The 60,948-nt window shown below is 38.9% G+C and overlaps 2 protein-coding genes across 2 annotated transcripts in view; one reads left to right on the top strand and one right to left on the bottom strand.

Annotated features, from left to right (window-relative positions):
* Positions 1-19,001: 19,001 nt before the first annotated feature.
* LOC311079370 (cadherin-1-like) lies at positions 19,002-28,651 on the bottom strand. Its single transcript, XM_084108687.1, has 10 exons — positions 28,504-28,651; positions 25,252-25,366; positions 24,163-24,413; positions 23,255-23,395; positions 23,011-23,166; positions 22,511-22,655; positions 22,228-22,403; positions 22,036-22,145; positions 20,571-20,689; positions 19,002-20,497 (listed from the first exon to the last, which is right to left on the bottom strand). The coding sequence occupies exons 1-10, from the start codon at positions 28,543-28,545 to the stop codon at positions 20,379-20,381; spliced, it is 1,374 nt and encodes a 457-aa protein (XP_083964813.1). The 5' UTR covers positions 28,546-28,651; the 3' UTR covers positions 19,002-20,378.
* A 30,142-nt stretch (positions 28,652-58,793) lies between these two features.
* The window catches only part of cdh31 (cadherin 31), a 15,847-nt gene continuing 13,692 nt past the window's right edge, over positions 58,794-60,948 (top strand). Inside the window, exons 1-2 of the mRNA XM_084108678.1 lie at positions 58,794-59,251; positions 59,377-59,491. Coding sequence (XP_083964804.1) covers positions 59,201-59,251; positions 59,377-59,491 — 166 coding nt within the window. The 5' untranslated portion in view covers positions 58,794-59,200. The remainder of the gene's footprint in view (positions 59,252-59,376; positions 59,492-60,948) is intronic.

Genomic DNA, 60,948 nt, shown 5'->3' with positions numbered 1-60,948 from the left:
TCTGCACCGTGACTATCACTGAGAGTTGCAGCTCGCGACTATTAAAAAAAGTACACCTTTTGTTATGAGTAAGAAGAGAGCGGCCACTTAAGGGTAAAATAGTTCAACCCGCTCACATTAAATGCGTCTCTATAGCATGCATTGTGTTTATCGTGCAATTTATAAGCGAAAATTAATTTTACGTGCATATGATACGCATGGGTAGGTTTAGTAGTGGTGTGGGTATATACGTTTGGGTAGGATTAGTGGTGTAGGCACTATATGTAGTATTACACGCAATAAAGTGATAACATGCACGCGATAACTGCGTATCATATACATGTAAAAACTAATTTTCGCGTATAAATTGCACAATAAACACAATGCGTGCTATAGACACGCATTTTCATGAGCATCGCATCCTCTAGTTTGTGTCCGTGAGCGCACATTCGTGACGTGCAGTCTCAAAGATACCGGGTCCCTTAATGAACAAATAATTGAAAGTATGGGATACCCAAAATATACAAACATCTATTTTACTATTTTAAACTATTTTAAACATTGTCTTTACTAACTTTCTGGGCCAGCAAGTTTCAATTACATAGAAGCCTATAGAAGCCTATGGAGGAGTGAGACAGCTCTCAGATTTCATAAAAAATATCTTAAATTGTTTTCCGAAGATGAACGAAAGTCTTACGGGGTTGGAAGAACATGAGGGTAAGAAATTACTGACAGAACTTTAATTTTTGGGTGAACTAACCCTTTAAAGTGGATAAATGATGTAATATTTCCTTCAGCTGAGACACTTCAGATGCACACTGTTCAACATGTTGGTTTTGAATTGCTTGAAATATGACTGGAATCACTTCAAAAAAGGAAAATACAGTCCAATGTCTGCAAGTCTGTCATATTGGCTACATAAAATTATAATGAGAACATCATAACTGTGTGTTTGGGACATGGATTTAAAGGTGAGATTTTTTTTGGAAATCAGGCTCTTTTCATAATTATATAAAATTTTGGGTAACACTTTATTTTACAGTGTCCTTGGTACATGTTACATGTACATGCATCCCAATCCTTATCCTACCCTAACCCTATAGTAAGTACATGTAGTTTCTCAATATTACTCAGTACTTAAATATATAATTACTTTGTCACAATGATACCTTAAAATAAAGTGTAACCAAATTTTATTTAGATTTATAGGCCAATATATAGCAGTTATTGGCTTTCAAATATAAAGAATTATCAGAATCGGACAAAATATTTATATCAGTGCATCCCTAGTTTTTTTTTTTTCTCTGCGTTTGAGGCTTTGGACCACATCTATAAGTGAATAAGTAAGTGAATAAAGTAGATGAATTAGGATTGAATTATTATAACTAGCAATTTAATTACAGCCTTAGTTTTGTTTTTGTTTTGTTTTTTGCAAAGAAGGAATATATTAAAATAGATTGAGGAACTGCTGTTGAAACCAGATCATTGAAAAGAGGAATTTAAACACTAAACAGATTGTTCAGATGCAATTGTGGTCAGAATCTTTAAACATTTGATTTATGTGGTTTTCTCCAAGACCAGATGGTTCTGAGGAAGTCAACACTTCTCCAGTGTCAGCATGGAGAAACATGCGAAAACAGGGAACAAACTGTTTTAACCCTGTAAGACTTCAAATAAGGGTTACTTTAACACAATGGCAATTTCTTAAACTGGATTTTGAAATTAAATTTGGACCAGATTTTGACTTGCTCTGTAATGTTACCAAACCATCATCACTGGTGTTACTCAGTTTCTCAGTCTCAGTTATTGAGTATAGGCTCATAAGCAGTTGTTCTGTTGTTTAAAGAGAGAGATGCTTCACCACTGAGTTCCTGTGGCCTCTGGTGGTAGAACTAAGAATTACACACACAGAAATAAGATTTTTAGGTTAACAAATACAACTTTTGATTTTAATGATGATGTTAGCAAATGTTAGCATATGTTAGCATAATGATGATGTTAGCAAATGTTGAAATAACCATGAAGTAAGATTAATCAATGCTGTAGGTAACTTATAAAACCTTATTGTAAAGTGTTACTGGATTTTATGCTTTAGATTAATGTAATGTCATCAGTAAGAAGGCTGGATCAAATGTAAACTATGTTCAAAGGTTTAGGACCTTTTAAATGTTTTTGAAAGCAGTCTCTTCTGCTCACCAAGGCTGCATTTATTTGATCAAATACAGTAAAACTGTAATATTGTGAAATATTATTGCAATTTAAAATAACTGTTAAATTCTATTTTTTTTAAAAAAATGAATTTATAAAGTGTATCACGGTTTACATAAAACTTTTAGGCAGCACGGCTGTTTTTATAAATTTATAATAATCATAAATGTCAGAAACACAGGGTTAGGACTAGTGTGAAAACTTGAACACAGTCAAAAGGGTGAAACCAAATGCAGAAAACCAGATGACAGTTCTGGGAAATATCTTCAAATCTTTTATTTGATGAAAAGGAACGTCCAAACTTTCCTAGGATATATAAAAAAAAATAAACTCCAAAAAATGTCCACAAATAGTAAGACAACAGTTCCAAAAAGTAAATCCAAAAAAGTCCACAAAGTAAATCCAGAAGGAATTTGAAAAAAGTTCACAAATAGATCTGTGAGTACTCCAAACATTTCAAAGAGCAAAAGTCAATAAAACAAAACAAAGGAACCATACCAGGTACTAGTGATGTTACATTTGACACTGAAGCTTCAAAGCGCGTATCGAGTATGTAGCGCAATGTGACGAGGCGGAAGCCGAAGTAGAATCCATATGCAGTTGTTTATTAAAATCCACAGCAAACAAGACAAAATCGGCAGGCAGATAGCATAAACTTGAGGCAGGCAAAGGTAATACACAATGTGGCAGTCCAATCCAAACAACAGAGCAAAGGGATAATCCAAGAGGCAAAAACAGAACAAAGCAGGCAAAGGTCATAACCGATATACACAAGACAATGATAAGAGAACGCTCAGTAAGGCAGGAAAACTGGCAATACTTCGCGATGGCCTGTTAGCCAGGCCATGCTTAAATGTCTCTCAAACAGGAAGTAACCAGTGAAGCAGAGGGAGTGGCACACAGTCAGTACTCGGGAGAGGGCTCCCTCTGCTGGCGTGACGTTACAGAATCCCCCCCCCTAGGAGCGACTCCTGGCGCTCGACGAGGACGTCCCCGTGGTTGTGGTGCTGGACGATCGGGTCTGGCTCGATGAAAGTCTCTGATAAGTGATGGATCCAAGATGTCATGGGCAACTACCCAAGACCTCTCTTCAGATCCGTACCCCTCCCAGTCCACCAAATATTGGAGCTGACCCCCTCTCCTTCTTGAGTCCAACAACTCCTTTAGCAGGGGATCCATCAATGTCCAGCAGTGGAGGTGGCTCCAGGTTCTCAATGTTGGGGTCAGCACCCGGGTGAACCGGTTTAAGGAGTGAAACATGGAAGGAGGGAGAGACACGATAATTAGTGGGAAGCTCCAACTGGTATGTGACCTCATTTATCTGTCTTATTATTTTAAATGGGCCTACATACCTTGGGCTTAGTTTGTTGCTTGGTAGCCACAACTTGAGGTCCCGTGTGGAGAGCCAGACCCTTTGTCCAGGTTGGTAGGGAGGATGTTGGCGACGTCGTCTATTGGCCTGGATCTCTTGATTCCTGACAGCCCTTTGCAGACATACATGAGCAGTGTTCCACACCCTCTCGCTACGACGAATCCAGTCATCGACTGCAGGTACCATAGATGGTTCTCCTGACCACGGGAACATAGGGGGTTGGTATCCAAGCACACATTGAAATGGGGTGATACCAGTGGATGAGTGTCTTAAAGAGTTCTGCGCATACTCTGCCCATGGTAGAAATTCTGCCCAGCGATGCTGTTCATGACCACAGTATGACTGTAGATACCTGCCAATCTCTTGATTCAATCTTTCCACTTGACCGTTGGACTGAGGATGATATCCTGAGGTTAAGCTGACATTGATGTCCAGCTGTCTGCAGAAGGCTTTCCATACTTGTGATGTGAATTGTGTTCCTCTATCTGAAACAATATCTTCAGGTATGCCATAAACTCTGAAAACATGTTGGAACAGTGCTTGAGCAGTTTCCATGGCAGTGGGGAGGCCCTTCATAGGTATTAGACGGCAGGATTTTGAGAAGCGGTCAATGATAACTAGGACTGTTGTGAATTCAGTTGATGGAGGTAGATCGGTGACAAAGTCAATTGAAAGGTGTGACCAAGGTCGTTGAGGAATGGGCAAAGGCTGCAACAAACCAGAGGGTAATTGTTTGGGTGTTTTAGACTGAGCACAGATCGAGCAGGACTTGACATAGTTAGTCACATCTTTAATCATTGATGGCCACCAGAATGAATTTTGTGTGAGATAAAGAGTTCTTGAGATACCTGGATGACCTGAGCAGAGTGATGTGTGGACCCATTGCATGACTCTTGGACGAAGATTTACAGGAACATAGTGTTTGTTGGGGGGACAACCTGGTGGAGTTGGTTCATTCTGTTGTTCTCTTTGAATTTCCTCCATCAAATCCCATGTAACAGGTGCAATGATTACTGATGGTGGCAGAATGAATTCTGGCGTGGGTTCTGCTTGGGGATGATCATGTTGCCTGGATAGGGCATCAGCCTTGCTTTTTTTACTGCCAGGTCTGTAAGTTACGGTAAATTGGAATATTGTGAAGAAAAGTGACCAGCGTGCTTGTCGAGGATTTAGTCTTTTGGCACTCTTGACGTACTCAAGATTCTTATGGTCCGTGATAACCTGGAATGGGTGAGTGGAACCCTCCAGCCAGTGTCTCCATTCTTCTATTGCGGCTTTCATAGATAGAAGTTCCTTGTTGCCGACATCATAGTTGCGTTCTGCATCAGTGAGTTTTCTTAAAAAATATGCACAAGGATAGAGCTTGCCTGGCTGTCCATGGCGTTGAGAGAGCACTGCACCAATTCCATTGTCTGAAGCGTCAACTTCTACTACAAACGGCAAGTTGGGATCTGGATGTTTGAGGATGGGTGCTGTTGTGAAACTGTTCTTGAGTTTAGTGAAGGCTTGAGTGGCATTTTCAGTCCATTTTAATTTTGAAGGTTTACCTTTCAGCAGAGAAGTCAATGGAGCAGCTGTAATGCTATAGTTACGGATAAAGCGTCGATAGAAGTTGGCAAATCCTAAGAATCGCTGAAGTTCTTTTACTGTGGTTGGTTGGGGCCATTCAGTGACTGCTGTAATCTTCGAATTGTCCATCTCTACACCTTGATGGCTGATGTTATATCCCAGGAATGAGGTTCGCTTGACATGGAATTCACACTTCTCAGCTTTTACATAAAGTTGATTCTCTAGTAGCCTGAATAGCACAGTCCTGACATGGTCCTTATGTTCACTTTCAGACTTAGAGTAAATGAGAATATCGTCAATGTATGCAACAACATACTTGTTCAGGATGTCTCTGAAGATGTCATTGATGAATGACTGAAAGACTGCCGGTGCATTGGCTAGCCCATATGGCATGACCTGGTATTCATAGTGCCCCCTAGTGGTCAGAAATGCTGTTTTCCATTCATCCCCTTCTTTGATTCTGATGAGGTTGTAGGCGCTCCTGAGGTCTAACTTGGTGTAAATTGTTGCCTCTCTGAGCTGTTCTAGGGCAGAAGGTACTAATGGTAAAGGATACCTGAATTTAACGTTGACATTGTTCAAACCTCTGTAGTCAATGCAAGGCCGAAGTCCTCCATCCTTCTTTTCCACAAAAAAGAAGCCTGCAGCCGCTGGAGAAGTAGATGGACGAATGAAACCAGAACTGAGAGCTTCTTCAATGTATTCCTCCATGGCCTGAGTTTCTGGAAGTGATAGGGGATAGACCTTACTTTTGGGAGGCATCGCATTGGGCAGGAGGTCAATAGCACAATCCCAGGAACGATGAGGTGGAAGAATGGTCGCATTAGTCTTGCTGAAGACTTCTTGGAATTCTTGATAGCATGATAGGATGGTGACTGATTTAGAATCAGGACTTTCAATACTTGTGGATAAACACGGCTTGGTAACTATGGTGCTTAAACAGTGTGTATGGCAGAATTGTGACCATTGTGTAACCTCACCATGATGCCAAGATATGACTGGATCGTGAACCGATAGCCACGGGTATCCTAGGATGATTTCATGGCGTGGGGAATCAATCACGTAGAATGAGATGGTTTCCAGATGAAATAATCCTACTTGAAGTTGCATGGGTAGAGTTTGTTGTTTGATGCCATCTCCAATGGGCTTGTTGTTAACAGGATTAACTTTGAGTGGTGGATCACAGGGTTGTGTTTGGATGTTGAATTTCTTGATGATGTCTTGATGGATTAAATTCAATGCAGATCCGGAGTCAATCAACGCTGTGGAATCGATAGAGTCATTTTCAGTGGTAATCTTGACACTGATAGTGAGGAATTTAGTGTTAAAGAGAGAAAAATTGTCAACACTCACCCGGCTAGTAATGTTGGTTGTTTTCCGGGCTTTTAGTGGACACACAGCATTAACGTGGCCTGCCTCTCCACAGTAAAAACACAAGTTGTGTATCAGCCATCGTGATCTCTCCTCCATAGAGAGTTTGGTAACTCCTAACTGCATTGGTTCAGGGCTGGATGGTGCAGTAGGTAGGACTGGATTGGATATTTGGAAAGTTTGAGTAGTCGGAGTAATTTTCTGTGATGGTGACTTGGACTTAGCAGGGCTATTGCGCATGAGGTTATCAATCTTGATCGCGAGGTTCACATACTCTGAGAATGATTGGTTTTCTCCCTTGCACGCGAGTTCTGCTTGTAACTCAACATTCAAACTTCGTTGAAACACAGCTTTGAGTGCAACATCATTCCAACCACTTTGAGCAGCGATCGTTCTGAACTCTATGGCATAATCAGCGGCTGATCGGCGGCCTTGACTCAATTGCAAAAGTTGTGTTGAAACATCCATGCCTCCTGCTGGGTATTCAAACACATCTCTGATTTGTTGAATGAAGTATGCATAAGATCTTTGAATCATACTGTCAGTCTCCCAGACCGCTGCAGCCCAATCAATCGCTTTACCAGTTAACAGAGACATTAGAAAAGCACATTTCTTCTCATCAGATTCAAAATCATCCTTTTGGTGTTTGAAATAGATTTCTACTTGCCGGAGAAACCCCTTGCATTGCTCTGCTGAACCATCAAATTTATTGGGTAACGCAAAGCTTACCTTCTTAGGCATAGGAGGTGGTAACGAATGGAGATACTGCGTGAGGTATTCATTAGTAGCCTGTAGTTTGCCCAGCTGGTCTTGGTATCCCTTGAGGATGTCACTTTGATAAGAAAACGCTGTCTGTAGATTAGCAACTTCTGCTGGAGTCATCGTTGGCGAAGTATTATGTGACGAGGCGGAAGCCGAAGTAGAATCCATATGCAGTTGTTTATTAAAATCCACAGCAAACAAGACAAAATCGGCAGGCAGATAGCATAAACTTGAGGCAGGCAAAGGTAATACACAATGTGGCAGTCCAATCCAAACAACAGAGCAAAGGGATAATCCAAGAGGCAAAAACAGAACAAAGCAGGCAAAGGTCATAACCGATATACACAAGACAATGATAAGAGACCGCTCAGTAAGGCAGGAAAACTGGCAATACTTCACGATGGCCTGTTAGCCAGGCCATGCTTAAATGTCTCTCAAACAGGAAGTAACCAGTGAAGCAGAGGGAGTGGCACACAGTCAGTACTCGGGAGAGGGCTCCCTCTGCTGGCGTGACGTTACACGCAATTTCTCATGAAGCTCCGTGCCGGAGCACGTATTGTCAGAGAATGTATAATAAGGGGAGAACTTCCACTCTATGGAAGTAAAATAATGCCAAATGTTTTTGAAACAAAAAAGCCTGTTGAATTGCACTTCTTGTAACAATAGGCATTGCATTAACCATGGTTGCATTTTAATGCATCGTATTTTTAATGCTTGCATTTTTATGGGCTGAAATTCAACATGGTTAAATATTTAAGCTGTGAATATTTCAATTCAAAACATTTCAAACACATTTTCATTATTAAAAATTTAATAATCCATATTCACCTTTCATATTTCACTTTCCAAAATATTCAAACTGTTTAAAAATGCAACCTATAATATTCAACAGGCAATTTTCGACAAATCCACAAATTCATTGGTTCAAATTCGACAATAAATTCAACATCGACATCCAGGAACTGCAGGAAAAGCAGTAGATTGCCGAGCATACTCTCCATCTGCTGTTAGTCGACCTCACCAGCAGGAAGTGCAAAAGCGCGTGTTGTTGACGAAGACCAGCAACAGTTAGAGCAAGCCATTCATTCATAAAACTCATTCACCGCAATGTAAGTGTATTTGTGATTATTATGACGACTGTTTTATGTTAAATTCAGTGTCTTCATGGTTACTTTTCCTGTAGCCTACATGCATCTTTCTCTACCGTGAACGAGATTATAATGTTATTCCCCGATGCGGATGTACAGATCCAATGTTACATTTTTGAGGTTGACATATATTTCTCTTGGTTGTTTAGTTGCCTTAACTTTATATTGTGGCGATGTGCTGCATGAAGGCTATTAGGGTTTCCCTCAATACTTCAGGATTCCCCTGCTGGACATATAAAACGCTTAACATAGCTTAATGGACTAATTACAGTGATATAAACATAGACAGTATATAAACTGGACACAGCGACCCCATAGGTTTCAACGGAGAAAAGTGAAGTCAATTAGAAGCACTCACTTCCTGATGGCTGACCGTACTGCGCAGACTCAAACTGAGCTTGACGACGTAGATGTGACGTGAGCAACCCGTCTGTCTTCTAGTAGCTGTGCCGAGAGAAATCTGAATCATTCCCTTCCGAATCTTGCAGAGACGGAGAGTGTGAGTAGGAGCTGTCCATGAGCTGGAGCAGGAGCAACTTTTGCTAAGTATTCTGATTAATTATTTTGTCATTTTGCCTCCACGTCCCCCCGATTGCCCGCGAGCTTCTCCTCCTGTCCATACGGTAATCTCTCTACTGTGCGACAGAGAGTCTCATGGTTATGACGCAATCGTTAGCCTATTTTTACAAAAACTGCATCTACAGGGCCATGACGTAAGATACAAGGTAATGGAGCCTTTTATACATTTTCGGGTTTCTTTAGAAATAAATAATAGACAAATGGAGTCTTTAAACACCTCAGATGTAAAGTTATTCGCCGTCAAAGTGATGCCAAAATGAATGGGAGTCAGTGGAATGCTAACAGTAGGTGATGGTCTGCTAATCAATGGCGGCGCCCGGGGAAGCTTCAATGTTTTCCGAAACATTGGCCCCCTGGATATAAAAGATCAAACTCGCAGGCAAGCAGATGGACTCAGAATAACGCGCAAAGCTTAATGCTGAGCATTTCCCAGTGATAGACTGGCATAAACTTGGCTTGACGTTGGACATTCGCACATTTAGGGACCGTCTCTAAAGTGTATACGACTTTGGTATACACGTTTCTAACTTCAATAGCATTTGAATAGAACGACTTATAGTCATAAAACTAACTGTAAAGTGTTCATGTAGTGCATAATGCGCTCCCTTCGGATTTTTGATATTTATTCAAATAAATTGAAGTTTGATATTGAAGTTAAAAACGTGTATGCCAATGTTGTATGCAACTTTAGAGACAGTCCCTAAATGTGCGAATGTCCAATGTCAAGCCAATTTTACATTTAGGCTACATTTAGTCATTTAGCAGACGCTTTTATCCAAAGCGATTTACAGATAAACTTAACAATAGGAGGACAACAACAATATGCAAGTGCTATGACTCTTCCCAGTTTAAGCTAATGCAGTACACGTAGGCATGCTATATATATATATATAGAGAGAGAGAGAGAGAGAGAGAGAGAGAGAGAGGGGAGGGAGAGAGAGAGAGAGAGAGAGAGAGAGAGAATGAAGAGAAGAGAAGAGAAGAGAAGAGAAGAGAAGAGAAGAGAAGAGAAGAGAAGAGAAGAGAAGAGAAGAGAAGAGAAAGTGTTAGTATTAATTAGTATTAATTGATCAAGTGTTGATTTTGTGCCAGTATATCACCAACTGCTCAGCATGAAACTTTGCGTGCTATGTTCATATTCTGAGTCCATCTGCTTGCCTGTAGCCTATATAGTAGCCTACAGCCTACATCCCCAATAAGGTGCGAATTTGGTCTTTCATATCACTGCATTAGTCCATTAAGCTACGTTAAGCGTTTTGTCCCGACGGAAGGGGAATCCTTGAGTATGAGGTATTGAGGGAAACCGATTATAATCCCGTTCATGGTAGAGAAAGCTGATGACATGTAGGCTACACTGGGAAAGTAACATACAATGAAGTTATTGAATGAAACATAAACACAGCTTTTGTGTCTTTATCATCTTTTCCGCATATATACTGACACAGATAATCATTTTCATTTTATGAATGAATGGCTTGCTCTAACTGTTGCTGGTCTTCGTCAACAACACGCGCTTTTGCACTTCCTGCTGGTGAGGTCGACTAACAGCAGATGGAGAGTATGCTCGGCAATCTACTGCTTTTCCTGCAGTTCCTGGATGTCGATGTTGAATTTACTGTCGAATTTGAACCACTGAATCTGTAGAAGCGAATTTGCAAAGCGAAATAAAATGGACCGAAAATTGCCTGTTGAATATTATAGGTTGTATTTTTAAACAGTTTGAATATTTTGGAAAGTGAAATATGAAAGGTGAATATGGATTATTGAATTTTTAATATTGAAAATGTGTTTGAAATGTTTTGAATTGAAATATTCACAGCTTAAATATTCAACCATGTTGAATTTCAGCCCATAAAAATGCAAGCCCTAAAAATACAATGCATTAAAATGCAAGCATGGTTAATGCAATGCCTATTGTTACAAGAAGTGGAATTCAACAGGCTTTTTTGTTTCAAAAACATTTGGCATTATTTTACTTCCATACACTGTCAGTAAACTTCCGGCTTCTGAACTGGTTGCAGTTCCATTCTGGTTCCAAATGAGGGCGCTCACAGGGCGAGTGCAGAATGAATGGAGGTCTATGGAGCTATACCCCTCAAAATCCACTTTTCTCAGGATATAATTTTTTGTCTAGTAATTTGAATGTTGTATTCGAAAAGAGATGCAAAGAAATTACACATTGCTGGGTGTTAGATTTTTTAGAGTCACTTATTTGCTTTAAAAAGTCTTTTAAAATGTCAATGACGTCATACACATCGTACGACCAGAGATACTGCTTTACAGCAATCCTTCAGTCACTTTGGTGCTTTCGCGCTCTGCACTTTCTTTTCTCTCGAGGCATCGACAACACAGCTGACACAGGCAAACACACAACACAGCTGACACAGGTAAACACACGTGCTAGAAGAGTTTTTGTTTTGTTGTTTTAAAAGACCACGCGGAAAATACACACACACACACACAATGCCATCAAGCGGTATCTCTGGTCGTAATCAGTCCTTCACTGACCAATCAGCGTTCATTAACACGTGAATGCTTCACTTTCCGTGTCAGAGTGTTTGAACCCAGACCACTACTCTACAGGTTTTTGGAAGTTTAAGTCCATTTACTAAAAATGTTTTATATATATAAATAAGCCTATAGCCTATGTTACATGATCATATATTCTGACACATAAACAGCATAGAAACCATAAAATAATTAGACCAACATTTGCTTGCATCAATCAACTAAATGGTTGGTATTTTTATAATTAGTATTAATATAATTGTTACATTTAATTTACTGCCACACTTTAATATGTTAATTATATTATCAGAAAACTGAACATTTAGCGTTGTCAGGCTTTTATTTGAGCTTAATGGATAAAACAACAGTGCTGCGCACTCAGCTGCTCATACACATGGCTGCTGTAAATTTGCCACAAGATGGCGCTGTTTTCAACACTCTTGATGCTTCGAATCTTTTCCCGAAACATTCAGTGTTTCATGTGACTTCATTTGCCCATCCCTACCAGGTACACAAATTAGATTTATATAACTCCAAAAGAGGCACAGCAAGAGAATGACCTAAGCTGTGTCCCAATGTGAAGGCTGCATCCTCCGAAGGCCGTATTTGAAGGCCGATTGCGTCACAGCGGCGCGACGAAGGACGTCCCAATTCAAAGGCTGCATCCTTGGAAGGTCGCATTTGAAGGCCGATTGCGTCACCGCGGCGCGATGAAGGCTGTCCCAATTCAATTCTGCATCCTTGGAAGGCCGTATTCGAAGGAAGGTTGCGTCATCGCGCCGCGACGAAGGCTACCCTGATTCAAAACGACGCCAAATGCGCCCTTCGTTTCCCCGTGAAAGGAAGGATACATAAATGGACACTTAGCGGCCTATCCCACAGATATCATATAAAGGCTAGATGTCTTAAGGCGGAGTCACTTCCGGCATCACTGGCGGCCATCTTAACACAGGGAAGCTGTGAATTAAGGTGAGTGATCAGCACGCACACAAATCCTCTTATCTCGCTGAAATCTTGACGGATTTACAAACGGTTTGGTTTCTTACAAACGTTATTAACGTGGCTATAATTCCGAATGCTTGAACATGTATGTTATAATTATTCATATGTATGCAGTGTCATAGCTACATCTCTGACGTTTATAACAAACCAAACCGTTTGAAAATCGGTAGAAAATTGAGCAAGTTATGGTTATTTAAAAGTACATGCACCATGTTACGAGTGAGCGAGCACCCTGTGGTAAGATGGCCGCCGTGTGCGGACGTCGACCTCCATTGGCCAGCAGCGCGCACGAGACATCTAGCCTTTATATGACATCAATGGCCTATCCTACCCTATTCTACCCCATAAGTCATTGCGCGCCGTTGACGACAGCATTTATTTATTTATTTTTAAAGGCGGCCGAGACTAGAGATCGGTGGTGGACAGCAAATTCACATTTAAATGCAAGTATTATGTTTTCATTTACTCAAATAGATAGCGAAACCAGAGTTAAAGTTTATTATAAACTTCATCTTAACTCCTTCGTCACCATTGCGTGGCTTCATTTGTCAGGTAGTTTTAGGCAAAACTTGTGGTAATAACGTTATTAGTTTTTATATTTGTAATATTTGCACTAGTCTATCTCACTTGTGTATTATAAGAAATATCACTCACCCTATAAAGCCTAAAACAATAAGAAAAGCAGTTGATAAGGCAATGGGGTTTCACTTTTATGTGTTTTTGTAGTGCTGTCATGCAAGCTATGTGTTTTTAACCAAATTTGAGTATACAGAAATATTAAGTATATTTTGCATGTCTTGATGTGTCATATTTTGCAGTGTTAACAATGCACTTAAGATTGCACCAGTGTGTTAAGTACCCCTTTCTGCTTTTTTAGAACAATTCAGGAAAAAATGGGTCTGGGGAACGTAACTCCCATACAGGCACAAAATAATATATATATATATATATTATTACACACAAAAAATGTAAATTAATACACACATCTTTGTTGAAATGTATTGTGCTGTTGTTGTTAACAAGCCATGGTTCATTTGCTCTGCCTTAGGATTGCACGTGTCCTGGGACATGTGAGGGTGTGAGTAGGAAACCCACTGCTGAAACTTGCCCTGGTTTGTCCTCATGGATGAGGTGTTGGGACAGAGGCATTGCACCAACCCCCTGTCCTCATTGCCTCAATCCCTGAGGACAGACCAGGGCCGCGTTCAGCAGTGTGTGACCAAGAAGAGGAGGAGCCAGGGGCAGCACCCGCACCAGCACCCACACCAGCACGAGCACCAGCACCAGTATCAGCACCAGCACCAGCACCACGAAGAAGGCGAGACAGAGAGGATGAGTTTTTGGACTTGATTAGAGAAAACATGGGACTGCAGAGGCGAGGAGAGCACTGGAGAGGATGGACAGGCTATTTTCTCTTCTTGAAAGAATGATTGAGAAATATATATATATAAATATATATATAAAATATATATAAATATACATTCTTGTTTAACTTTTTTTCACTTATATTTTTTAAAAGGAAAAAAAATCTGTACATTTATTTATTTTTATGCAACTTTAAATGTGTAAATAAAAGAGAATTCATTGCTCTGGACATTGTTTATTTTTGTAATGACAGTCATAATTTCTACATGAAACAAATTCTTCTATACCTTTTTCCCCCCAACTATTTACAACATACGTTAAACATCTCAAAATCAACATAAACATTTAAATTTACAGTACATAAAATAAGAAAAAATTATGTAGACTTTTATTGAGCTGAGTGGGAGACCCTGGTGGTGCTGCTGGACCGGGATGGGCCTGGTAAGGCCTCCTGCTGGTGGAACATCATCTGGGATGGTCTCCAGAGTGTTTGACTGCATATTTTCACTATCCACTAAGTTGTCTACCAACAGGTTTGCAGGGCTGACTCATGGAATAAATATTGAGATACTTTATTACACTAAAGTACTTTTAATAACCACTAATACCGCATTGGGGAAAAACTACTAGTCATATATTTCAAACCTTAGTTAAGCAAAATTATCTTGCATACTCTAATGTACTTAAGGTATCAAGAGTAAAAGTAAAGGAATTCTGCAGGAAAAAAAACCTTGTCAGGGTTTTTATGATGTTTTGCATTTATATTACTGCATATGTTGCATTTTACTTCTGAATATTTTCAAGGTTGATACATTTAAACTATATACTTTTGTGTAGTTTAATGTAAAACAATGCATCATATTGTAAAATAACAATTTTGTAGTGTTGCTGTCCTGTGTGGGAAAATTACTTTGAGTATTAACGAAGTATGTAGTTCCTTACATACCACCACTGGTTATTTTGAAAATTAAAGTAACAAAATGTAGGCCTATTGTCACAATATTAACAAATTGTTGCTAACTACAGCTCCGCATCTGAAGCGCTCAGACCGGTCTAGCCTACGAGGATTGTTCTTGTCGCCTAGCAACAGTGACTGACAGCTGCCGATGAAGAGTCCATTCGCACTGGACTTTTTATATTCAACTGGGTTTTATATTTAAATAGGGTTGAAAACCTGTGTAAATATATTTACCATGGTCCATTTATGTGCATAATAAAAAGAATACACTAGCCTACAAAATCACATCAAGGTAAAATATAAATGAACATTTGAATCTTCGGCTAAGCCGAAAGTACATGACCTGAAACATCCTTAATACCATGTCCTCCAGTAAAAATGTAAAACATAAAAATGACAATAGGCAATTCTGGCTCCATAGCTGTTTACTCAATTATATCAAATGAATTGTCAGGATGGCAGCATACTCTCGCACCGTTGCTTGGCGCCTGGAGCAGTAATCGGGAACACCTGGCTGCGTAATTAGGAAATCCTACGGAGGCTACATGGTGCGTCCTTCGGAGAACGCATAGGCTGCATCATTTGAAGTCCGCGGCCTTCGAAAGATGCAGCCTTCACATTGGGACACAGCTAGAGTGAGGGAGAGAAACAGAGCACAACACAGGGCACACAAGCATTTTCTCACAACAGATTATATTAAAAGACCCTGGGACGTAACATTCATTATTAGTTCATGTCAACTAAGGTAGTTAACTGAAGTTTAAACTAAACCTTATTGTCACATTCACCGTCTGTCTTCCTCATCTGTGTGTGCACTACACTTCCCATCATCCTCCTTGGCACACCTGCACACCTGCACTCTATCAGCCATCATCATCATCACCTGCACTCCCTCGTTAACAAGCCCTATATATTCAGCACTCTCCCTTCACTCCTCGTCTGGTCTTGTCAATTCAAGACACACAGACTCCCTTCCTACAAGACTTACCTGAAAACCTACCTGAGATGATCCTCATCAGCATGTCTACCATCCATCTTCTGAGCCTTCATCTTCATCATCTGCAAAGAGAAAGAGAGACTTGATTATCATTCAGCTAAGCTTCATCCAATTATCTACTTCCTGTTTACTCACCTTTCACGCTGTGTCCGATCCATTCTGCTATTAAAATATCAAACTTACCATCTTGTCTGCTTCGTTTGTACGAAACCTGACACTTATTGTGAAGTGTTACCGTGTTTTGTTTGGGAAGGATTACATTAGGGGTCTGATAGCGAGAGATTTACAGTGCAAAAGCTCCAATCCCTGAGCCTCGTATAACCATTACCGGAAGCCCGTTTATAAAGTTATAAATATGGATATTTTTTCTTACACAAACGCATGGCTTCGCTTCAAAGGCCTTTATTAAAGGACAAGTTCGGTATTTTACACTTAAAGCCCTGTTTACAGATCGTTTCTGATGAAATAGAACGGTTAAGATCTAAATTTGGACACATGCTGCTGGCCCGGGAATTTCAGGTTTCTTTCGCTTCCCCCCCACCTACAGAACGGCTGCCTATGGGCACTGGAACAATCCTTCCTAAAACGCATTAAACTTTCGTTTACAAAGACGTGAAACTCACCGAGTAATCAGGGGTGTTCACTGATATGCTCACACAAAAATCGCTGCAAAAGATACTTTCCAACAGGTTTTATCATAGTTTTTGTCCAACTCCATTGACTTGTATTGGATGTGCTGTGAGGTACGGTATTACTCCGCCACCAACTGGGCTGGAGTGTCTATTATTCAAGCTCTCAATGGAAGAATGTACGGGTGTGAGGCGTTTGGAAAAATAGGTCCACAGTTTTACAACGAATGGTAAAACACCTGTTGGAAAGCATCTTTTGCAGCGATTTTTTTGTGAGCATATCAGTGAACACCCCTGACCACTCGGTGAGTTTCACGTCTTTGTAAACGAAAGTTTAATGCGTTTTAGGAAGGATTGTTCCAGTGCCCATATGCAGCCATTCTGTAGGTGGGGGGGGAAAGCGAAAGAAACCTAAAATTCAGCAGCATGTGTCCAAATTTTAATCTTAACCGTTCTATTTCATCAGAAACGATCTGTAAACAGGGCTTTAAGTGTAAAATACCGAACTTGTCCTTTAACCCCAGGAGTCAAGTCATCTTCATTTATACAGTGCTTTTAACAATATAGATTGTTTCAAAGCATCTTTACAGTGATAATAGGAGATTACAGTAACAGAGATTGTTTTGGATTTACAGCAGCTCTAGAATAAAGTTACTGTCCAGCTAAAGTTAGTTTTGATTGATTCACTTCAGTCGCAACGATCATTAGTTATTAACTTAGGGGCCGCTAACACGACACCGTTCTAACAGAAAACTCTAAAGTTCTTTCTGCACAAAATTCAAAAATGCGAACCCGTGAGGAGTCATATGGATTATTTTTATGATTGATGGATGCACTTTTATGATGGATAGATGCACTTTTATGGACTTCGAAACAGAAACAGCCATTCACTGCCATTGTAAAGCTTGGAAGAGCCAGGATATTTTTTAATATAACTATGATTGTATTCGTCTGAAAGAAGAAATGGTTTACCTAGGACACCTAGGATGGTTTGAGGGTAAATTATGGGATAATTTTCATTTTTGGGTGAACTAACCCTTTACATAGACATTTTGATTTGAACAGACATATAACAGACATTTTACAGTAATCTTGGTATATTGGTAAATGGGACTTGATTTAATAAAATAAAATCATGCTCATGTATTTTGAACTCTGTTTTCCCCATAAGTGAAGAATGAAAAAGAACAGAATACTGTGAGTATCGGGGCCATAACACCGTTTCAACACCGATTTTTACTCTCATTTGGCGCTTTGAACCCTGGCTAACGCCCATTTCACACATACTCCATTTGCAGTGCGTATGCGGTGCGTATTTTTTTCCGTACCCATGTTAACAGGTTAGAGCTTTCACACTGCACGAGGATGCAGTCCGGCGATCCGTTCCAGTTGCGGTGCGTATACAGCAGTGCAGAGATCGTTTCCACACCGAGTCTATTTCTGCTGTGCTGCAAACACTGTGACAAACACAAGTGACAGCGCATGTTTCATGGTCAAAATGAACACAGATTGACCTGAAAATGTAGTAATTTCACCATAAATGCATTTAATTAAATAAATGTATTTCATTAAATACTACTTTTTTTCACAGTCATCTTTTTACTTTAAGACCGGGGTAAAGCAAGGAAAACTACAATTAACTTCAACAAGGCGACATAATGAACAACACTCGTCTCATTCGTGGAGGTGGAAAAACAAGTTCTTTGTGACATGCAAGATTTATTGTATTAAAATATAAATGCAAAAGAAAAGGCATGGGAGTCGGCTGTTTTTGTCATTTTTAAGTTTTAATTTAAAATGTTTGCTTATTTTAATATAAGTACATGGTTAAATATTTGACCACTTGCTTGAGCAACTTAATATGAGTAGAAGTAATGCATGGAATAATAGGCCTACATTGTTTAAATTGTGTTTAAACATGCATACGTCTATTAAAGAGTGTCAAACAAAGAAACAGTAAACGTTCATGTTAATGTTGAAGTTTTATTTACTGGTGAAATATTATCTTTGTGCTTATTGAATATAGGGGATTTGATGCAGGTAAATAACAGGAGGCATTTTGTGTTTTGTAGAAGGACTTTTCTTTATCTGCTGAATGAATTTGTGCCAACTTTGTGGTCCTGGTTGGGATTATGCCACATTGAGTACTACTACGAGGTTCATGATTTGATTGCTGCTACGGACTTCCTTTGACGGGAAATATATATGTTTGATGACTGTCATCTACAATTATTGGGTTTCGTTTACCATCAAACCTCCACATCATTTGACTCCTTAAAGACAATCAAGACTTGCATCTTACTTCAACCTATATACAGAACTATATATATATCTTTGTGTGCTGGGTGTTTTTGCAATACTGTTTGAATGTATTTTCTTTGTTTTGAGTCTATTTTGGTGTTTATATAAAGTTCACAAAAGGTGCTGTTTTTATTTACTCATTGGTTTAAAACATGTTGATGCTTATGACCCTCCCTACAAACAGATTATTAATTAGCATTTACTCAGAGTAGCATGTGTTGGTTATAAAATGGTTACTTTAACATAATGGGAATTTCCTAAACTGGATTTTGAAATTAAACCCTAACCAGATTAGCAAGATTCAATTTTATTTGCTCTGTAAGGTTACCAAACCGTACAGTTAGTCCACATCATCAGTGGTGTGACTCAGTTTCTCAGCCTCAGTTATTGAGTATAGGCTCATAAGCAGTTGTTCTGTTGTTTAGAGAGAGAGATGCTTCACCACTGAGTTCCTGTGGCCTCTGGTGGTAGAAATTAGAATTACACACACAGAAATACGGATTTTATGATTTAAATCAGGGGTATTCAACCACAGTTTCAAGAGGACCGGTCTCTATATTTCCAGGTCCATACAATACTTTTTTGCAACAGTTTTACATTTCCATTGAGCCAGCCGTAATACTTGTAAGAAACATATTTGGCTGATAACAGAATATATCCAAAATTGTAACATTAAAACAAGCATTTTCTGTAAAGCTTTTAAACCTCTGCTTGCATTTGCAGTTTTTTTTTGCAGATGTTTAACACGTTTAGCCACATGCATGCTGGCAGGCCCAACTGGGTTTACTGTTAGTTTAACTGCATCTATTGTTCTCATTTGTAAGTCACTTTGGATAAAAGAGTCTGCTAAATGAATACATGTAAATGTAAAAGAAAAAAATCCTAAACACTCAAAAAAGTAATCAAAGATAAGAATCTAGGGCCCCGAGAGCCAAAGAAGTGACGTCTAAGAAATTATACCAAAAAAAGTAATTGTTTCTCCCAACTGGGGATGAATATAAATTCACAATTCACAATTCACACACAAACACACACACACACACACACACACACACACACACACACACACTTTGAATATTGGTGTTATCATCTGTAAAAAATTGCTTATACTCTATAAAAAATATATTTTTAGTATTAAACAAATCACTGATTAAACATTAAGATCTACTGGATTAATTGAGAGCCAAATGTATTCAAATGAACAACAACAGATGCAAAATAGAAAGTTTAATGTTCATAACATTATGAAAGGCAGTTACTTTATAAGAAAAGTAAATAAAGATTAAACATTAAAAGAGTGAAAAAGTTAAGTTGTGATTTTGAATCTTGTAATAAATCAACAGAACAGATTCTGAAATGTTTGAAAAACAGTACATTTATGATGATCTTTTGTGAGATTAGTATTAAAAGTTTTTAAAATAGGAAAATCAATTACTTGTGAATTTAAAATGTTGCAATAAAACATCTGGCTGTACATTATCATTTATATAACAATGATTACAGCAATGTTAAGATGACGTTGATGTAATCAATGTAAAATTTTAATGTTCAGCAAATGTGAAAAAAAAAAAGATATAAATGATTAATAAACTATTTAGATGTAAGGCCCTGTTCACACATTTAACCTTGTTTACTTCTTCACATCAGGACTGGGCAAAGGGTCGACAGATGAATCTTTGCAGACAGAATGAATACCCAAATCCTGACCAGGGTTGTCCAGGGTTCCTGTGCCAGTTGCTGGAGGTTTACCTGCACACAAGCAGACATTAAAAAAGGGCTATGACAGCAATAATTATTCTCTTAAAAAATAAACAACACTTACCATCATCCACGGTCAAAATGATAGCTGTGTATTTGCCATATTCTCTATCTGTAGGCCTCTTGACTTTAACCATTACATTTACACTCAGCCAGTCGGCAGGATCACTGCCAACTTTATACCTGGAAGGAACCAAACATACAGGTTAAAACTAGAAATGTTCAGCAAGAACATCTTAATGTTAGTTTGACAAAGTCTTATCTGGTAGTTTAAAATCATTTGATGTTCAAAGGATATGCAGGCATGCTGTAATTTGAATTCTCGGTAGAAGAGATTTGACATTGGAAGGTGTTACGTATTCCCTGGCTTTGTGGTTCGTGTGTTATGTTAATTGGACTTTTAGTTTGCATTTCATCCTTTTCTGTTCCTGTTTCCGGTGTGCCATTTTTGTAGTCCTTTGTAGTTTGTCAAGTTGATTATTTCTGTGTTCATTCACAGGCGTGTCTTCTTTTCAGTGTTTCTTATTGTGGCGAGCAGGGCAGGGCCAAGAGCCGTGGGAATATAAATGTCACAGTGTCTGGTTTGTGTTCCCCGGATAGCCACTAGAGGTTTGGCTCGAGGTCATGGTGCAAAGGACCCTAGGTTGATTTTACTCCGAACCATCCCTTTAATGAGCATGTGCTAATGAGCGTGTGCTAATGAGTTGTAGATTTGCTATTAAGTTTATTTTGTTATTAAACTCTTTGCATTTAGATCCAGCTCTCTGTTTGGTCAGCGTTAAAGAAGTAATATAGGCAGGGTGGCCAATGGCCGATGACTTGAGAATTGACCGTCCATAAATACTTTTTTACTGGCTGTGAACGGGCCAAACCAGGCAGTTATGACACTAAAATATTAGATAACAGTGAAAATTCTCTATTCAAATTTTGATACCACAGTTAAAAAAACTACTAACCTAAATAATATTAATTTAAAACATTATTAAAGACGAGTAAACAGTCAGTAATAAAATAACATAGATACAAATTAAATAAACTGTTTTTCTTATAGGTCTAACAGTAGTAAAGTAAAGAGTAAAAAATCTAATGTAAAATAACACTGCATAGTCTTCACTGTATAAATTAAATATTGATTAGTCCATATTAAAGTTACAAAACTTATTTAGTCAAGAACAGTGAGTGATTTTTTTTTCATTTGTTGATAATTTGTTTGATTAACATTATCAGGATTATTGGTGCACGGATCCAATATACTGATACTGACCCACATTTATTTTCTTTCTTAATGTTTTACATTCACCTAAGACATAACCGACTATGGACACTCACAGAGACAGCCAGTTTTTGACAATGTTGTGGGAATTTGTCATTTCAAGCGCAAGACGTGAAAGACAGCTCAAATTAGTATTTGAAAAGTTCATCAATGCAGATCTATAGGATTTTTATTGTTCACTTTAAGATCTGGAAATCTCTAAAGAAAGTAGTCAGAATTTTCAAATGGGATAATGAAATTTTCTAATATTTCTCACATTATCTTCTCTGATTTTCCAGTCACAGTAATAACAGCTGTGCCAGTGGATGAATAACCGCCTCCATTCATGTCAGTAGCTGCAATTAACAAAGTATATCTGCACCATTTCTGAAAAGAAAGATGTTTTGTGAGTTTGTTTACATTAAATAATTATTCTTCACCAATGTGAGATCCAGTCATCATTTCTCACCTCTTTGTCCAAGCCTAAAGCATTCACACGAATTCCTCCAGTAACAGAGTTGATTGTAAACAGGTTTGGTTTTGGCAATTCTGGATCTTGCTTGATGATTGAGTAACTGATAACACCATTGTTAGTATTCTCAGTATCATCTGCATCAGTGGCTGTGACTGTCATAAACTCATGACCTTCAGTGAGAGAAGAAGAAAGACTGATTCGGTGAAACTGAAGAGGCATTTGGGGGGAAAAAAACTGCTAAAAAACATTTTATTAAGAAACTGCATCATACACCTACCTATTTCAGCAGCTTCAGGAACATTTCCATTGAATGGATTTTGTGTAAAAACAGGCTTATTATCATTTTGGTCCAGCACATATACAATAATTTCCATTGGCGTTTCTGCTATATTTATATCAACTCCAGTCGCATGAGCTACAAGCTAAAGACAGGAGAAGAGATACAGGCATGTTAAGAGACAAATATCTGAGGTTGTTTGGAAAAACACAATTAAATAAATTAAGAGTGTTATCTTTTAGTACATGTCTTTTAGCTTTAACACATCAATATGCAAGTGTAGTTGAAGTAAACTGACTTAATTTTTACTAGATATACACATTTCAAAAAATCCATCCTCTCTGTAAACACATGAAAAGAAAAGCCGTTTTCCGGGGACTTTTTATCTGATTAACTGAGGACAGCTTTGAAAGAATTAAGAATGAGCAGAAAATCCAACACTGGAATACACTTAGAAGTATCTGCTGATTTTAAAAGTTGGAGACTAAAAATAAACGTACTCTGTATGAAGCTTTTTTTTCTCTGTCGAGTGGTCGAGTCACAAACAGATTCCCTGATAATCTTTCTATAAAAAAAGTCCCCTTAGGGTCCAGATCCGCTCCTTCACCTGTGATCTTGTATTGCATCTGAGCTTCCTTAGAATAGTCCGACTTTATCTAAATACAGGAAGCAATAAGAGAACAAAGTCAATAATAGACAAACCTCTTTCTCGTTTTGAACTTTCCCTTCATGACTTTCTCTCACCTGGACCAGTAGATCTGGGAAAGGACCATTGCCTTCCTCAAGTACAGTGAATGGAGGAATAACCCAACCTCTCTTTGCTCTCTTCAGACCCGTTGAAGACCTTGGAAACATCAGAACCAGATCATCAGAGGGAGATTCCATCTGAAAATGTAAGTAAAAGACAATGAGCAACAAAATATTTTTGTACAGCACACAAACCATCAAATATCTGGATAATTTTTGCATCTCAAAATGTTTACTACAGCTATTGACTATAAAAATCTGTCTGGGAAAAAAAAGTATAAATATATGGGGAGGGTCAATTTTTTGGGGTCCCTATTCAATAAACCAGTTTAGGTCGATTCGAGACCTCTGTACATTATTCCCTTTTATTAAATTGAGTAGGCAAGCAGGACAAGGCTGAGGGCCGTGAGAATGGCGCGTATCTCACGAAAGAGCTTCGGAAGCAGAAAAGGAGGAGCGACGACAGTGAAGTCCATGCCTGGACTATTTTATATTATATTTTATTTCTGTGTAGGCAGCAGTCGTCCGTGAGGGGCTTTTACTTTCGTTTTTTGTCCATTTATTTTGTGATTATTAAAGTTTTGTGAAACGCTCACCCGTTCCCACCTCCTTCTTCCCATAACAACATACCTCACCACATGGAGTGTAATATAAAAGAGTGTAAAAGTTTAGGTAGTTTAGGTTGTGTGTTTGAGACCAATCAGAGAAAGCAGTAACAAATTATATTCATCAGTAGGGATTGGAAATTTCATTTAACACAGGCCTCCAATAATTAGTCCTAAACATGTACAGAAATTGAATTGTGCATTTACAGAACCATAAACCACACATAAAAACTGAAGTGTCCAATAGAGGTCAGGCTTGTACTGTACTGACAGCAGTTTCTGGAAGGAACTTGTTTGTACCTGTGGAGAGGAGATGTTCATGACCGTGTCCATGTGATGGTCCTCATGATGATGATGGACACGCTCAACTCTGATAGATACCGTGTGCTTCTTGCCACTGGAGTCCCAAGCGTCCACAGAAAACACCTTGTGGCCTTCATGAAGAGTCACTTGTCTCTTCAGTGTTACAGCCCCATCCGTGTCCACATCAAACCGCTTGTCAGAGGACTGGAAGAGCATTCTTGTACTTCCATCGCATGCATTAAAAATGACTGTCAGAAAAAGAGATTAAATTGGCACAATAAAGCATCTTGTCACGTATTTAAACCTGGAGTGGGGAACAAGACACTGTGTCAGTAGCTGATGCTATAGGAACACCCTCCAGGTGTGATGATGATCTGAAATAGTATTGTCAAAAGTACCAGTACGTCAAGGTTGTGATTAGTCAATGAATCAGTGTTACCAAGTTGATACTTAATTAATTTTTTTTTTTAAATCAATCCAGTACTCGCTGATGGAACGTGATTTCAGCTACATTGTTTATAAAGGGAGCGCTCTTTGCTCAGTTTCTGAGTATAACGTTTGCCCTACTCCATCATGCCAGAGATGGTGATAAAGTCAGTGGAGTTAGTGATCTGTGCTTGAGTATACAGCCAAACACTTTACGCGCATCTCTGCTTGGACACAGAGATGCACACCTTTAAAAAAAGCATAGTATTGCTGGAAATTCTAACAAAACACAGGCGGATAGTTCAATTCCTGAATAAGAGAAATCTGTGGAGCGATCGCGTGTCCTTTTGAGGCATGACTCAGCGGGAGGGTGTCCTTTAAAGCATCAGCTACTGATGCAGCATCAAGTGAATCTATGAACATTTATTTATTGCATACATCATTAATCAACACTTATTTGTGAGATACAATACTTAAACTTGAGTGAGACCCTTAATGTTGACTCTGATGAAAGCAAATTTAGTGGATGTACAGTATAAAATGTGATTGAATGTTGCAGATCACAGTTAAACCAGTTTAATTAGAAGAACTAGTTCATTTAGATATCTGATTGAAAAGTTCAGTTGCTTCAAGGTTTTATTTAAAGAGAACACAGCTTACCTCTTCCTAGTCTTTTTCCTCGGTGAAGGTCATCTCTGTGCACTTTAAAAACCAACGACTCCGACTCAAAGCCTGGAGAACATGAAGACTCCTCCGCAAATCCACATACAAACACCTAATTTGAAACATATTAAATCCCTTTATGTAATATATACACTTGATATTTCCCATTTTTCAAGCAAGCATCAGTCAATACTGACACCACTTTTTAAAAGTAAATCATTTTTAATTTTTGTTCTGTTTAAAACCACAGTCTGCTTTACCAACAGGAATCTTGGCCAATCGGTTAATCTCAAGTCTCCAAATTTTCTGAAACCACTGCACAGATGTCTTAAAAATATGAATAACACCTTTTCACTTTATTGACCTTACTACCTTTGCTAGAGTTTTGAAAGAATGAGTTGATTTGAGATATTTATGACGTATTTTGGTAGTTCCCATGAAGACTCTTCCGCAAATCCACATAAAAATACCTAATTTGAAACATATTAAATCCCTTTATGTAATACACTTGATATTTCCAGGCTTAGGCCCAGAGAATGTGTAGTTGGCATATTCTAGTTATAGAGGCGATATGATTCTTCCCATTAGCATCCCTGCAGCATTAGTGTCACAGTGTCTGGTTTGTGTATCCCGGGTGTCCACTAGAGGTCTCTTCACCATACTCTCACCATTACTTCATGAACTGCATTTCCCACAATCCTTGTCTGGACTCATCACTGATCATTGCACTCAGCTGTTCCCTATCACATTGTTAGTATCTGTGTATATATATGTTTAGTGTAGTCCTTGTTATTTGTCACACCACTTTGGAGGTCTGTTTTCTTGCCTGTTCTTGGACTGGTTTTATGATTTACGGATTACCCATTAAACTACTATTGGATCTACCCCTGTTTCCTGTGTGTGGTATCGTGACAGATGGACTCCGTCCTTATGTATAGATCCAGCGGTATGGGTTTTCGTGGCTCTTCCCCAACCACCGAGAGGGAGAGGAGGCAGCAGAGGGGGAATTCGCAAGCTGGAGAGGTTCCGCCTCGTATGAACATTTTTCAGTGCTTTGCATTGTGGGCCCGTCAGACTGAGGAGACCATGGCGGTCAATTCCCCCGAGCCCCCTTCCATCAGGCACGGACAATCTTTTGAGGGAACCCGTCTGGCCAGGTTTTCTGGGACCCATGGAGGCCGCAGGGGAGGAGGTGCTAGATGTGAGCCCCAGTACCACTCTCCGCTTCGGTCTCTCTTCGACCCTGGGCCGGTGATGCCCAACCCAGAGCTCCCTTCACCGCTGGTCCTGTCCAGCCCGGAGCCTGCACCTCGCCATCAAAAACGGCGGAGGAGGAAGACTTCCTGCCTCCCCAATGAACCAGAGGCCGTCCCGGTACTCGTCCCGGAGACCGTTCCCGAACAGCCCGCTGTCGTCCCGGAGGACGTCCCTGAGCAGCCCGCTGTCATCCCGGAGGCCGTGCCCGTGCAGCCCGCTATCATCCCGGAGGTACCCCAGCAGCCCGCTGTCGTCCCGGAGCTGCCCACCATCAGTCCTGCCATGGCCAAGAGAGCTGTCTTCCTTTTTTATGCATTGGCGGGTTTGCATGCATGGAGGAAGCACATGAGTTCTGCCGATCCAGAGACTGTTCAGGTCACGTCTGCCGAGACTGTTCACGTCACGTCTGCCAATCCAGAGACTGTTCACGTCACGTCTGCCGATCCAGTGTCTCCGGACAAGATGGCTGCTGCCGAGCCGGTGTCTCCGGACAAGATGGCCGCCGCCGAGCCGGTGTCTGTTCCTGTTCCTGAGCCGGTGTCTGTTCCTGTTCCTGAGCTGGTGTCTGTTCCTGAGCCTCCGCCGTGGCCGCCCGAAGGGTCGTCTCTGCCGTGGCCACCCGAGGGAAAGTCTCCGCCCGAGGGAAAGTCTCCGCCCTGGCCGCCCGATGGACTGACGTTTCTGCCCTGGTCGTCTGCACAGCCTGCTTCGCCCTGGCTGCCCGAGGATAAGTCTCCACCCTGGCCGCCCGGTGGCCGCCCTGGCCACCTGCACGACCTGCTCCACCCTGGCCGCCCGAGGGGAGGTCTCCGCCCTGGCCGCCTTATGGACTGTCTGCTTCGCCCTGGCCGCCCGATGGACTGTCTGCTTCACCCTGGCCGCCGATGGACTGTCTGTTTCGCCCTGGCCGCCGGCTAAGCCATCACCCCCTGTTCCTGTTCCCCTCCATGGACCTGCCCCCCCCCATCCCTGCTTGACCCCTGCTTGGACTGGTTTTATGATTTACGGATTACCCATTAAACTGCTATTGGATCTACCCCTGTTTCCTGTGTGTGGTATCGTGACAATTAGCTGTTGTGCCAATTGGTAAGGTGTTGAAAAAGTGAACTAACTACTGAGAAATGTGTCCTAGCAACTTTTGAGAAAAATTTTAAATGAAAAAGCTGATCCGCAAATACTTCAGTTTCGCTGACTGTGTGAAAAGTTTTGACAGTGTCACTTCACTTTTTACCAATGCATTATTAGCAATCAAAAAAAAAAAAATGCTGCAGATAAAATCAAAAATAAATCAATAACATTAAATTAAAAATTGTGTTTCTTTTCACATATGGGTACTCTTGTCCCAGTGGAACCTAATTTACAGACCACGTGTGAATAACTACAAGCATATCACCCTGTTTGCACTCAGTTTGCAATTGTAAAGCAAACTTCTTTTTTTTTACAAAACACGTAATAAACACAATTAGACATAGCATTAGACAGATATAGCATTCAAAACTAACAGGTCTAGTTTTTCATTTGGAAAACACTGCCATTCAAAATGCCACACTCTACTGTGTATATAATACATAATAATATTTTTTATTTAGATTTTCATGTTTTTAGATTGAAAGCACAAGGGGAAATCGGGCATAAGGCATTTGAAAAGACTTATAAAAATGTTCAGTTTTAATATTAAAATGTATTAATGACTTCTATATAATAAATGGAAAAACAGACAGAAGTCTGTTAGTGTTTTTCTCTTTTTTTGGGGGGGGGGGGGGGCAACTCCTTAAACATATGAGTGACTGAAATTTTACTTTCCCAAACTCTGTCTAATTACTGATAATATAAAAACTACACAGAAGCAACAGCAACACAGATGATTTTTTTTTCTCTATTAAACATTTGATATTAATTTTTGGTTGTGGATGTAAAAATGTTTAGCGTTTTATTTCTCACTCTCACTCCTGATATATAAATCCTATATAACTCCAGTATATAAAATCCTACCTTGCAAAGGAAAACAACAACTGCCAATCGCACAGTTTTCATTGTCTCTCAAAAGTCCTTCGCGGATTCCTTTCTTGTTGGTTTTTAAGATTGTGCAGCTATTTCATCGCTTGCGTTCCCCAACATGCATGCAGATGGGGAGTTTGTTAACTTTATAGGGGAGTTTTCCTAAGGGTGTGGCATATGTAGTTATGCAATGTGGCAAGAAAAAAAATATAACTTGACTGGAACCAATGAGGTGTAAGACTTGATTTTCCTGCTAAGACTTAGGCTGAGATAAAACGCACTCCGCAATAAAAGGCACGCTGGAGAGAAGACCTCAGAGAAAGAACACAGGACATTGTCTTGCCCAAACTCTTCTCCTTCCTTATCGCTGCATCCCCCTTTCCCTGATTCAAGTCACTAAAACTTCACTTAGAAGGTCTATATACCACATATTATGTATCTTTTGATTCGATTGTTTTTTTCATTTTTATGTTTGGTATCATTTTAAATGTCTCAGTGCGATTGGTAAAATTATCTTAATTTCATTGCAGTCATTGGTATTATGAGAAAGACTGAAAACATTTTTTGGGTGGAGTCTCTTCAAGATATCTGATCATTCTCCCCTCTCCCCCGAAACCATGAATAAACCCAAAACAGCTCACAATATATTTATATAACAATATAATATAATACAATATTATATACACAATATATTTTTACAAATCTTTTGTTCTGGTCTGTGTATATAAGAGTGATTGGCAGAGCAATCTTGGGAACCTGTAACCAGAAAACCCCCATGCAGTGCTGAGTCAGTGTCTACACTCGAAACACACTCACACACCACTGTGTGTCTCTGTCAGGTACATTTCTTATACTCTTAAGGTCATCTTTGAGCAATTTATGTTATGTAGCCTATTTATTATTTCTGAACTGGATTTTAATTGTGTAATTGGCATGATACATTTCTACCTGACAAATAAAATGTTATATTTTATTTATTCTGTATGATTCTGAAATAATTTTTTGTCTAGTATAGATTAATGTGGAGTCTGGTGTTACCTCAAATCTCTGTCCAGGATAGATCAAACTGAAGGTACTAATGAATGAAGCATGAGGCACATCATTAAGGAGACTTCTGATTTCTGACTATCACTGAGAGTTGCAGCTCGCGACCATTAAAAAAAAAGTACACCTTTTGTTATGAGTAAGAAGAGAGTGGCCACTGTTGTAAAGTTTTCTTTCATCGAAGCAGAGAGAACTCCGCTGTACGTGGCTGCAGGAATCCAACACCACTTAAGGGTAAAATAGTTCAACCCGCTCACACTAAATGCGTCTCTATAGCACGCATTGGGCCCTATTTTAACGATCTGAAATGCAAGTATCAAGTGCGAAACGCAAGTAACTTTGTGGGCGGGTCTCAGGCGCTGTTGCTATTATACCGGCAGGATAAATGACTCTTGCGCCTGACGCAAATCTAAAATGTGTTGGTCTGAAGTAGCTTCATTACTCATAGGTGTGGTTTGGGCGTAACGTGAAATAAACCAATCAGAGCGTCATCTCACATTCCCTTTAAGAGCAGACGCACTTGTTCCATGGCGGATTGCTATTATAACGGCGGATTTGCCAGACGCGCGCCAGGAGCGGTTCACAGCCGAGGAGACCGACGTTCTCGTCAGGGCCGTAAAACACAGAGAAGTGACATTGGGGATGGAGAAACACACCCAAATTAGCTTCGGTTAAATAGGCGTATAATAATTTGGGTAAATGTGTAAGCTAGATTTATGCCTATTTTTTCACATTTTCATGGACACAACAATGATTTCCCTCATGTGTTAATATTTTCCTTGTAATAATGTATGATCTGCTTCTGTGTAGATGAGAGAGTCAAAGTGTGTGTGTGTTGTGCACACGCTACATTATGGCCAAGCATGCCCCCTTCAAATAGCATATGAATAACTCGCCACTGACTTTAGACTAGGTTTCTCCTGGTCTGTGGCGGAATTGTTTTCTGAAACTGCAAAATAGCACCAGGGAACGTTTGCGCCGGAACACGCCTCCTCTTTTCGCTGAACCGCCCCCGGGAGCGCAAGTTCATTCCCTAATTTACCGACGTGCATCTGTGGAGGGAAAAGTCCGCTGTGCGTCGGGTGCAAAATAGGAATGATACATGCGTCGGTGTACAAAGTCAATTGCGCTGGGTGCAGGATAGGGATTTGTTTATCGTGCAATTTATACGCGAATTTTTTTTACGTGCATATGATACGAATGGGTAGGTTTAGTAGTGGTGTGGGTATATACGTTTGGGTAGAATTAGTGGTGTAGGCACTATATGTAGTATTACACACAATAAAGTGGTAACATGCACGTGAAAACTGCGAATCATATACATGTAAAAACTAATTTTCACGTATAAATTGCACAATAAACACAATGCGTGCTATAGACATGCATTTTCATGAGCATTGCATCCTCTAGTTTGTGTCCGTGAGCGCACATTCGTGACGTGCAGTCTCAAAGATATCGGGTCCCTTAATGAACGAATAATTGAAAATATGGGATACCCAAAATATACAAACATCTATTTTACTATTTTAAACTATTTTAAACATTGTCTTTACTAGCTTTCTGGGCCGGCAAGTTTCAATTACATAGAAGCCTATAGAAGCCTATGGAGGAGTGAGACAGCTCTCAGATTTCATAAAAAAATATCTTAAATTGTTTTCCGAAGATGAACGAAAGTCTTACGGGGTTGGAAGAACATAAGGGTAAGAAATTACTGACAGAACTTTAATTTTTGGGTGACCTAACCCTTTAAACACGATAAATGATGTAATATTTCCTTCAGCTGAGACATTTCAGATGTGCACTGTTCAACATGATGGTTTTGAATTGCTTGAAATATGATTGGAATCACTTCAAAAAAGGAAAATACAGTCCAACGTCTGCAAGCCTGTCAAATCGGCTACATAAAATTATAATGAGAACATCATAATTGTGTGTTTGGGACATGGATTTAATGGTGAGATTTTTTTGGGAAATCAGGCTCTCAAAAATTATATAAAATGTTGGGTAACACTTTATTTTACAGTGTCCTTACCATAGCAATAACAGTAAATTATGCATAATTACATGCATCCCAATCCTTATCCTACCCTAACCCTATAGTAAGTACATGTAGTTTCTCAATATTACTCAGTACTTAAATATATAATTACTTTGTCACAATGACACCTTAAAATAAAGTGTAACCAAATTTTATTTATATTTATAGGCCAATATATAGCAGTTATTGGCTTTCAAATATAAAGAATTATCAGAATCGGACAAAATATTTATATCAGTGCATCCCTAGTTTTTTTTCTCTCTGCGTTTGAGGCTTTGGACCACATCTTAAGTGAATAAGTAAGTGAATAAAGTAGATGAATTAGGATTGAATTGTTATAACTAGCAATTTAATTACAGTCGTAGTTTTTGTTTCATTTTGTTTTTTTGCAAAGAAGGACTATATTAAAATAGATTGAGGAACTGCTGTTGAAACTAGATGGTTGAAAAGAGGAATTTAAACACTTCACAGATTGTTCAGATACAATTGTGGTCAGAATCTTTAAACATTTGATTTATGTGGTTTTCTCCAAGACCAGACAGTTCTGAGGAAGTGTCAGCATGGAGAAACATGCGAAAACAGGGAACAAACTGCACTGTTAGACATTTTATCGTATTTTTGCGGTAACTTACTGGCAGCACTATTGCCAGTAAGTTACTGTACTTTACCCTTTACAGTAGCTTACCTGTAAATGTGTTTTACGGTATGATGCCCTTACCGCAATTTAATTTTACAGTAAGATGCCTATTTTACACTATTTTATTATTTATATTTTACATGAATGCTATTGAATTTAATAAATTCCAAAAAAGTGACTTGAGTCCATGTACATCAGCATATTCTTTATTCACTGTCACAATCAATTACATCCATTTAATTTATTTATTGTGATGCAACATTAGGCAAGGCAGTTTTATTTATATAGCACGTCATACACTTTGGCAATTAAAAGTGCTTTACACTGTAGGGAATTCATATAATCACAAAATAAAAGCAAGGAAAATTAAAGTGCCCCTATTATGGATTTTTGAAAATGACCTTTCATGTAGTGTGTAACAGCTCTAAGGCCTCGTTTACAAGTGAAATGTAACCCAATTCCGATTTTTTGCTCATATGTGACACAGATCGGATGTGTTCTATGAACGTGTAAACAGGAAAAAAAACGCATGCATTCGGATATTTCGAGATTGGTTTCAGGCCTCATTTATATGTGGAAATAAATCAGATATAAATCAGATATGTGCCAATGCGACTGTCATGGGCCTCGTTTACACTGCAGGTCTTGATGCCCATTTCTGATCTGTTGCCTATATCCGATTTTTTGGACCGTCCGTTTACACGTTCTTTCAATTGTGACCCATAACCAATTCATGTGTTTACACTTGCCATACTATCTGAAACATCGTGCATGCTTAAAGGGTTAAATTATCTTGCACAGATGGACGAACACAAAATATGATTGATGCTAGCTCTACGATATATGCAAAGTTCGCCAAACATCACCATGATTATGAGGTGGAGGAGGACGAAAAGGGCCATCATTTCAGCCTGTGCATTTGCTTTAGTTATTGTGTGCGAGAGAGATCAGGACTGGAGCAGATTGTGGCGGGCTTTAACAAGAAGCAGTGGGTCCGAAATTTTAGGATGAGCAAGCCAACCTTTGATATGTTGTATCAACATTTGTCCACATTCCTCTCCTACGACGACACAACGTTTCGTCGGACCATCCGTCCCTTTGCAGAAGCGTTTCTCTCGTCATTAAACCGCGGAGACGTTGCCTAATGCCTCAGAAAATCCGAATATATTATGAGAAAATTAAACAGTTTTTTTTTCCTTTGATGCACGTAAACCTGTTGTAGGTAAGTGTTGTAGTAAATAGCATAATAGGGGCACTTTAAAACAGTTATAAAACAATTTAAAAAGATGTACAGTACAGTTATAAAATGAATTAAAAGAGTAAAAAGATGATACGTAGATAAACTTCTCATCTGGCAATACACCGGTGTATCATATTTTTCACAACTCCCAGTTTTACTCTGAGATTTTCCCATGGTGATTACACTGTGTCTGTGGTGTTCTTGCGGCACGCCTAAGAAATCGACAAATCCAATAAACCCGATTTTTCCCTAAAATTGTACATGAGGAGCTCTAGGACTGACTCACGGGGTAACCTCGGGTTCACTGCCCCATCAGTCCGCACCCCAAAGATTTGTCCGGAAGCTCTAGGAATGGAATCGATCCAGTCCGCACCCCACAGAACCTCGAGTTTAATTACACGTCAAACTCACTACTTCACCACAGACAGAGGTCATCAGCATGATTTCATCTCTCAATTTCCCCAATTAAGTAATTTATGTTTGTCTCTTACCCAATTCGCAGTGCCATTTGAATTCAGTTTAGAATCAAAAGGAGGATGCAAAAAGAGAACTGAATTCATAATAAATCAAAGCAGGGATCATGACAATATGCAAAAAAGCATGAAGAATGAAAAAGCATCCCAGTTGGTCTTGACTGGCCTCCATACCGGTAAACCACTGATGGCTGATCTGAAAGAAAAAAAAGAGAGAAAATGTGTGAGAAATGGTCATGAGTTTATTTAATCTAAATTTGTTCATGGACAGATGAGGAATCAACTTGTGCAACAGCAGTTATTACCAGTTGAGTTAGTTTAAATAGTATAGCTTTATTGCTCTTATATTAGGCACTGTGTGGAACCACTTTGGGTGCCTCCAGGAACCACATTTCATTTTTTTTTTTATATATTTAATTTCATGTTGTTACTATGGTTACCTTTGACTTCTATTATAATAAACAAACTGAACCAAATACAAAATAAGAATTGTTTATTACATATTTGATATTCATTTTTATACATACACTTCCATGCACATGGGAAAAAAGCTAACTATAGATTAATATCAATGAATACACAAAAAATAGTATAATAATAAGCAACATGAATAATCAACCATGTATACAATAGATAAACAAGAAAAGACATCTCAACAAAATGTATGGAAACGCATATGTTCCACGAAATAAATCAATGTAAAAAAATTACATTTTGATTAATTAAAAATGTCCATCTTCACTTAACTTTAAAACATTTGTGTTTCAGTCCGATGGTAAGTCTGACATCACTGTTTCCAAACAAAAGCTCTATCAGAAACAAACAAACAGTGCTAATATGCACTCATTGTGCTGTAATATTCCTGAAAATTATGATCCTAACCTTTATCTCTATACCGAAATCTTAGATGGTTAGTTATTCAGCTATTTATTCAGCTATATAAAATGTTGAAGTCTGGGATGCCGTGAGACTGGAGACTGTAATGTACACTATGGCTTTTGAAAAGCTTAAATGTGTGACTTGAATCAAGAGTGTTCATAAATGGTTGTTGAGTATTCTCATGAAACAAGATAGAGGAAGTAGAAGTAGTGTCGATTTCCGTGTGTATTTCCTCTGTTCTGGTGGATAGTCGGTCCAGGCACTTCAGTGATTTTCAGGTCTACAGGAGGATTTTTATTCTTGTTCAAACTTGTATTTCAGCTTACCGAGATCCCTGCAAAGTACAAAATTTACTGTTAGTAAGGTTATTAAAGTGATAGTTGTGAAATTTAAATAATTTCCTCAGCCTTGTGACGTTCCAAACCTGTTTGACTCTCTGTCTGTGGACCCAAAAGCAGATCTCAGACATAATGCAGCCCCAGTCACCGATCGCTTACCGATCACTGCATGAAACAAGCAGAAAAAAATTGTGTAAATCATTCATTAAACCATTCTTATGTACACTTGTCTAGTTCAATTCAATGCAACAATTTATGTCAAAATGGTTAAGCTCCAAAAATGTCCCAGAAAAGATCCTAAAAATAATCAATGAGTTCACAACTCATGTGTTATGGGTTGTGTTGTAAGTCTTCTGAACCCATATAATAGCTTTTTCCTTTCTTTTTTTTTTTTTTTTGCCCTTTCTTTAGCATTATTTATGAACCAAACCTAATATTATTTTTCTGAGTAACATGAATGAGATTTGAGAGCATGAGGGAAGATTTTCAGAGAATAACTGATTAAAAAACACTAGTACACAGTCAAACAATACAATTTCACACAAAGAAAGTTCATAGTAATAAAGTACTTGCATGTGGTGCAGGTAACTTACTGTAATTCAATGTTGCCACTGAAATGTTCAGATTATTTTAGAAATGTAATGGTTGTTCTGGGGATACAAAAGAAAAAAAGCTGATTATTCACAACATAATATTTATTGACCAGTAAATGGCTTTAAAATTGTAACATATTTGAGAGAATGAGGGCACATGTAGTAAAGTTAGGCTAAACAAAAACAGACCAAACTAACGTTATATTAACCTGCTTTTGTTATCCATAACAAACACCAATGACAGCAGGAATCAGCTAAATTATAGGCTATATCAGCAATTTGACGACACAGTTGTACAGAATATGTTGAATTGAATGACTAAATCAATCTAAGACAATAAGTCAATAATTTCCATTTATTCATTACATTAGATCAACGTAACGTTAGTTAGCATCGCGGCTAAAACCTTCATACCAGATACTGTGCAATAAACGAGTGGTAAACACTGTAGTAGTACATTACACTGTAGTAATGTATAATACATTTAATTTATATATATGTGTGTTTGAATATATAGTGAGTAGACTGTATTTATATTTATTTGCGAGTTTACAAACCTTGTAACGGAGAGCCGAACAAACGGCGGAAGCTTTGATGAGAGGAGCCATTACTTTCAAACCCGATGACGTCGATCAGCTGAGCTTTGTTGCACGAGCAGCGCGAGCATCACTGAAGCGACGACAGCAGAGGAATAGCAGCAGTTTCGTGACAGAATACAACTTTTCTTCTTCTTCATAATATTATTATTATAGTGTTGTTTTTTAAGGTTTAAATTGCTTAATAAAATAGCCTAGGCCTGTACTAAATATATGTAACCCACGTGAAAAAGTCGTAGGCTACTGTTAAATGTATTAAAATGCATTAAAGTATATTTGTATTGTAGTAGGTCTACTAAAAACACACTCAAGTACATTTTTAATACATTTAATAGTACGTCTTTTTCACCTGGGTATGTATACTGAATCAAACTTAAGTAGCCTATAATAATAATAATAATAGGATAATAATAATCTTATTCTGGTCTCACTGAACCATTGGGTTCCTCCAGATGCTGGCTTTAACATAAGAGATCTTCCAGGAACCACTTAAATGTTAAAAGATCTTCCAATAACCCTTTTATCGCATTCAGGTTCCTCTATTTTCCCCCAAAGCACTTCTTCGAGGTCTCGTGGTAATGAAAAGGTGACTCCAGAACCTCTGAACTAAATACAAAGTGCTTAAAGGATCCCATAAGTTCCAGCAAGATCCTCAAAGATTGTCAATGCTCTTCCAGTAACCCTACTATAGGAGAAAGATCTTAGAGGCACCTAAATTACATTTTGAAGTTCCTTGAGTATCCAACAGGATATTTGAGGCTCCTTTAGTTTTTACAGTGTACTTTAATGCATTTTTAATACATTTAACAGTAGCCTACGTCTTTTTCACTTGGGTAGCTTACATTTATTTAGTATAGGCCTATTTAATTAAGTAATTTAAATCTTAAACAACAAAACTAAATAATAATAATATTAATATGAAGAAGAACCAGGAGGAGAGATGTTTTATTCTGTCACGAAACTGCTGCTATTCCTCTGCTGTCGTCGCTTCAGTGATGCTCGCGCTGCTCGTGCAACAAAGTCCAGCTGATCGACGTCATCGGGTTTGAAAGTAATGGCTCCTCTCATCAAAGCTTCCGTCGTTTGTTCGGCTCTCCGTTACAAGGTTTGTAAACTCGCCAAATAAATATAAATACAGAGTCTACTCACTATATATTCAAACACACATATATAGAAACTAAATTTATTATACATTACTACGTTTTTACAGTGTTTACCACTCGTTTATTGCACAGTATCTGGTATGAAGGTTTTAGCCGCGATGTTAACTACGTTGATCTAATGAACAAATGGAAATTATTGACTTATTGTCTTAAATTGATTTAGTAATTCAATTCAACATATTCTGTACAACTGTGTCTTCAAATTGCTGATATAGCCTAACTAATTTAGCTGATTCCTGCTGTCGTTATTGGCGTTTGTTATGAATAACACAAGCAAGGTCTGTTTTTGTTTAGCCTAACTTTACTACAGGTGCTCTCATTCTCTCAAATACCATTTTAAAGCCATTTACTGGTCAATAAATATTATGTTGTGAATAATCAGCTTTGTTCTTTTGTTTCCCCAGAACAACCATTACATTTCTAAAATAATCTGAACATTTCAGTGGCAACATTGAATTACAGTAAGTTACCTGCACCACATGCAAGTACTTTATTACTATGAACTTTCTCTGTGTGAAATTGTATTGTTTGACTGTGTACTAGTGTTTTTTTAATCAGTTATTCTCTGAAAATCTTCCCTCATGCTCTCAAATCTCATTCATGTTACTCAGAAAAATAATATCACAGGTTTGGTTCACAAATAATGCTATGCATTTTTTCTTATATCTTTATCATTTGCATTTGAATATAAGACATTTTAACTCTGAATTATAACTTCAAGTTTAGTCTTTTTTGACAAAAAAAAAAAGAGGAAAAAGCTATTATATGGCTTCAGAAGACTTACAACACAACCCATAACACATGAGTTGTGAACTCATTGATTATTTTTAGGATCTTTTCTGAGACATTTTTGGAGCTTAACCATTTTTACATAAATTGTTGCACTGAATTGAACTAGACAAGTGCACATAAGAATGGTTTCATGAATGATTTACACAATTTTTTTCTGCTTGTGTTTCATGCAGTGAAAGCGGACGGTGACTGGGGCTGCATTATGCCTGAGATCTGCTTTTGGGTCCACAGACAGAAAGTCAAACAGGTTTGGAACGTCACAAGGCTGAGGAAATTATTTAAATTTCACAACTATCAGTTTAATAACCTTACTAACAGTAAATTTTGTACTTTGTAGGGATCTTGGTAAGCTGAAATACAAGTTTGATCAAGAATAAAAATCCTCTTGTAGACCTGAAAATCATTGAAGTGCCTGGACCATCCACCAGAAAAGAGGAGAAACAAACGGAAAATGAATCTGCTGTACCTCTTCACTTTTCTAACTCTTTAAGTACCTCACACCACCTTGGTCCCATAGTGACATTTTTGACCACAAACGAAATTGCTGACCATGTAAATTCTTATTGAAATGACTGGAATTCACCAGTGAACATTCACAGAACAACAGATAATTTTACTGCACCTTAATATTGTTTCTGGGTCGAAGCCTCTACTTCTACTTCCTCTATCTTGTTTCATGAGAATACTCAACAACCATTTATGAACACTGTTGAGTCACACATTCAAGTCACACATTTAAGCTTTTCAAAAGCCATAGTGTACATTACAGTCTCCAGTCTAACGGCATCCCAGACTTCAACATTTTATGATTCAAAATAGCTGAAAAACTAACCATCTGAGATTTCGGTATAGAGATAAAGGTTATGATCATAATTTTCAGGAATATTACAGCACAATGAGTGCATAGCACTGTTTGTTTGCAGTGTTGGGAGTAACGCGTTACAAAAGTAATTAATTACTGTAATGCATTGCTTTTTGCTGTAACGCGGTAATGTAAGGCATTACAGGGGGAAAAAATGTAATATTTTACTCGGTACAAATGTCAGTAACGCGCGTTACAAGCATTGTTCGTTAACCTGGAATAAAGTGGTAGTTTTTTTTTCCTTCATACAAATTCGCCAAAATCACCGCGAGATCAGCAGAGGAGAAACGTCCGCGCAAAATGTTTCACTCCCTGTACGTTAATCAGACAGAGCAGAGATGAGTGAGCCTGCAGCGGATAGTACATTCTCAACAGCGAGAGAGGGAGTCACTGCTTACCAGTCGCAGTGGTCCAGCGCCGTTTCCATGGCAACTCTGCGCCGCGGCCGCTCCAGTGTTTGAAAGCGACATGAATGTTCAAAGTTCACGCGCACGGCCATTGATTAAACCACGTCAAAATCATGCAGCATTTACAAACATCTAGAATTAGAACATTACTTAAATAAAAATCTCATTAATATTACATTATACATTTAAAACTGATTTTGGAGATCTATGACTCGTTCATAGACCAAATGGCCTATGCCCACACTACTGCAGTCACTCACAATAATAATTAAAATAAAATAAAAATATTTGGCTTAGTTATTATTCATTAGTTATTTTTATTTTTGCTAAAGTTTAAGCCTAAAGTTTACCGCGGGCTTAAAGTAAAAAGATTTCTGTACCATGCGTCCATGCAAAGTACCATGGTAATATTTGAGGTACCATGGTTATATCTGAGGTAGTATGTACCATGGTAATATGTACGGCAGAATGTACCATGGTTATATCTGAGGTACTAGGGCATGTACCATGGTAAATCTGAGGTACCATACTACGTACCATAGTAACATACTGTACAGTATAGTACTTCAGATATTATCATGGTACCATGATAATATCTGAAGTACTATAAAGTATGTACCATGGTTATATCTGAGGTACTATGGTATGTACCATGGTAGGTACCATGGTAAATCTGAGGCACCATACTATGTACCATAGTAACATCTACAGTACCATGCAATGTACCATGGTACCATGATAATATCTGAAGTACTATATAGTACCATGGTTATATGTAAGGTACCATGGTACTACCATAGTACTACTATGGTATACCATGGTACTACTATGGTATACCATGGTATGTACTATAGTACATCATGGTAAAATTTCTTATGGGTCCAAGCTCAGTCGGATACCACATCACCTTCTACTGAATGTGTAATGAGCTAATTGAGCATCATAAGCTACATTTAGATTGCCAAATCCATATTTGCAGTTATTTTGGTGAGAGTAACTTAAAAGTAATGCAATAGTAGTGTAATGCCTTACATTTTAAATACAGTAATATTGTAATGTAACGAATTACTTTGAAATGACAGTAACAAGTAATAAATAACGCATTACAGTTTCGAAGTAACTTGCCCAACACTGTTTGTTTGTTTTTGGCATCTGATAGAGCTTTTGGACTTGGAAACAGTGATGTCAGACTTACCATCGGACTGAAACACAAATGTTTTAAAGTTAAGTGAAGATGGACATTTTAATCAAAATGTAATTTTTTTTACATTGATTTATTTTGTGGAACATATGTGTTTCCATGCGTTTTGTTTAGATGTCTTTTCTTGTTTATCTATTGTATACATGGTTGATTATTCATGTTGCTTATGTATTATACTATTTTTTTGTGTATTCATTGATATTAATCTATAGTTAGCTTTTTTTCCCATGTGCATGGAAGTGTATGTATAAAAATGAATATCAAATATGTAATAAACAATTCTTATTTTGTATTTGGTTCAGTTTGTTTATTATAATAGAAGTCAAAGGTAACCATAGTAACAACATGAAATTAAATAAAATAAAAAAAAATGAAATGTGGTTCCTGGAGGCACCCAAAGTGGTTCCACACAGTGCCTAATATAAGAGTTCCTCAGGAAACCTGTGTGGTTCCTCAGAGAACCGCCCCTTTTTAAAGGGTGCCTAGAGGATCTACAGACGGTTCCGCCGGTGTGGCAAAGTGAAGAACCCTAAAAGGTTCCTCCAGGCACCTTTTATTTTTACAGTGTATATTTGTATTGTAGGTCTACTAAAAACACACTCAAGTACATTTTTAATACATTTAATAGTACGTCTTTTTCACCTGGGTATGTATACTGAATCAAACTTAAGTAGCCTATAATAATAATAATAATAATAATAATAATAGGATAATAATTATCTTATTCTGGCCTCACTGAACCATTGGGTTCCTCCAGATGCTGGCTTTTACATAAGAGATCTTCCAGGAACCACTTAAATGTTAAAAGATCTTCCAATAACACTTTTATCGCATTCAAGTTCCTCTATTTTCCCCCAAAGCACTTCGAGGTCTCATGGTAATGAAAAGGTGAGTCCAGAACCTCTGAACTTGTTATGACTAAGATGACAGAGGCAGATCCACGTGCAACAATTTATTAAATAACAGACCCAGTCAAAGATAAGATTCAGCATCAACAGATTCAGGGTTAAACAAAGGCATGTCGAGAACCAGGCTGGAGATCAAGGGCAGGCTGCAGGCAAACGGAATCCAGAAACAGGCAGAGGGTCACTAGGCAGGCTGCAGACAATCAGAGAGATTCAGCAAGGCAAGAGTCAAGACACAGGTAGGCAAGGAAAACCAGGAACGCTCAGACATGCACACAACAGTAAAACAATACTTCGCCAAGGGACGCCAGGTTAACAAGCCAGATATAGGTTAACTGATCCGTTGCGCTCAGACTCCGGTTCGGCAGGCGAAACCTCCGACGGTCTCAGATTTGGCGGGCATAATTTCCACAGTCTTCGATTCAGCGGGCGCTATATGGGGCGCGGGCTCGGCAAGCGAAGCGAAGAGCTGGCTGCACAGGCATGACGAAACGTGAAGGCTTGACTGGTCTGATGCGATGCGCTTGTTTCTCCGCTTCCTCACCCTCCTGGACATCATCGAACATTGCTTGAAAGTGCTGCATGAATACCTCGAATGAGGGGAAGGCGGATCCATCCGTTTTCCAGACCGTGACGAGCCAATCCAATGCGCGGCCAGAGAGCAGCGAACAAACAAAGGCAATCTTATCGGCATCAGTAGGATAAAGCGAATGCTGCTGGGCGAAATACAGAGAGCATCTGAAAACAAAGTCTTTGCATTTACCAGGATCTCCAGTGAACTTTTCGGGGAATGCGAAGTGAGGGCTCGTACTTTCGGTAGTCAGAGGCTCGGAAGCGTGTGCTGATGCAGGAGATGTTGACGCTGGAGATGAAGCCACAGCAGACTTTTGCAGAGATTGAACAGCCTTGAGCAGTTCCTCCGTTACTGAGGTCAGTCGAGACAGCTGGAGCTGATGCGTGGCGAGCAGGGAAGCTCGAGCGGTGACTGCAGCAGACAGAGTAGACATAGTTGCTGGATCTTCGTTTTGGGCGAAGTATTCTGTTATGACTAAGATGACAGAGGCAGATCCACGTGCAACAATTTATTAAATAACAGACTCAGTCAAAGATAAGATTCAGCATCAACAGATTCAGGGTTAAACAAAGGCATGTCGAGAACCAGGCTGGAGATCAAGGGCAGGCTGCAGGCAAACGGAATCCAGAAACAGGCAGAGGGTCACTAGGCAGGCTGCAGACAATCAGAGAGATTCAGCAAGGCAAGAGTCAAGACACAGGTAGGCAAGGAAAACCAGGAACGCTCAGACATGCACACAACAGTGAAACAATACTTCGCCACGGGACGCCAGGTTAACAAGCCAGATATAGGTTAACTGATCAGAGTTAAATCAGAACAGGTGATAGTCAATCAGCAGTCAACAATGCAAAAGGGGGCGCTGAAACTTGAGTAAGGATAATCCAGAAGGGCTGGCTACCGTAACAGAACTAAATACAAAGTGCTTAAAGGATCCCATAAGTTCCAGCAAGAACCTCAAAGATTGTCAATGCTCCTCCAGTAACCCTACTATAGGAGAAAGAGCTTTGAGGCACCTAAATTACATTTTGAAGTTCCTTGAGTATCCGACAGGATATTTGAGGCTCCTTTAGTTTTTACAGTGTAGGATGACTGCTAGATTGATCAATTAGGCTACACAATCAGATGACAGTTTTACCAATAATTGGCATAGAATTAAAAAAATATTTTGCAATGAATATTTTTCAATTAGTCTGCCTTTACATTGCTTTAAATGCATTACTATTTTAACATGTCATATTTCGGTCCTGTGCAGAGTGAATCCAGCATTTATGTATATGTCGCTGTCACATCTCTTACATACACTTTGTTAATGAGAGTTTTCGCAAGCCTGCATAATAGCTGGGTTTCAGTCATGTGATTATGATGATGCGCAAAGGCGGGGCGATTTCAGATGGAGGGCAGGAAGTAAACATGGAGAATACGTCTATGGAGGAAACCGTTGTGGAGAGTCCGTATTGTACGAATTTAGAACCAGTTTCAAGAAAAAGATACAAGGAGTTAGTAAACTGATATGTTGGACGTGACCCGTGTCTCATGAAGATGAGTGAGGCCCGGGTCGAGCCGCCGCAGACCACCGCCTGCCCGGGGACCCAGACCCAAGCTCGCGCTCAGCTTCGAGCCTCCCAAGTCTTCCTAGCCCCCCTAGGAAAGCGCAGATGGTTAAGTCCCACTGCGGCCGGACCACTGTCGAAATCAGCGCGAACCGCTCTCGCAGTTCCGTCAACAGAGGCGACTCAAAGAGTGTACTTAGCAGCCAACGAGCCAGTTCCAAAACTCGCTCGCCTGCACACAAACGCCGTTTTTACAGCGACCCACATAAATCTCAAAAAGATTATGTCTGGTCATATTCCGGCTCAGGCCGAAGGTGTTTTGAATGTAGCAAAGGTGCCCGCTGCCCAGTGCCCACCCATGCACATAAACACTACCCTCTCTGTGTGTCACACTCATCCAGGGTCGAATACAATAAAGCTGGCTCAGGCAACTCGACCACTAAGTGTAGGAAAAGTGCCCACTGCCCAGTGTTCACCCCTGCACACAAGCACATGCATGGCAGTGTCTCACACCACCACAGGGTCCATATCAGTCAAACCGGCTCACGCCGTTCATGTTTTAAATGTAGGAAATGTGCCCGCTGTACAGCGCTCACCCCTGCCCGTGAAAACGACTGTATCTGCGCTACGCACACAGATATCGCCTCAGCGTATGAACCCAGCACGAGCTGGCAGTGTTTCAAGTGCAGATCACATGTCTGCCTCTCAGCGCAGACACTTTGTGAAAAACTCTCAGCGCCTCGCACCGCGAGCTCACACAGCTGTGTCTGTAATACAGCATCTCCCCATTCATTACAGAGCTACAGAGCCACCACACAAAGTACTGTCTGCCCCATTCAAAATGAGCATGATGAACAAACCGTTTCCTCATGGTTTGGTCTCCGGGTCCCCGAATGTGAGCGACCGGAGCCCAGACTTCATTCTACCCCTGTCAATTCACGTGAAAGCATGGGAATTAATACCAGGGGTTTCAGAATGGGTACTTAAGACAGTGAAACAGGGCTACTCGCTGCAATTCGCTCGCAGACCGCCGAGCTTCACAGCACGGGTCAAAACATCGGTGAATCAAGAAGTAGAACACCTACTTCATGCCGAGATAGCGAATTTGCTGAAAAAAGGGGCAGTGGAACACGTTCCCTTACCCCAGAGCAAGTTGGGGTTTTACAGACGTTATTTCTTAGTACCAAAGAAAGACGGCGGACTCCGCCCTATATTAGATATTAGACTTTTGAACAAAGCGCTGATGATACGCTTGTTTAAAATGATCACAACCAGACAAATCCTTGCTCGAATTCGACGGGGGGATTGGTTTATATCAGTCCAAATAGCAGCCCTTCACAGGCCATTCTTGAGATTCGAAAGGAAGAAGCATGTAAACTGCGTTGTTTGTTTATTCAGAAATAATTGAATGGATCGGAAAAGTAACAAAAGAGGACATTGAGGGCTGAGGCTGACTACTATCATCATTTCTGTCATGGCAAGACTGCTTCATGTGTCTGTTCATTGTCGAAGTCCCCGTTTTTTTGCTGTCATAGGCGAGCAGCGTGCTGCATTAAATGCACGAGACAAAGCCAACATATGTTGTCACTCCCCACGACTAGTTTAAAATGTTTGCATACCTCCGATTTTCCTCCAAACTTGCTCAAAGTTAATTCTCCTGTTTTAATTTTTTTCTTTGCTTCTTCAAGCTCCATGTTGCACTTAAGCTACAGAGCAGGTGTGATGCGTCACGCGTGTGCTGCGCATGACACGTGACATGCTTTATCAAGGGCCCGATCCGACCCGGCCCGAGGACAGTGGCGGGAAATATCGGCCCGACCCGGCCCGCGGGTCGGGTTGAGTCCAGGCTCGGGCAGAGAATCTAAGCTCTATGTGCCGGACGTCCTGAACGTGGGCCCAGATATGCTATCCAGGGCCAAGCTCTCTCCAGGGGAGTGGGCTCAGCATCCCATGGCGGTGCAAAATATCTGGGACATTTTCGGCAGAGCAGAGGTAGACCTGTTCACGTCACAGACCAACGCTCACTGCCCAATGTTCTTTTCAAAAGAAAGGGACGCGCTGGCCCAAAACTGGCCCAAGTGCCCTCTCTATGCGTTTCCCCCGGTCGCCTTGTTACCACAGGTAATCAAGCGAGTCAGGGAAACCAAATGCTCGATACTCCTGATAGCCCCGCTATGGGAGAATCAAGTATGGTTCCCAGAACTGATGGAGCTGGGGAACACAGCCCCATGGCCAATTCCGCTGAGGAAGGACCTGCTGTCCCAGGCCCAGGGTGCAGTTTGGCACCCATACCCCGAGCTGTGGGCCCTACATGTGTGGGCGATCAACCATCACCATTTCACCTCCCAGAGGGAGTACTGAACATGATCACACAGGCTAGAGCTCCGTCTACTAGACGGCTCTATGCGTCCAAATGGTCAGTGTTCGCCGAATGGTGTTCAGCTCATGACTTTAACCCGCTAAGTGGTGAGGTAACGGTGGTGCTTTCTTTCCTGCAAGAGCTGCTGGACAGCGGGAGAACCCCATCCATGCTCAAGGTGTATGTGGCGGCTATAGCGGCTTTCGCGAAGCCCGCAAACGGCCAGTCACTGGGAAAGAACGACCTCATAATCCGTTTCCTCAGGGGTGCTAGGAGGCTGAACCCTCCTCGACCACCCTTGGTTCCAGCGTGGGACCTTTCTACGGTCCTTGAGGCCATGAAAGGTAGACCATTCGAACCATTACGTGCGGTGGAACTAAAGTACCTGTCCTTCAAAACCACTTTTCTGCTGGCACTAGCCTCAGTAAAGCGAGTGGGCGACCTGCACGCGCTCTCAGTGAGCGCTACGTGCTTGGAATTTGGGCCTAACGACTCTAAAGTTATCCTCAAACCAAGGCATGGTTACGTCCCGAAGGTGCTTGCGACTCCGTTCAGAGCGCAAGTTATTTCCCTTTCGGCACTCCCTGCGTCCGACAGTGAGGCTGGGGTTAACCTCCTTTGCCCAGTGAGGGCTTTAAGGATTTATGTGCAGCGCTCTGCTGCCTATAGGCAAACAGAGCAGCTTTTTGTTTCGTTCGGTGGCCGCGTCAAAGGGCTGGCCATCTCGAAACAGACCCTGTCCAGATGAATAGTGGATGCTATCGCGTCAGCCTATGCTTCCAAGGGCCTGGATTGTCCCTTGGGGGTTAGGGCCCACTCGACTAGAGGTATGGCCTCGTCGTGGGCATGGACAAGTGGGGTATCACTTCATGATATTTGTATGGCAGCAGGCTGGGCCTCGCTGTCTACATTTATTTTTTTAGGTTTTATAACCTAGAAGTGCCTGCCTTACAGGCCAGGCTGTTCTCAGTCTGATGTACCATATTAACACTGTCTACCCAACTCAGTTTGATTAGACTGTTGATTTGCTGCAACGTCCTGTGGGCTTATGCAGTTACAAGGTTGAGGTACTGCCCTAACTGTATATATGTGCGTGCACCTATCTCACTTTACCGAGTCGTCCCTCCCCGTCTACCGCTCTGTGTGTATTCCACTGATATGAGCACGGTTCAGAAGCCGGAAGTTTACTGAGTGGAAGTTCTCCCCTTATTAGACATTCTCTGATTTGACACTGAAGCTTCAAAACGCATATTGTCAGAGAATGTCTAATAAGGGGAGAACTCAGTAAACTTCCGGCTTCTGAACTGGCTGCAGTTCCACTCTGGCTCCATATGAGGGCGCTCACAGGACGAGTGCAGAATGAATGAAGGTCTATGGCGCTATACCCCTCAAAATCCACTTTTCTCAGGATATAATTTTTTGTCTAGTAATCTGAATGTTGTATTCGAAAGGAGATGCAAAAAAAATACACATTGCTGGGTGTTAGATTTTTTAGAGTCACTTATTTGCTTTAAAAAGTCTTTTAACATGTCAATGACGTCATACACATCGTACGACCAGAGATACTGCTTTACGGCAATCCTTCAGTCACTTTGGTTGACTTCTTTTCTCTCAAGGCATCGACAACACAGCTGACACAGGCAAACACACGTGCTAGAGGAGTTTTTGTTTGGTTGTTTTAAAAGACCACGCCGAAAATACACACACACACACACACACACACATGATGCCATCAAGCGGTATCTCTGGTCGTAATCAGTCCTTCACTGACCAATCAGCGTTCATTAGCAGAATGCTAGCGTGTTATGGGCAACAACAACTCAACCTGTAAGAAATCGAAAGGACATAAGTACTCGTTCATTCAACTTTCGACCTATAACCCATGTTGAACTTGCAAAACCTACAATCAAATCTGAGATTTCTCAACGGTAATCGGGTGAAAGAGACGAATTTAGCCGTCTAGCCCCATAGACTCCCATTCATTTTGCACTCATGGGCGATCGCCCCCAGTGGAACTCTGGTGGAACTACAACCAAAATTCGGTACAATAGGACTTAATAGGGAGTGGGCAGGCTCTCCGTAGACGGGCTCTGGTATTGTTTTCAGAGAAACACGTGATCAACGAAAAACGAAGCCTCACTTTCTTTCCAGTCACATGAATGCTTCACTTGAGTGTTTGAACCCAGACCACTACTCTACAGGTTTTTGGAAGTTTAAGTCCATTTACTAATTTTTTTATATATATATATAAATAAGCCTATAGCCTATGTTACATGATCATATATTCTGACACATAAACAGCATAGAAACCTTAAAATAATTAGACCAACATTTACTTGCATCAATCAACTTAATGGTTGGTATTTTTATAATTAGTATTAATATAATTGCTACATTTAATTTATTGCCACACTTTAATATGTGAATTATATTATCAGAAAACTGAACATTTAGCGTTGTCAGGCTTTTATTTGAGCTTAATGGATAAAACAATGGCGCTGCGCACTCAGCTGCTCATACACATGGCTGCTATAAATTTGACCTGCCACAAGATGACATTGTTTTCAACACTCTTGATGCTTCGAATCTTTTCCCGAAACATTCAGGGGAAAGCCCCAGTGTTTCATGAGACTTCATTTGCCCATCCCTACCAGGTACACAAATTAGATTTAGATAACTCCAAAAGAGGCACAGCAAGAAAATAACCTAGACTTGGTCATGGCACTGGAAACACTGAGCAAAGTACTCGGGAGACACAAACAGGGAAAAAGGCACAGGTTACAACAATAAGACATAATGACAGAGACTGAAAACCAACAAGAGACGCAATGGGGGCCTCTAGTGGCCAAACATAAGTCTAAAACCCTGTAAAAAAAAGTTTCATGATAATCAAACATTATATTAGAATGATTTCCTAAGAATCATGTGACACTGAAGACTGGAGTAATGATGCTGAAAATTCAGCTTTGATCGCAGGAACAAATTACATTTTAAAATATATATAAACAGAAAGTTATTTTACATTGTAATAATATTTCACAACATTAAATGTTTTTATTGTATTTTTGATCCAATTAATTCAGCCGTGGTGAGCAGAAGAGACTTATCTCAAAACATTAACAAATCTCACTGACCCCAAACTTTTGATCTGTAGTGTACTAGCGCCTGCCACTCGACAGACGAGGAAAAGAGAAGGAGAACAAGAGTAATATTGGGAGTTCAGTGAACTCCTGAACAAGAAGAAAGTCTGTTAAGCTGTTAAATATCCCACAACTGTTGACATATTGTCATTTAATCCTCTTGATCAAGGTTTGCAAACCTCTAAGGCTCAGATTAGATATCCAAGGGTTTGTTAGATTGTGATGGAAATGTATGTAAATCAATGTACAAATATTTAAAATCAAATACACATATTTATTCTCATATTTACATTGACATTCTAGCATACTGTAAGTCTGTGAACTTCCTGAACCTGAAGGCATAAACGGCTAAATCTGCCACAACAACAATCACTGCTGATTGTTTTTAATGCAACTGAAATGTATATAATTTGGACACTAGATGTCAGTATGACTCTTGCTCTCTCACTGAGTCTGGTCTAGTCTTATACTTCTTCCTTTTACTCAATTCTAATAATTTCTCCTAATATTCACTCAAAAATACTGATGCATCGAAGTCAAGTTGGCATAATGAATCGACTCCAGACATTGGAGTTGATTCTCGATTCCAAACGCCTTTGAATTGAAGAATTTATTCTTTTTGGAATCTATTAAAGAAATCATTGATCAGACAAGATTTTATTTTTTATTTTTAATCTTAGATCTTAGTTATCTCATCGCCTACTGTACGTTTCAGTACTAAAGTTCATAGAAAATATGAGGTGATTCATTTGTGTTGTCTCAGTCTGGATTTGATTATCAAGACAAATATGCCTATAACACCCGTGCCATATAACAGGAATGAGGGTAATGTTACAAATCTAACAGTAAAAAAACACATCCTCATATTATGAAGCACATGCAAGCAAGTTGATAAGATTTTTTTTTTAATGCTTGTTTTTACTGAAGCAGGCCTTAAAGAACACAAAAACGTCACTTTTAAAGTTTAGACTGATTTTTCCTCATATTGTTTAGAGTTTAGAGTCATCGAAGATTTGGTGCTACCTCTACATTCGTCTAATAAATCAAATTAATTTTTAATTAATGCGTTTTAATTAAAAAAAAACAAATCCTGTTTTCTAGGGATAAAGCGATATGAAAAGTTTGGCTGATACCAATAATCTATAATTCTTTATATTTGAAAGCCGATAAATAATATATTGGCCGATAAATCTAAATGCAAATTTTTATATAATTTTCGAGAGCCTGATAGCCTGAAAGTCTCACCATTAAATCCATGTCCCAAACACACAATCATAATGATGTTCTCATGATAAATTTATGTAGCCGATATGACAGACTTGCAGACGTTTTACTGTATTTTCCTTTTTTGAAGTGATTTCAATCATATTTCAAGCAATTCAAAACCATCATATTGAACAGTCGCATCTAAAGCGTCTCAGCTGAAGGAAATAATACATTATTTATCAGCTTTAATATATCGGCCAAATTTTCTTATCGGGCCGATAACGATAACATTAAAAATGAACATATATCGACCGATACCGATATGGTATCAAGTATCTTTCAGTCTCTATATTTAGTCATATATAGCAAACGAACTGCTTTACATTATTTTCCAGCTGACTGGCACTTTCCCATTGATGTGTAAATGCTTTAATGAGACCCTGAATCACCTTTGCAACAGGTTTTCAGCCTATTGCCTCTCACAATGAGGCTCCATTGTTTCCGTCAACCTGCCTGAGCTTGAAAAACCTGTTTATAGATGCGTGAATACACTTCCCACATGCCACATGTTTCTGCAAAGACACCTCATGCATGCAGTCTCTCCACTGCCAGCAACAAAAGCAGACTTGTTTTTACAAGCTGTTCTGTACAAACACTCCTTCTGTTAAGTCATAATATGGGTCAGCTACACAATTAAATTCCTTCTATGCAGCATCCTCCCAATTTACATGTCTTTAATAGTAAATACAATATGAATATATGAAATCATATTAGTTTACTAAAACTAAAACATGGTTTCTTGGGAATGTTGTTTTAATAGTTAATCATCCATTTTTCTGTGTCTCCAGTATCACTTTCCACCCTGATTGCAGCCTTTTGAAATATATTCCAAGTAATAAAAGCCAGTTTCGCAATGATTATCTCAGAAAGTGAGCGTTTTTCCTGTGTATGACATGAAATCCTTTCCGTTTCAACACAAACATGTTCATGTTTTAAAGCATTGATGTTTTTAGTTATATATCGGCCACCATAACGGTATCGGCCGATGTTCATTTTTAATATTATCATTATTGGCCCGATGAGAAAATTTGTCTGATATAATAAAGCTGATAAATAATGTATTATTTCCTTCAGCTGAGACGCTTCAGATGTGCACTGTTAAACATGATGGTTTTAAATCACTTGAAATATGATTGGAATCACTTCAAAAGGAAAATACAGTAAAGTGCAAGTCGGTCAAATCGGCTACATAAAATTATGAGAACATTATAATTGTGTACTTGTGATTTAATGAGACTTTTGTTTTTGTAATTGGGCTCTGGATTTAGATTTATCACCCAATATATCGGTTATCGGCTTGCAAATATAAAAAATGATCGGTTATCGGTATCTGCCAACATTTTCATATCGGTGCATCCCTACTCAAAATCATTCATTTGCATGTGTTGATCAGGCGATTGACTGAGCAAAACCCATTGTGCGTAAACAATAAAAACTGAAGTAGGGGGTTAAATGGAGAGATTTTGGGTGTGGTGGGATTCCTCAGATCTCAGATCAAACTCAGGCTCTTCCTGCCACTATAATCCCTGCCGTCTGTCTGAGAGAGTAATGTGTCACCTATTTAAAAGCCCGGGGGACAAAGAGATTGTCAAGAGAGGCTATTTAGTATCAACAAACGTTCTGGAGAAATGCGCTGTGTCACTGGAGTGACTCTATAAACAGTCAAACCAAAAATGATGCAGACACCAGATATAATTATTTATTTATTTTTTTACTAGTGTGTGCAGGACACCATAGTTAATTTATGTACGTGAGGAGAGCAAAATAAAGTAAACTGTGACATATTATACCCAAAAACTCTTCATACAGAGAATACCAGTAACATTTATAAAAATTTGGGACCAAAAATTATTCCGACACTTTGACCTGATCATGTTTTGCTGAAGTGTGTTTTCTTTAATTGCTAATGCTCTTTTTACACACAGACTGAACAAAATGAAGCATTGCTTGGTGATTGGTTGAGCTAAACTGGTATTATCTAATTGTGTAGTTAAATTTAACAGCTGACAGATATTCAACATAATTCATGTGTGAGACAGTCTAACAGAAGGATGGACAAAACCAGTCAAATATCAACTGATTCTTGTTATATTTTATTACCATTTTCTAAACTAAGCGAATAAACTGTGACAAAGTGAGAAGGTGTCTGAATAAGTTTAGGTTTGACTATATATTATTGAGCAGTTTGGGTCTTGAAGAAATCACATTTCACTACCAGATAGATACACTTGGAGGATATTATTAAAACACATGACAAGAGATGTCAGCAGCAATTTTGAAACAGAAAGGAGTGACTAGACGTCATAAATTCCCTTCCTGAGAACCGATAATCAGCCTTATATCTTCAGTATCTGCCTTGTGACATCACACAGTTTCCAGTATTCGGCTGACCTGAACTAAAGTCTCAGCTCTACTTCCTTGTTTTAAAAGCCCTGTCAGACTGTCTATGTTTGGCAGACTAGTATTGACTCAGGGGGAGGGTGTTTAATCTACATTAAGACAACTACATGCCCCTAGCTATGAGGCTCAGTAGGAGATGGGAGGTCCTCTAATGCATTTCTAAGTAACAAAAGGCCCTTCGCAACACAAGACCAGTCTTGTCCTATGGCTGTGAAACCAAGGTGTTATCAGCTGCTTTCTCTTCCAAATCTGGGAAGACGACGAGCCATGTGCTCTACGAACATGACACCGCAAGCATATATGATACCGAAAGTTGTACAAGCATAAACATTTCATGGAGCCTAAAAGCCCTTCTTGGATAATGATGGGCTTTTAAGGCTGATGGACGCGAGAGGTCAATCGCTGTGGGAAGCACTGGAAGACACTCGAGCTGGAGTCCATGTTGACAAAGTTTAACAGAGTTCATATAGCCATTAACAAATAAGCAACATGCTGTGCGCTGGGTAAAAGCTCTCGTAATAGCATACAGTTGCATTCGTAATTATAAGCACAGGAAATATTGATCTGACTGGTCATAGTATCGAAGCAGAGCACTTTGAAGTGGACTGATAGTGTAATGCGGAACTGGTTTCGCATGGCGAGATAAGACACCATCCCCCATATGCTTTTAACTGAGCCTCGCCCAGCTTTAAACACTCGCCAAACATCCACAAACTTGTTTGTTTAACCACATAACACAGCTCAGAGTGCATCCAAAGGTTTCTTCTCAGACAAATCCTATAGTTACGGTTACATTCAAAACTGTTAAAGTGATTTTACTTGCTGTTACGGGGAAAGAGTGCGACATGAAAGACTTTGAACAATGATACATTTATTGACTTCATTTGGGACTTTTGATTCAGGAGCTGAAATAACAAATTCATTTTTAACTTTTGAAGATGAATTCTTGAATATTTGGCATTGATTTTTGATTCAGCTTAGCCAACAGTATATGGGAACCAAACAGCGTTTCATATGGCGGCTGGCAGACAAGAGTACAGGATCTTTTCAAACAAAAACAGTTCAGCGTAATCATTAACTCGGACCTCCACTGCTGGCCTTGTAATGCATTAACCAGTGTAAATGATTTCACACTGAATGCTATTTACTGTACATAAAACTACTGCCACAGGCGCTCAGCAAAAACTCGTCTTCACTTGCAATGAATCAGCTCAAAATATAATGGGCTTCCCTTGTGAAAATGCTTCTATTTTACATTGGTATGATTTAATATAATTTGAAATTGTTATATGTGTTCAGGTCAGGTTAAGATAAACCTTTTTAGAGTATACTGTACTTCTTTTTACACTGCTCCCTTGTGGGTTAAGTTTAAAAAAGTGAGCCTATGTAAGCTTCAGGTTGCCTACAATGATTGTATGAGTATTATATAAAAATATTTAAAAAATATTAAAAAAAACGAAATGGAGCAGTACAAGTCATATATTTTGTATGTAAAAATCTTTATGGATTTAATGAGAAATTTGATGTATAAATGTATTTGTCGGCTGGATAATTCACAGAATGCTATTATTATGCTGTTGTCAAACCCTAGGCAAAGTGTGGTGCTACATGTAAGAATTTGTATGTATTAATCGCTTTTTTATTGCCAATGTGTGAACAGCTTGTAAAGAAAATTAATAAAGGGGACCTTCCCCGAGGTTGTCTATGAAAGCCTGTAGGCAGATTTTTATGAGAAGGTCTCGGGGTATTTTTGCTGGGAAAATCAAAAAGATGTGACGTTTATACGCTTGCGAGCCTCTCTTCCGTTATATGGCAGATGAAACGAATGTGTTCAGAATAATGTCGAAAGAGCCCTTCTCTACTGTAATGACAATGTGTCATGCAAATAAAAGAGATTCATTCAAACTATAGTCTCATATATCCCATAGGCCTATCTATGGAAGCTTGTTTAAACACAGCATAAAACATTTAAAATTATAATTTAATCTCACAATTACGAAAATCTTGCAATTCTGACTTTATTTCTCAGAATTGCTTGATATAAAGTCAGAATTGCGAGATATAAACTCACAATTGCGTGTTATAAAGTTAGAAATGCAAGACATATTCTGACATTTTTCTCGCAATCGCAAGTTTATATCTCGCAATTCTGACTTAATAACACAAACCTGCGTCTTTATTTCACGCAATTCTGAGATAAAAAAAAAAAACTGAATTCTGAGATAAAAAGTCGCAATTAACTTTTTTATTTTCTATTCTGTGGTGGAAATAAGCTTCCATAAAGATCTATACAGTCTATAGCTAGTCTCAAATTTATGATCTATCTATCTATCATAACAGTGTAATTTTAATTCACCTCATCTGTCGACATTATGAATCGCAGAGCTGGTTCAGAAATATCCACATCGCTATGATCAGTGCTTTCTGAACTGCTGATTTCTCACCGCTGGCATTTTTGTTGTGTTTATGTTGTTTTTGAAGCTGGCAGCACATATTTACATATTCATCTAAACGTCGCTCTCAGCAACATGGACACCGTTGGGATGTTTGTTAAAAGTTTCAGTATTTCCATCTTCTTTTTACTTCTAAGCAAAGAACGAAAAAGTAAATGAGTAAATCCTGGTCTTGAAACACGTTCAGTCTCTTGTACATCACGTGTGCAGTCGCTGGCTGCAGTTCCCTTTACGGCCAGTGGTGTCACTAATAACAAGGGTTTCTGAATTCTCTATATCTTTGAATAATATTATCTTTTTGAGAAAATTTTACATTCCAGAATTCAGATGTAACCGATTCTTTTTTATAAGACATTTATGAATTTCTACAGGGCCATGCACTGTTTTAAGAAAGAAATGTCCTGTAATGTTATTCTCCCTTGCAAGTGCACTGATTAGCATTTGTAGCAACAACCATTTTTGTTAGTACATTATGTCTGAACACAGTCAAAACACAACTACACATATTTAGACCTAATGTCAAGGACTAAAAACTGAAATTATGTATACAGTCAGCAATGATTAAGAGGAGCACACATTAAAGTAGCAATACTTGTGATATATTAACAAAACTCATATGTGACCCTGGACCACAAAACCACTCACATGGGTCAATTTTTTTTATTTATTTTTTTTATTGAGATGTATACATCACCTGAAAGTTGAATAAATAAGCTTTGTTAGGATAGGACAATGTCCAGGATACAATTCAATACAATACAAAAATCTGGAAACTGAGGGTGCAAACAAATCGAAACTGAGGAAATCACCTTTAAAGTTGTCGATTTCTGTTCGCGATTCACTCAAAAAAATCAATGTTTTATATATTTACGGTAGGAAATTTACAAAATATCTTCATGGAACATGATCTTTGCTTAATAGCCTAATGATTTTTGGCATAAAAGAAAAATCAATAATTTTGACCCACACAATGTATTGTTGGCTATTGCCACAGATATACCCGTGTGACTCGTGACTGGTTTTGTGATCCAGGGTCACATATCATACTAAGAAATCGAAGATGTGAAGATGCATTTCCAAATAAAAAAGGTTTCTCATGGCAAAAACGATCTCTCTCCGTTGGTTCGGTCTGGGAATGTTATGCAGGCCTGGTCACATTCTAGAGTATTTCATGTTTTCTCCTGCAATATTTGTCCTCTGGGGCTTATCAGCGACAGATAAGCAGACTCCAAACAAATGATTAACAAAACATGCATTGTCTTCCAAGGTGCTCAGATGAATTTCAAGCCTTTCTCCAAATGCACACTGTGGAAACACATTGATTTGTATTAAGCTTTAATTGACAAGTATATAAAACCTCACAGCTACAAACAGTGCTTAGGCTAGGGTTGTCGTCATGTTAAAAAAGACAGTGAGTCCCTACAAAGACAGAAATTAGAAAGACACATTAAAGCCAACTTCAGAACTGATAGCAATTAGTTCAACAGTTTCAAGGATGAAGAACACAATGTGCTCCTTTGTATGTTTTCTTGTATAAAGGTCAACTGAATAACATTCATATTTTCGTGTTTTGTAAGAAGATCCAAACTCTCACAGTCAGAGTACAGTTTAGTGACCTAACTAACATTGTTAGATGAAAAACAGGCCATGAACATTCATCCAGCAAAAAAAAATAAATAAATAAAAATAAAAGAAGGGGGTTGGTTTTGGGAAAACTTAATATCCTGATCCAGTTATTGAACTGAACTGAATCATCATTGAACTGACTCGAGCTGAATAATGGCATTAATGTTTTCTATAGAAGCTTGTTTCCACCACGGAATAAGGGTTATTGTGATGTTTTATCTCACAATTCTGACTTTATTTTTCCTCAAAATTGCGAGATATAAACTTATAAAGTCAGAAATGTGAGATGTAAACACACAATTGTGTACAAATGTCAGAACTGTGGGCTGACTTTTTTCTCAAAATTGCAAGTTTACATCACACAATTTTGATTTTATAACTCACAACTGCAAGTTTATATCTGGCAATTCTGAGAAAAAAGTCAGAAGTATGAGTTTATATCTCTCACTTACTTAACTTATAATAAGTTTTATAAAAAGAAAAGTTTGTGCATTTTGAATTGTGAGATAAAAAAAAGTTGCAGTTACCTTTTTAATTTTTTTTTAATTTGGAAAGAAACAAGCTTATGTAGTTTTCAGGACAGCTACTTAAAGCTGAATTGAACTTGTTTAAAGAATGAGCTTTACATTATTGAACAACTATCAACAACTGAATAATAATGACACTATTGTTTTGCTACTTCTGCTTTACAGCAGAATTACACTCTTATTTGATCAAATTTGCATAATTAATTCTGCTATTTTCTTGTTTATCATTGTGAAGCTGCTTTGAAAACATTTCTATTGAAGCATTAAAAAAAATAAAGGTCACTTGACTTAAATTTGGACACATGGAAAAATATCCGTCATATATTTTAACTATACATAGCGAATGATCTTACACTGACAAAAACAACTTTTTTTTTTTCCAGAAAGACAATTATAATGATAATGGAGGAGCCAATATATCTTGTTGTTTACAAAAAGAAAAGAAGAGCACAAAGATAGAACGGCTAAAGACACTTTCTCCTTGGAAACCATAGGCAAATTTTTTCCTCTGTTGGAAACAAAATACTAATGGTTTCATGATCACATTGGAAACTCATGATCAAACTCAACACTAAAGGAGAAAATAAAAACGATCTTTGGTGGCCTGAGGCATCCCAAGCTGAACAGAAAGCAAGAAAAGAGGCACCCGAAATTAGTTATGGATATCTGGGTAAACCGTTAAATTAATAAATACATTATAGGGTCAGTAATATAATACAAAGCAAGCATTATAGACCATGTTAGAGAGGTTATTATTGAGGCATTGTGTGGGAAGAGGCCCGATGACTCTTGGAAAGTCATAACCATTGTATTACTAATCTTGAAGTAAATCATCAGGGTCACAAGAAATACCACTCGAATAAGTAAGCTAACATGGAAGATGTGCAATATGATTTACTGAAATCTAAGCTATTTTTGCTATTTCTTCACATGACCATATTGTGAATGGGATTCATTTCGAAAATAATGCACTATTTGTATACTGTATGAGCGGACGACACTGACTACATGGTGTATTAAGTTTTCATTTTATAGGCATGGTCTATAAACAATTTCTCTTTCCAAAACCTACATTTTCATGTATTTGTTAACAGAAACATAGTATATTTTGATGAATGTGGGCTATTAGTTTCAGTAAATCGAGGCTAGTTCTTTCAATCCACCAGTAGATTCATCATCGTTATCAATTTCATCATCAGCAGACAGAGGATGTGTCTAAGGGGATTTTTCAGTGTAAAGCCATGAAAGGAGTTCTTCAGTTCAGCAACATGAGTGAGCAGTTGAACAAATAGTCTTTTAAAGAGTTAATTGTGTGGGATGATATGCAGGATGTTTGAGAAACGCAGCGTTTCGATATTTCACACGAAGTTCATTAATCCGGGGATTTTCGAGCTGTTTTTTTATTTTTACCTGTGTGTTTGCCTCGAATAGCTACCCATATTTGGACATGGTAATTACCGGATGGGCGAGGTCACCTGGCTGCTGCTGACGTCAGAGCAGAAATACCTGCTGGAAACCATTTCCTCAATTTGCTGCTGTTGAGAGGTTAGAAAAAACAGCAGCTCTTTACTTAAAAGCCTCGAAAGATTACAAAGCTGAAGGAATTTGTGTGGATTTTGGCGTGTCGAATGGCTTGTGCGGGGATTGTGCGATTAGGAGTTATACTTTTTTTCTTTCAGGTAAGTTTTATTTATTTATTTTGTCTGGCGTCGAGTTGTGGACCTAAACGGTCGCGCGCCTTCGGACACTAACGGCTTGGTTTATTATAAAATGTTTTATTTGTTGATTTTATTTTTGTAACTAGGTATTTTCGTGTGGATATACGGAGGAGTCGACATGTACACCTGGGTTTGAGTCGGAAACAGTAGTTTTAAAAGTGCACAGAGATCACCTTCACAGGGGGAAAAGACTAGGAAGAGGTAGGTCAATACAAATCTCTTTACAACAGTCTCTTTACACGAGTTTCGTCAAAAGTCGGTGTGGTCGAACATTGTTTTACAGCACTTATTTAATTCAACCTATTTCGATTCTTTACCTTAGCCGTTTATTAGATCTAGAGACTTTAACCTCTTAAAGATATTGGCAAGTTAGTACCTTGTTTTTGTTTCCTGGTGTGACAAAACAAAGAGTTTTTATTTGTGCAGGTTAAACTTGTTTTTCTATGCAACACTTCGGGTTTAACTCCACAAATGTTGAATTAAATCACATTTTACTTCTCTCATTTGTCAGGATGTGAGGTGTTTAGTTAAAGTCTCTGTATGAAATATCATGCTAAAGTAAACCTGCAGGTGTTGTGAAATTCAGATGATCTCATCCTGAGTTTCTGTGGGAGTGAAACCAGGAGATCAGGGTCAACAAAACATTTAAGAGTTAGCCTATCTCTTTCTTTTTTCAATCATTGAAATGTATAAACCCAGTTATATTTGGTTCTGTCATACCCAGTGCTTTATTAGCCACAGTGTTTATGAAGTGTAAGAATTCCTATTTAATGCATTGAATCAGGTACTTTCCATGAGAGGTGATTCAACTTATCTTAGTTTCGATTTTATGCCCTCATCTCACAAGCATTGTTAATTTAGTCATTTTTCTAGAGCCATTATGTGAGTTAATGCAGCATTATTCTGATTTATTCTTTACTTTTTTTTTAATATAAAAAACAAAACAAAACCCTTTTTGTTTGGACATTAACCAGTCTTTGGTTTCATATTGCAATAGATCTGTAAGTTTACCTCTGTACATCTTGAAAGGACTTTCCTTTTATTGTCCCACTAATGGTGGCTTATTTCTAAGAGCTGATTGGTTTCACCACTTCCGACCTCTAATGGATGCACTATTAGCCATTGCAAAACCTCTGTATAACTGGATAGTGGTTGTTTAAATGAATTATGCTGTAGTTTTGGGAAAAGGATTGACACAGTAAGCATCATTTGAAGTTGTTTGGCATAAACTAAAGCATGCATGTAAGCTCTTACCACATCCAAACAAACATTGAACGTGAATATTGCAAATTGCTTTTTTTTTTTAATGTGTTTCAGAATTTTTTTCATAACACTTTACTTTACGCCCTTATGTATAATGCATTATGAAAGTGTTTTTAATGCAGTAATTCTGCCTTGTAATGCACCTTATAATGCATTGTATGTTCTCAACCACATTTATTATACATTATCATTGAACGCACCATTAGAAAGAAACTCGTTAAAACGCATGACAAACGACCAATTTCAGATTCTGCAAATATTATAATGCATTTTAACTTTGGTTACAATTATTTATGAAACGATATTTAAAAATACCTTTATAATGTATTATACATAATGGCTTTAAGTAAAGTGTTACCCGTTTTTGGTCCCATCCATGAGGCTCTCAAACTCTT

Source organism: Abramis brama (assembly GCF_963993115.1).
Source record: "Abramis brama genome assembly, chromosome: 3".
In the NCBI taxonomy this organism is placed as follows: Eukaryota; Metazoa; Chordata; class Actinopteri; order Cypriniformes; family Leuciscidae; genus Abramis; species Abramis brama.
The sequence above is the reverse complement of the archived record's forward strand: the minus strand, read 5'-3'. Positions and strand labels throughout refer to the sequence as shown.

Coding starts and splice junctions, on each gene's coding strand:
- LOC311079370 (XM_084108687.1), bottom strand. CDS start 28,545: ATGAAAACTGTGCGATTGGCAGTTGTTGTTTTCCTTTGCAAG. Junction 25,367..28,503: donor TTGTTGTTTTCCTTTGCAAG/GTAGGATTTTAT, acceptor GTTTCAAATTAG/GTGTTTGTATGTGGATTTGC. Junction 23,167..23,254: donor TCCCAGATCTACTGGTCCAG/GTGAGAGAAAGT, acceptor TCCTGTATTTAG/ATAAAGTCGGACTATTCTAA.